A 72,089-nucleotide genomic window follows, 5' to 3' on the forward strand; every position below is an offset into this window, starting at 1 on the left:
TTAAATTCAATCCAACGGCGCCCTCTCATCATTATGTCTGGGGCTTATAGAACCATTTCTACAGAAGCCCTTCAAGTGATAACGGGAATTTTGCCAATGGACCTCAGAGCAACGGAAATTTTCACTAAATTTCAAATAAGAACTTCTAGTAATAAAGTTAAAATAGGAAACAAATGCTTCAGCAAAAAAGATTATGAGATGTATTTTGACAAATTCGAACAACATCCAGCAGAATGGTTTATTCACGGTTTTTAAATTAAAATCCCAGATATGGATGGAATAGAAATTTTTACGGATGGTTCAAAAGATGAAAATAAAGTAGGAGCTGCAATAGTAGTATACTACTATGGGAAAGAAATCGATAAAAGTCTTGTGAAATTATCGAACCATGCCACAAGTTTCCAGGCAGAAGTGCAAGCTTTAAAGATGGCCATTGAATATTGTGAAAGGGTGGAAGACGGACAGAAGTGCTCAATTTTTTCAGATTCTCTCTCTGTCCTACAAGCCATACAATCATCTCACAATTGTAATAAGGAAATATGGACGATAAAAGAAAAGATAAAAAGTGTCAAAACTAACAAGTGGATAGAGTTGAATTGGGTTAAGGCCCATATTGGGATATATGGTAATGAAAAGGCGGATCAATATGCAAAGTTGGCGGCACAGAAAGAGGGTGTTGATATGGTTGTCCCCAAATCAAATGGTGTCTTAAAATGGGAATTAAGAGAAGAAATAAAGCTGCAATGGTTTGACAGATGGTATATGTCCAAAAACGAAAGAGTAACTTTCGATTTTATTCCTAATCCGGAAATAAAAATAAGAAGATACCATCCACTGATAATTCAAATTATATCAGGACATGGGAGATTTCCTGCATATTTCGAAAGATTTGGAAGAATGCAGGACAATAAATGCATTTGTGGAGGAATCGGTACTGTTTACCGCTATTTAAAGGAATGTATTAAAATCTCGGAGTTAAGAAAAAATCTGAAAATTTTAAATAATGACCTTAGTACAGTACTGATGGTACCAGGTAATCTTAAAATTCTGAAGGACATGATGTCGAAAATTGTCAGTTTTTTACCAACTATTTGAGAGTTTGTAGATAAAAGAGAAGGACAGTAATTGACCACTTTGTGGCCAATTACCTCGAGCAGAATCTCAGTTTGACAAATCGGTCAATGCAAGGATGGACAATGCTCAAGATAGCAGTCGGCCACAACAAATCCTGTCGATACTGCTACGTTCAGTGGTGGCGGGGTGGTCGGCTGTACGCAAGAAGAAGAAGTGTTGCAGTTACGGCGCTGCGGTCATTCAGTATTTATTATACATGTGCCTTCGGGCGGGTCGGAGAGTTAGTGATATGACTTATCATGCAACTGAGTGGAGAAACAATATTATAAATTCGCAATAATATGCAATTAGATATGTCATCTTGTGACTTTGATTGTAGTTCAGTGTAAAATTTCGGTTTCAATCAATCGGAAATAAAGGCATGTAAAATACACATTCGGGTTTTTGATACTTGTGGTTTTCTGTTATTAATCGCATCCCAACAATTAATCAGTTAAAAAAAATCTCCAAAAATTGCACATTATTACGCTCTTTCGGACATTTCGTTCGCCTATGGCATATAATTAATATACCCATAAGTACATTTATTAGCGAGTATGTGAAAAAGATTCGGAGAATCAATTCCCGCTGGTTTATGTTCTCAAGTACGAAGTATACAAAAGAAAGAAAAATTGTAATCGTTCAAAAATTCTAATTTAAGATTTTGATGAATCTCCATATTTTAGATATCTTTAACCCCCCCCCCCAAAAAAAAAAAAAAAAAAGAAGGGGGAGAGTTATATTTATCCATTTGACTGTCGTCCAAAATGACATTCTCGGAATTGTGTCTGTCTATGAACAAGGAATTCACAAACACTTTGTGCTAGACATAAGAATTTTCGTGTATAGTCTTTATATATTTCTTGTTCATAAACAGAAGAAGACTTCATAGAAAGTTTGTCTGTCTGTCCGAGTACATGTGAACACGATTATTACAAAACACAAAGAGTAAGAATTTAGTATTTAGTAAGCATTTATGGCATCTGAAGTGTTAATCAGTATCAAATTCTGAACTATGTCCATTGAGTGGTTGACTGGCTGTCAGTCTATATATTCTTATAGATGCAAACTCTACATCTTAACACTAAGTTAACCAAGAGGTCATTTTGACCCCTCTGAGAGAACGGTTTGTTAATTTTCTTCAAGAAAATGATTACCGTATTTTATGAGAATATTTTAATTAATTTTTACTTACATTTATAAGGCATACAATCACAAATATATTTTTCTTTTTTTAGTTTAGGAGGAATATATATAGTATGCCTACTTTTACCGAAGGGGTCATTTTGACCATTCAAATAAATATTGTTATTTATATTTAAATATGTAATGGCTTGACAGGGATGCACAAGTTTAGTTTAGTTATATTAACGTCCCGTTGTAAAGAAACACTAGGGCTATTTTGGGACGGACCTTGCAATTTTGAACCGTGGTCAGATGACGAGGACAACACCTAAGCTGACATCCCCCTCTCCATGCCACACCACACCAACGGGAGGACAATTGGCATGACGGATTTAACGTGCAACAGACCCCCTTACACGACGGTTCTTCAGCGGAATCGGGTCTCGAACTTGAAACCCTACAGCTCACAAGCCGAAACCTTACCACCAGGCCACCGCGACCCTACAAGGATGCACAAAGATATAGGTATGAATATAGAAATAAGTATGTGTTAGTAAAATGTGTGTGCACAAGAAGCAAGAAGCAAAGCCGAAATTCAGTAAGATAGAAGCTATTATAGATTGTTAGTAAGAAGACGTGTGAGTTAATCTCTAGATTAGAAAACAAACCCATTTTTTAGTAAATAAATACAGAGGAACTGCTTTTTCATCACACCACACTTCAACAAACATATTGAAAGTATAAAAGATTGTCCAACTTTAACCCTTTCTAAGGCCGTGGGAAATATGCTTCCCACCAAATTCATCAAACTTTGTATGAAATTATATAGGTTGGCATAAGTTCTGACAAATGTTTTTAGAAAGACAGAAACTTAGATGCTTCAGTTCTTTATCTCACACAAAATGATGTGTCTTGGTTTGTTATTTAATTATTAATTAACCAAATTAATTAATTAATCAAATTAAATTCATCTAATAAGCTAAATGAATCCCTTTTCTTATTCTAATTTCAAGACTAAAAATATTTTAACATAATATGACTAGAGAAAAATGGCCCTTGAAAGGGTTAACTTCATAATACATAGATGAATTTATATTTTTTCTAATTAAATACCAAAAGAGGTCATTTTGACCCCTTTGGCAGAAAAAGGTATGTGCCAACTCACGGTAAACCTAATGTTAATAACACGTGAATTTAAATAAATGAAATTTGGCATGGGATCTTGTTTTTACGATTGTAATTTTATAATAAATTTTACTTTCATTTGATTGTTGAATAGGCATCTGAACCGAGTAAATTTTCTACTATACTAAAAAGGATACAATGCTCAAGTATGGGACGTGAAATAAAAATTTGAGTACTTATGGACGGAGGGATGGGTGGCAACATCTTCATTAGAAAGCATCTGAGAAAGTTTTAATCAAGTATCCTGTGTAGACTAATTAAATAGATAATATTTCAATAAAAAAATATGCAAATAATTTCATTATTAGCAAAGCTTGTAGATTATGTATTTAAAAATCAATAATGTATTGATGTTAGAAGATAATAAGCCTCGACAAATGCCTTAAATCAACATCCAAGAATCGAACGAATGCGATGTTATCATTTGATAATAATCATAATTAGCTCGTATTAGATTGCTCGATATCTCAGACAATTAATTTTAAATGTAGTTACGTGACAATTCAATGATAAAGCAATGAATTCTGGCTGAACTAGTCAACATTAATTAAATAATAGCGATATACATAAATATGGCCTTCTTCTATGATGTCTAAAATATTTCTACGATTCAATTATTGTCATGTAGCTTAAGCCAGAGTTAATTTATTATAAGTTTTGTCTAAAGATTCTGGAATAAGCTTAATATAGCAAATGTACGCATAAAATAACATTGTGAATGATAACATTGCTTTTAATTATAAAAAAGCTTTTAAAAAATGCACTTTTAACACTTTAATGGCCGCTCACAAAACATACATATGTGTGATGTGTGAGCGCCTATTTGTTTTATATGTATGTTCATACATGTTAACTTATTTCGTGAATTTACATAACATTCAAAAAAAATTAATTCTCTAAAAATATTAGCAGTGCCCGGCGACATTTGACTGCATAGACATACGACTATTAAAGTACTAATTATAAATGAGAAGAAAGTCAATGAAAAAATTTAGAGGCCATAATATAAAAATAAACCGAGAATGGTCGTTTTGTAACCATCTCGCATAACGTATAATAAAAATGTTATCCTCACATAAAATTGTGGAGCTTTTGTAAGCAGGGTGCTCAGATTTTTATTTTCAGAGTTCAGCCATGAGAGCTGTGTGCTTCGTAGTATAATGAAGAGAACCAGTACTTATGCATTATTCACTTGGAATTAGCGAAAAATAGCTATGAAAGAACCTAATAGAGCGATGTTTGGCGATGAATCGCTGACGTAGTTAATACACAAGCACCAGGAAACCGAATCTGTATTTTAGATTCTTTTTACAACTGATTGGAACGAAAATTTGACTCAAAATCCCGATTCCAAGTAAATGATCACATATTATATTTAATTTATTTAAATCACTGCGTTTTTGAATTATTATATTTCCATGCAAATCGAAAGTATTGACTGACAGAGAATCAACCTTTCGGCTATTTGATTCAAAATTTGATGTAAATCTAATTAGATGTCAAATTAGTTTACCAAACTTTATTCTTTCAGCATTTGAACTATTGCGTTTATCATGTTTACCTGAACTCGGATAATTCTTTCTTCTTGGAATGGATTCTTTCAAATCTTGATGCATTTTTCCGCAATTTTTTTGGCTAAACAGCATACCAGATTTCTCCCTTATAGCTGAAAGTTTTTATAAATTATTCACTTCACGAATTATTCCCTTCAGATAAATGTAATTTCAAAGGTGTGTTGCTCATACATATAGGAGACTGAAACATGGATATTCGAATCTTTTTTTAACGATTGCTCACAAACATTTATTCATAGAGGGAGTAAGTTAACCGAATATTAGAATAAGAGAAAATGCCAAAATATTTAATATTTTAATATCCAGAAGTCATTGGAATTTAAAGAAATTGGTTTTCATTTAACCAGAAGTGTGATAGGAAAACATATTTGTGATCAGTTTATTGCTATTCGTAATGTATAGTCAGCTAATATCGTGAAATAAAAATTTAGTACATTATTAACATTGGTATTGAATAGATATGATTAGAGTATAGTTCTTGAAAGACAGCAGTCAAGGTTGTGAGAAATAACAATAATTATTTGCGTTGAAAATTAGGAGAATAAAGAATCTTTAATTTTGAGAAGTTCAATTAAACATTTACAACGCATGAATTTTGATAATAAACAATCATGTCAAATTCTATTAAAGTTTTTAAATATATCCAGATAAAAAAAATGCACTAGCGATTTCTGACCTTACAAAATCATCATGAATCAGTCCAGTTACACAGACCAGACAGCATTTCATGAATAAATCCCTACTGAACTCGAATTGACTAGAAATGATAATAATTACTTCATGAATGCACTGATGCAGGCATACGAGAAATACCGATTCATATGCTTTAATTAAGTACTAAATGATGATTTTGGAGGTAGCATTTCTTGAATAAATTCCTTCTGAACTCAAATTGACTAGAAGTGATAATAATTACTTCATGAAGGCACATATGCAGGCATACGAGAAATACCGATTCATATGCTTTAATTAAGTTCTAAATGATGATTTTGGAGGTGGCATTTCTTGAATAAATTCCTTCTGAACTCAAATTGACTAGAAACGATAATAATTACTGCATGAATGCACTGATGCAGGCATACGAGAAATACCGATTCATATGCTTTTATTAAGTACTAAATGATGATTTTGGAGGTAGCATTTCTTGAATAAATTCCTTCTGAACTCAAATTGACTAGAAGTGATAATAATTACTTCATGAAGGCACTGATGCAGGCATACGAGAAATACCGATTCATATGCTTTAATTAAGTACTAAATGATGATTTTGGAGGTAGCATTTCTTGAATAAATTCCTTCTGAAAACTCAAATTGACTAGAAACGATAATAATTACTTCATGAAGACATTGATGCAGACATACGAGAAATACCGATTTATATATTTTAATCAAGTACTAAATGATGATTTTGAAATAAATTCATATCTGAGTTTAAAGATGAATAACTCCACCGGAATATAGACCAACTCATTCATCTCAATTAACAATAAAATGTTTGCTTCACTCTTTTATATTTCGAGATCTTTTAATTTACAAATGGAATTTTAGATAACTTATATTTTAAGTATCATTTTAATCCCAGAGTGTCGCTTATATTGCCAGAAAACAACACACGTTATCCACTCTAATTGTGACCCAATATATTCTAACAACTATTTTCTAAGCTGTTAGACAAAAGTATTTGTTTTCAGTTCGAAAAAAGACTTTAAATAACGTAAAGATTATATTTTATGTTTTTCAGAAAAAAATGTGCTTTGAAAAATTAATATGCCTAAATATTAAGACAATATCTATTAGTCAGATTCAGTAAAATATCCTTGAATTACAAGTGTTTTAAACAAAAACGCTCCATTCTTCTTTTACTAAAATTGAATGAACTATAAAGCTTTGCATTTCATTATTTAAACCAATTAATTTCGGTCTCAAGGAAGATTCTCCCATTGATTGATTGATCATTCTCGTAACGGCCTATAAAATAATTTAAAATTGATATACTGAAAACTTTATTTGATCAATTTTGGTTGCAGGATTATGGAACATATTGTGTCTATACTATTGGTGTGCCAGTCTTATTTTATTAAATATATTTAAAAGTACCAAGGACTAGAAAAACAGTTAGATTTCATAAATTTTTCTGCTATACATATACTGACCCATAGAATAAAAATATAATCCTTTATGCGTTTCACAGCAATTTTCTTAATGTAAATACAAAAGGCGTTTACACATTTTTAGAAAGATCCACTACCGTTTAATTAATGTTTAAACTGTAAAGACTGTGCTCTAAATATTCGATTTAATAGCGTTTTTCCTGAAATATAAGTCTATATAGTGATTTATATGATAAAAAGGACTTTTCATAACATTTACAAAAGTATAGATTTCCATTCCTACTACTTTCCAGAGTACATCAATTGTGATAGCTTAAAATTTTGAAAGAACTCCTTTCAGCCGACAAAAGGTACAATAGCCAATAGGTACAGCATCAGGAGACTTCTCAGGAATATGTTGAAAATATATATATATGCAATACATGTATCAGCTTTCATTTTTTCATGAAATATAGTGGTACTTTTCGAAGCAAGATGTGTAGCTTTGTCAAAATGAAATTTCACTCTTAAATTGTTATTAGGATAAAGAAAAATAATTTATTTTATAAATAGTGAACGTAAAACTTTCACTTGCTGATGCATTGAACTGGTTTTCCTTTTTTTCCACTCTTCTTATTATTAATTTTTTATTGGAGGAGAATCTAGCGACAATCACAAATTATTTACTGTAGTTATCTTTGCATAGCTGAACGAAGTATTTATCATTTTTTCTCTTCGCTTCCGACAGTAAATAGATTTATTTTTGCTGAAATCATTTAGGTAAACTACTGCTTCATCAAAGGTCACGACGCTTTTCCATTTATCTCCTCTTCAATAGTTTTTATTCTATGTTCTACAAACTGTTTTCCTCAACTGTTTTCTTTTTGCAAAAGCTGTTGAATATTATGTTTTTTCAACTTTTTAAAATTGTAAATCTTGATTCATTATTTTATTTATTTTTGTTACAAATATAATCGATTTTACAATTCATTTTTCTCTTGTTACTAGAGATTTCACTTTAGAAATATTTGAAACAGTATGCATCTTTTACGGATATTCAATTATAGTTTTTTTCCTTGTGAAAGTAATGGTTGACGGTTTTGTTTCTTTTCGTTTAATAATTTTTTTTTTAATTGGAAAGTAGAAAGTAGTAGCTTTTAGAAGTTTTAATGCATTCTATTAAATTTTTGAATTATGGAATAAGGATATTTTTCTGTGGAAAGAGCAAAAACATATCCTTTAATTGACAACTTGTTTACACAAGCCATTTTGAAAGAAGAAAAAATTATAAATTAGCAGACGATATTTCGTATTTCAAATAATGAGTTATTACCAGAAATTTTTATTCCAAAGCATATCATTTTTTAAAATTATTTATGGAATCTAAAATCTATAAATATCTTCTGTATATACCTATCGAAAAGGCGTAATTTGCTATTTAGCCAAGATTATATTCAAAATATAATTCTAAGAATTTTAATGCCATCATCTTCTTCAGTAAAATAAAATGTTTTATTACAATAAACAACAATTAAAATAACACTATTGAATACTACTTCAAATTAATATTTTTATCCAACCAAAGATAAGGAAAAACTGTGAATGTCACCTTGTCAAGTGTTACACAAGGGACATCACTTTCTCAATAGTAACAGCTGTATATACAAAAAAATGAGAAATAAACTCATTTTTCAATTAGTGTACCAAAACCCTTTATTGCCACGTCTCGTATATTTGTATGCATACTTTGAAAAATGGAAACATGCCAATAGTTACCTATTATATCATTCATGCAATATCAAAACGGACAATAGAATTTTTACGCTATAACTGACAATTTATTAGATGAATTAGGGTATAAAAGTATTCTCTTAGAAACTTTAGAACAGAAGATTCCTTTCTGATTCGCCATGCATTATTCCATAATCATTATTTTAATTCTGGGCTTGACGGTTTCAGCTCTTGCTCAACGACGAGGTACTGATCATGTTTTTAGTACCATTTTTCCCGCCTGTAAACCTGTTGGCGACGCAATGCGAAGTAAATTTGTTGGTAAGCAGCTTGATTTTATTCGATTTGAATTAATTTATTTTGGTTCACTGTTTATTGGCATGAGAACCAGCAATTCAGCTTTTTCGAACTTATTCGGAAGTTAATTTTGCATTAGTCGAAAAGGAATGGTTAAAGGTAAAGAGTTATTAAAATGTTTGCGTAAGGGATCAAATAATGATGGTTTATATATTGTTAGTAATTGAGTAAATGTAAAACTGATGGTATAAGGTTGAAAAATATTCTTTTAAAAACATGGATTAAGGTGAAAGAAATATGGCCACTATTATCCCTGAGGTTGAGGAAATGTCGTAGAGTTAAACACATATGGCTATTAATGTTATGCATCCTCTATGTCTTATTTATTCCAATTTAAAATTTCATAAAGGAAATTTTTGGAAATGAAGGTAACTTGCCAATTTTACTCAAAAAATCGATTTCTAAGGAATTTTATCTCAATCAAGCAAAGGAAAAGCAATGATGAGAAATCAATTTCATCATTTTTTTTTATGGAGGCAACTTATTTCTATTTGAAATGATTCAAATTTATATAAAAATAATCTTTAAAAAAATCGAACTTAAAGATGTACGAGGGAAAAAACAACATTTTAAAAGATTGAAAAACCAGCGGGAGTTGTCTCCCTGAAACTTTCTCGCTTATTCAATAATAACTATATAATTAACCGCGTTCCATTAACAACGAATAGTTATGAAAAGTATATTCAAGAGAGATATTTGGCGATTAATCGCCGGTAAGCAGTTATTATACAAACATCAGACTATTGAATATGTGATTTGAATGATTTTTTCTCAACAAGTTGAAATAAAAATTTGTCACAAAACCACAATAAAAATTACAAAATCACCTATCGAGTTTCTTCTATTTAAGTCATTGCAGTTTGAGCTCACACGTATACAATTTGGTTTGATAGTTATCTATACATTAAATATTAAATCTATATACCAAATTTCATTCATCTAACTATCTTCTTTTTATAGTTAATGTGTTCTTATATTCTGATAGCTGGAGAGGCAGATTTGCATCGAATGGATTTCGTTCAAAATTTGATAGAAATCCACAAAGTTGGTATTGAGACCGCATACCAAATTTCATCCATTTAACTCAAATCATTTTTGAAATAGTGTATTCACAGATAGACTGACATAATTCCAAAAATATATTTTTTGGACTCAAGCAGATCTGAAATATATAGGTTCGCCATAATCTTAAATTTAAATCTTTTTTTTTTTTTTTGGTGGTTACAATATTTTTCCTTTTTATACTTCATATTCGAGAAAGTAAAAATAAGATGAAGGCCAAAGAATAAAAAAAAATCTGAGTTAGTAAAAAGCTTATTTTTGTTGATACCTATCTAGAAAGCTAATCTCGAAAGTTACGTCGAAATCAGCTAGTATAAAGTCGCAATCAATTTTTAGCATAAATTGCAAGGGCATCTTTATATGGAAATTTACAAGGGAATCGAAATGAGAAAATCCTCGCTGTTTTCATACCGTATATATATAAGACATTTTCATGGTAACTCTTTAAATGGAATGAAAATCTTGTCAGAGAACTTCAGAATTGTGGATAGTATATTTATGTTTTGGATAGTATGTTTATGTTTGGAGTCTATTCTAAAAACCGCTCTCTTGTTACGAAAAGTTATTTCAAAAAATTTTGTTAAAACACATGAATTTGTTGAAATTTTCTGGAATTCATAAGCTTGATTTCAAGAAATAAATTTCTGATTCTCACATTGGATCAATCTACCAATAGAATTGAATTTTTTTTTCGTTCTTGCAAAATAGAATTATGAAAAAAAAGTCATTTGTTTGAGATAAAAAAAAACAAATAGATATGACTCATTTGTTTAATTCAAAGTTTTTTTTGGAATAAACACTGGAGATTCTTGTATGTTTATTACTTTTAGAAAAAGAAAAAAAAATTCTTTCAGCAAAAAATGAGATTAATGTGTCTATATATACAAAACAGTAGAACTGTCTTTTTAATGGAATATATAATCTTCGTGTAGTTTTGATGAAATTTGGTATACGTTCTTCTAAAAATGTCAGCTTTCCAGAAATACAAAAGTAAATTAAAATATCAGTTCATTAGAAATTGGGGATTGATCGCTATATCTCCTGAAAATATTCTCATGAAAGTACTTTTTTAACTGTCTTAAAAGTACCTTATTAACGATTTCAATTTATTTATGGTACAAAATTTTCAGATTTAAATATATTTTTAAAAATAATTTAAAATTCACGACCATACTATCATGTATAATGAAAATAAAATTAATTTTATTGTTTTGTAGTCGCACATTTGCGCGATTTTATTTGTATTATTTATGTCGAGGGGAATTAACTTTATTTTTTATGATTATTGTGGCACGAGACGATACATTATATTCCCATATTTTAGTTATTATTCCTGCATTAATATTTTGTCTTTGATATTTTATTTTATAAATACTTTTGGCAATATTTGCTACTTTATTATTTAACTAGCAGCTGTACCCGCAATATCATTTGCATCTATTCTGACTTATTTTTTGATTACTACTTTAAAAGAATAGGGTTAAAAACAATTTTAGCATCAGCCTTCGGCCCATATATATAAATATTTCTTTGAATTTCCCATCTAAAATCTGACTTCATATAACTGGCGAAGGGAAAATAATGGAGTTTATTGGGTTTATAGTATTTTTTTTCAGAGATTAGATTTTAAACGATTAACAATATCAAGAAAAAGCAACTTGTATTAGATAACAGTTTCTTTTTTTAAATGTAGAGATCTCTTTTTAGCAAAACCTTTTTTTCTTTATCAAATCAAACTAAAAAAAAAAAAAAAGGTATGTCGCAATACCAAAAAATCGAAATCAATATATATGGTAAAGAAATCGACGTTAACAATTGACGAAGAATTTTCATATAGCTCTAGTTAAAAACTATTTTTTGAAGAAAAAACTTTCACAGACGATATTTTGTAATTAGGATTATACTTATTCCATAGATTTGTTCTATGAATTGGATATTTCAAACATTTCTCAGAGAATACAGGTGAATGTATAAAATTTGACAGATAGGCACACAGACATAATTTTAAAATTGTTTATTTCCCGATACTTAGGATGTTTAAACCATCGACATTCGCTACAATATTAATGAAAACAAATTTCTGCTCATTCTATAGGTAAACTTCTGGATACAATAAATTAAAAACTACAGTTTTCAAAACTGTTCCTTTCTTCATATGATTCTTTTCTTTGCATTTCATTACTTAATTTACAAACATTTTTATTTGTATTATAAGATTTTATTATATAGATCTTGTTATTTATTTTACAGAGTTTTTGAGAAGCGGACAAATAGGTCCTAGAGCTTGCAAAGGTCAAAACCAAGCTGTGAGTATTAGAAGCGTATTTTAAAAAATGATTATGAGATTATCATCTCTTCAAATTTTGTGATAATTTATTTACACAGAAACTGCTCAACAGTAGTAAGTGCTGTACATAAATCCGTTAGGTTCGTACAATGTGTAAGGCAGAGGGAATGTACAATTAAGGAATTAGGGAAATTAGGAAATTCAGGGAAATAATTAATTTAGCAATCCAGATCTTTCATATTGATTTTCAAAGATGTTTATGAAAACTAGTAGTGCTTATGAAAAGTAGTCTCAAGCAATGGCTGCAATGCATAGGCGTATTATTGATTTTGACAGGGAAATAGTTTTCAATTCTCGTGTAACCCGAATCACACATTCCTCGATTTTCATTAATTTTAATAACTTTATTGCAAGAGGTTCCAGGATGATAATGCTGTGAAACAAACTTTTATCTCCTGATTATCGTCAGAGACGATGCCATTTTTCGATACGGGTTTACATAATAGGATGATTACTTTACAAGTGTCTCAACAATGACGGCAGTTAGGCTTAAATATAATCAAAGGCATGAACAGTAGTTAAAAATAAAGTGCTTCGCTTAAATACAATTAGTGTTCTAATTGGTGAAGAGAATCTATTTTCATGACATCCTTAAAGTAATTAATTATTGTTTAACAAAACTTTATCTAACCGAATGAATTTTTGTAACGGATAAAAATTCCATCATTCAGAATTTCTAAAATATGTTTATAAATAGCTACAACTTAAATGATGAATGGACCGACCATTAAGATACAAGATTAATTAAGAAGCTACGAAAGAATATAAGAAACAATATGATTCACTTGCACTAGTCTTTATCATTCTGATCTTATAGTTTTCGCAAATACTTAAATTTCCCATCTTTTGATTTGCCAGATTTTAATGATAAAAGGGAAACAAAAGCAGTAGAAAAGTGTCACATTGCGTTATAGTGCTTTAAAGCGTTCCGTGAAGCATAAACAGTTTGAAATATTTTGAAGTAATAGTTTCACTTATTGTAACAATACAATACATAATACGAATACTAGATAGAATGTAGAATTATTTTTCGAAATTCGCAATACTGCCATAAAAATACCTTCACCAGTTTCATGGCAAATGAACTTCAAATCAACTTAATAGTGATCAGTGCCATCTATTTTTGAGGAAATCTACTAATATTGCATAAAAAGATATATATATATATATATATATATATATATATATATATATATATATATATATATATATATATATATATATATATATATATATATATATATATATATATATATATATATTTATTTATTTATGTATTTAAAAGTGACTTAGGTTTTTTTTTGCATCTTGTTAACACTGCAATGGTTTTGTAATAGAATTCCTACATTATTCTACAAAAAAGTAATGTACAGAATAAATTATTCAATGCTTTTAATGATACCTTTTTCTTTTCACTGTAATAAACAATTTGAAAATTATTTATATGAAATATACCTTCTAAAATTTAACCACATGGCTCTAGTCTTTATTGAGTGACATGCACCCGGTTTTGTGGGAAAAAATTCTTTGTTAATAATTTACTCAAAATATAAATGTTTACCTTTTTTTCAATGTTCGGTATCTTTGTTATATGAAAGCCTAATTTGATAAATTTAAATATTTAAAAAATGTTGAGAAAAGGGTATAAAAACTTTGAAATTTTTTAATAAGCCATTTTTATTTGTAAATTTTTAAGCTGAACTACATTAAAAAAAGTGATATCTAAAAGTGTGTTTGTATATTGTTTAAACAAATTAGTCGATTTCATCAATCAACTTTTCACTCATTATGTTAATAGTACTAATTTAATAATATCAATCAACGTTGATGAACTGCATTTTATCATGCCAAACGATTATTCCACCAGTTTAAATTATGAAAATGGACGTCAAAGCATGTTTCTTTAGCTAGGCACGCAAAGTGGCAGAATTAATTGGTGAAATCGGTCCAGTTGTAAAGGTAAACTACTGAGTATAAGTTTTATTCTGTTTCATCTCTTGAAAATAGAGGATAAACGGAAACATAACAACATTCATAAACTTCATAAGCCTTCAAATGACATAAAAATTGTTGAAATTGATACAATGATTATAGTTGGAGGGATATCAAGGGTTTACGCGAAGAGAATGTATAATGGCATTTTAAAGATTTCTCTTGAAAATGAAGAATGGTGGGAAAGAAGCGACTATTGATATGTCTGTGATTCATGATTTTTCATTTAAAATGAAAATTGACAAAATAGAATTTGTGGTTAGGACAAAGCAATTATTTCTTCACATTTCTGAATTATTTTAAATATACTCTTAATGGTTAGAAATTTATACTGGATCATATTTTTCATAGAGATTTGTTAATAAAATTTAAAATTTGATTCTTAGCAATATATTTATATATCGTTAATATAAATAATGCTTTGAACTCTTGGATGAATATTTTTTACTTGCAGGCATTTAAACAAAACATAAAATTGCTTGACTCTGTATTTGTATATATTTAAACAAAGGCTAAACGATCTATTTTTTTTCCAGACTTGTACAAAAAATGACGTGAAAAAAGTGCGATGTGCAGTGACAGAGGCCCCTTCAGATGAATGCGTGGCTCAAATCAAAGCCTTCATACAAGGCAACGAATGCAATGCTTGAAATGTTGAAATAAGGAAATAAAATCTCATAGCTAGGAAATAGTATAATAAAAGACCTAAAAATTATTTTTGCAAGAAGCGGAAAAAAATTTTTCCATTTCTTGTAATCCAAAATTGGATACATTATTCCAGTGTTATTACACATCTTTTAATAAAATGATGAAAATGAAAATTGTAATGAATTTCATGCTCCAGAAGAGAAGACGACAAAAAATGATATATTTCTTTTTTTGTGTGTGTATTTCCAATAAATCCATCTTTATTTCTTATGCTGCAATTATTTATCTTATTAAGCAAATGAAAAAAGAATAATACTTAACAAATAGTGCACATACGGTGACGAAATGAGACAAGTTTCCAAAAATGACTATAAATATCTTTGATAATATTGTTTAGATAATCGTTATGCGAAATAAATATTTTTTGTAAAGAAAAAAAAAATAGCACAAAATTTATTTCCCTATTTCTCATGCTTCGGTTTATGTGCCATTATGGGAATAACAGAGAATTTCCTTGAATATATATATTGGTTTACCTAATGACAATTCTATCTGACGTAACAATGAAAATTAAGAATAAATCTTTATATTAAGTTAAATGCTTCTGAATTTGATCCGCATATCTTAAAAACTAATTAAGCATTAAAACAGTATTTAAATTTAAATATACTAATTTGCAATGGAATTTTGTATTATTAGCGAATCTTGTTTAATTTCGTAAAACTCTTTCTGTAATTGAGAAAAAACGATATATTATTCTTGAGTGACTCTGTAGTTGGTAGGTTATTTATTTTACACACTGTCAATTTGAAAATTGATTAAAACTATATGAATGTATTTTTGATAAAACATCTTCATTTGTAAATACTGAAATTATGAAAGATAATTTTTATGGTTTTTTTCCAAATTTCATAGAATTAATTTTAATTTGTAAACTTCTCTAAACCTCTTAACCTTATAACTTAACTTAAAAAAAACATAATAATAATTTCATTTGTATTAAATTAATATTGCTATTGAATTAATTTCAAGGAATTATTGAAATTTTCCGTGCATTATATAAAAAGTAGACATAAATTTAAAAATAGAGAACTATAATTTTTAATTGTATCTTTCATTCAAGTCAAGCATGCTTCATAATAATCAAAATTAAAAAGAAATATAACAAAAGCACAAAAATTAAATAAAAGCAATACATCTATCATTCAAGTCAGGCATGGCTTCAAAATAATTAAAATTAAAAATGAATATAATAAAAACACAAGAATTAAATAACAGGAAACAATTTAAAACATTTGAAAAAAAAATCAAAATTTTATCGATTTTTTAAATTTTATGTGCCAAAGCTAGAAATCAAATATTTTTTTTATTATTTTTTAACTTATAGCTGATTTTTTACAGACGATTTTTTAAATCATATTCTTAAAGACGAACTATATATATATATTGTGTAACTTATTTTCAAACATACTGTGGCTCAAACAATTGAGAGTACATCTTATTTTTACTCGATAAATCCGACTTTCATCATAAATAACACATTACCGAGAAGTGCAAACATGTTTTTATTTTTACACATAACAAATGGTTTAATTTGAAGTAAAAAAACGACAATCAACGAAAAACTTCTAAATTGAAATGTTTCAGAAGCATTTTAATTAAACATGCACAGAGTTTTTCTCAAAATATTGAGAATACACGAATGAAATTTTATAATATCTCGCATAGAAAGAAAATGTCAATATTTAGTTGCATATCTTTTGCTTTTATAATGGCCTTTAAACGTCGTGGTACTGATTCGACCCATTTTTGGTGATATCTGAAGATATTTTAACTCATTATTCTTGCAACACTCGTTTTGAATGAGTTTTATTTATGATTTTATGATTTTGGACCACTATTTTGAGTTTGGCCCACAGATATTCAATGGCATTGATGTCGGGGTATTGTTTGTTTTCATTGTAACTGCTGTTTACAATGAAAAAGACACCACATTTTGACATTATGTGCATTCTGTTTGGGGTCGTTGACCAATTGGAAAATGAAATTTCCATCTAAACTCAAATTTTTAACACTTTCCTTTAGATTTCTGCGACCATATGGTTCATCCAACTTGTTTCAGAAAATTCTCAAATCATAGGCAGAAGTGTAAGTGCCGAAACTGTGCGAAATATATTTAGACTAGCTGGATATAAATGTCGAATTGTTGGAGAGAAACTGTTCATCGGCTTGCAAATTCAGATAAAGCTTTGAAGTTTGCAAAAACTCATCAATTGTAGACCAATAACTTTTCGAAGAAAGTTATATTTAGTGATGAAGGAAAACTCAATGTTTTTGGCAGTGATAGTCGTCGCACCGTATGGAGAAAGCCTAATATTGCTTTGGAATCAAAATATTTACCATCAGTTAAATATCGTGATGACTCCGTCATGATTTAGATTGTATGGCTTTATCAAGTCAGAAAATTTAGTTTTTATAGATGGCATTATAAACCATATGGTTTACTTGGAAATACTTCGCAGCAATCTAAAGGGAAACGCTTAAAATTTGGGTTTAGATGGAAATTTCATTTTCCTTCAGGACAACAACCCCCAAACAGAATACACGTAACTTCAAAATGTGATGTCTTTTTCATTGTTAACAGCAGTGGCACACACCACCACAGTATCCCGAATCAGTATCTTTGAATATTTGTGGGTCACACTCGAAACAGTGATTAAAAACGCAAAATTAGAAGCAAAACCTATTTAAAACAAGTGTTGCAAGCAGAATGGGGTAAAATATCTTCAGATACCATCAAAAAGTGATCGAATCGGTACCACGATGTTTAGAGACCATTATAAAAACCAAAAGACATCTAACAAAATACTGCACTTCGTTTCTATGCGAGATATTACAAAATTTTTTTCGTGTATTCTCAATTTTTTGAGACAAAAATGTGCATATGATTATTTAAAATGTTCCTGAGACTTTTCAGTTTTGAAGTTTTTTTTGTTGATTGTTCTTTGTTTTTACTTTAAATTAAACCATTTAATACGTGAAAAAATAAAAACATGTTTGCACTTCTCGGTAATGTGTTATTTATGATTAAAGTCTGATTTATCGAGTGTCAGTAAGTTGTACTTTCAATTGTTTGAGCCATTGAATTTATTTTCAATTATAATTTAACAAATAATAATAAATATGACTTGCAACTCCTATAATTCCTTATTAAAGGGTAAAGTTTCCTAATATTTAAATATGGCAAAAGAGTCGATTTAGTAATATAATTATTTCACTTTTTTTCACATACGGTACGAAAGCGTTATCTATCGTTCGAAATAGTTGTCAAATAACTTAGATGAAGTGAATGTGTCTATCACCAGACGTTATATTTAGGAAAAACGATGGGATTTCGATATTAAAAATATCAAAATGTTTTTAGGCCTAAAACAGGACATTCCTTCAATTGCAATATCAGAAAGTTATATTTATACTTATACTATTATTATTATAGTTATACTTATTTTCAAGTAGAACCGCTAATCCAAAATAAGTAACCGCATTTATTGATATATAAAAATAAGACGGGTGGATCCTAGCACAACCCACCTCTTGGCGTCTTTTTGAATTCTCACTAAACTAGTGGCGATAACGTCGCCAATGTGGCAACCTAGACGGATTTTATTTATTTATTTTAATTTTATTTTATTTTGTATTATATTTATTTTATTATTATTATTATTTATTTATTACATTTATTTTTTATTTATATATTTTATTTATTTATTATATTAATTTTTATTATATTTATTTTATTTTATTTTTTATTATATAATAGTATAAGTATTAGACTAATAAGACTAATCACTCTTTAAAATGAAATGTAATGCGAATTAAAAAATATTCATTGTCTGCTGTAAAAATGCTTTTAATTACTATTTTAAATGTCTATATATTCATAAAAAGTCTCTTGTGATGTATTACGTCAAACATAAGGTGATCATGAAATAAATTTATTGGAATACGACATCCCAACAACCCCTGCGATCAAAGAATGACACGTGAATTTTAGAAAAAACATATTTCAAATTTTGATATTAACATTTACATGAATAAGAAGCCAGCGCTCATTGGTACAGTGTTAAAACTTAGAAAAATTTAAATAGCAGTAAAGATTGCTTTCAATGGCGAATTGATTCGTGAATTAAAGATATTGAAAAGCACCTGAAGAACTAAAAAAAAAAAATAGGCTTATGATGGAAAAAAAAATTTGGTAGCAAATGAAAAGGTCTGAAAAATATCATAAGAGCATCCAATGCATTACCTACTTTCACATACGACAGCACTTTAAATGAAAGAAATAGTGAACAGCCAAAAAAAAAAAAAGTGACGATATTTGATTCACGAATATCAAATTCGCATGAAAATAGCTGAAGTGAGTGGTTGAAAATCACTGTTTAGCCCATATCTTTTAAGCACTTGAAGGTATCAAACATGTTTCAATACTGAATTGTTTGTTTTACTGGGAAGCTAATTCACCTAATTTGGTTTATTTTTCTATATTCAATAATAAGGAAATTATGGGGAAATGAAAACTTCTACCTACCACTTTTACTCATTCCGTGATTCGTTATGTTCCTTTAGTTCTGCATGCACATCAAACCATCAGTACTGTCACCACTCGCATTTGATTGATAGATCAAGTATAATATTCCTATCATGCTTTTGGATGACTAAGAGCTGCTTCTGCAGATACCATCTCAGATGATGGTCAACAACTAGTTACTTGAATGCACCAATGATCGCAGTCGGCTGAAAGATCCAAAGTACCAAGATTCCCCAATGATAAGAGTTGTACAACAAGTTGCATACGATTAAAAATAAACATGATAACCTATCATGTTTTTGTGGGACTAAGAGCTGTCTCTGTAGATACCATCTCAGATGATGGTCAACAACTAGTTACTTGAATGCACCAATGATCGCAGTCGGCTGAAAGATCCAAAGTACCAAGATTCCCCAATGATAAGAGTTGTACAACATGTTGCATACGATTAAAAATAAACATGATAACCTATCATGTTTTTGTGGGACTAAGAGCTGTCTCTGTAGATACCATCTCAGATGATGGTCAACAACTAGTTACTTGAATGCACCAATGATCGCAGTCGGCTGAAAGATCCAAAGTACCAAGATTCCCCAATGATAAGAGTTGTACAACAAGTTGCATACGATTAAAAATAAACATGATAACCTATCATGTTTTTGTGGGACTAAGAGCTGTCTCTGTAGATACCATCTCAGATGATGGTCAACAACTAGTTACTTGAATGCACCAATGATCGCAGTCGGCTGAAAGATCCAAAGTACCAAGATTCCCCAATGATAAGAGTTGTACAACAAGTTGCATACGATTAAAAATAAACATGATAACCTATCATGTTTTTGTGGGACTAAGAGCTGTCTCTGTAGATACCATCTCAGATGATGGTCAACAACTAGTTACTTGAATGCACCAATGATCGCAGTCGGCTGAAAGATCCAAAGTACCAAGATTCCCCAATGATAAGAGTTGTACAACAAGTTGCATACGATTAAAAATAAACATGATAACCTATCATGTTTTTGTGGGACTAAGAGCTGTCTCTGTAGATACCATCTCAGATGATGGTCAACAACTAGTTACTTGAATGCACCAATGATCGCAGTCGGCTGAAAGATCCAAAGTACCAAGATTCCCCAATGATAAGAGTTGTACAACAAGTTGCATACGATTAAAAATAAACATGATAACCTATCATGTTTTTGTGGGACTAAGAGCTGTCTCTGTAGATACCATCTCAGATGATGGTCAACAACTAGTTACTTGAATGCACCAATGATCGCAGTCGGCTGAAAGATCCAAAGTACCAAGATTCCCCAATGATAAGAGTTGTACAACAAGTTGCATACGATTAAAAATAAACATGATAACCTATCATGTTTTTGTGGGACTAAGAGCTGTCTCTGTAGATACCATCTCAGATGATGGTCAACAACTAGTTACTTGAATGCACCAATGATCGCAGTCGGCTGAAAGATCCAAAGTACCAAGATTCCCCAATGATAAGAGTTGTACAACAAGTTGCATACGATTAAAAATAAACATGATAACCTATCATGTTTTTGTGGGACTAAGAGCTGTCTCTGTAGATACCATCTCAGATGATGGTCAACAACTAGTTACTTGAATGCACCAATGATCGCAGTCGGCTGAAAGATCCAAAGTACCAAGATTCCCCAATGATAAGAGTTGTACAACAAGTTGCATACGATTAAAAATAAACATGATAACCTATCATGTTTTTGTGGGACTAAGAGCTGTCTCTGTAGATACCATCTCAGATGATGGTCAACAACTAGTTACTTGAATGCACCAATGATCGCAGTCGGCTGAAAGATCCAAAGTACCAAGATTCCCCAATGATAAGAGTTGTACAACAAGTTGCATACGATTAAAAATAAACATGATAACCTATCATGTTTTTGTGGGACTAAGAGCTGTCTCTGTAGATACCATCTCAGATGATGGTCAACAACTAGTTACTTGAATGCACCAATGATCGCAGTCGGCTGAAAGATCCAAAGTACCAAGATTCCCCAATGATAAGAGTTGTACAACAAGTTGCATACGATTAAAAATAAACATGATAACCTATCATGTTTTTGTGGGACTAAGAGCTGTCTCTGTAGATACCATCTCAGATGATGGTCAACAACTAGTTACTTGAATGCACCAATGATCGCAGTCGGCTGAAAGATCCAAAGTACCAAGATTCCCCAATGATAAGAGTTGTACAACAAGTTGCATACGATTAAAAATAAACATGATAACCTATCATGTTTTTGTGGGACTAAGAGCTGTCTCTGTAGATACCATCTCAGATGATGGTCAACAACTAGTTACTTGAATGCACCAATGATCGCAGTCGGCTGAAAGATCCAAAGTACCAAGATTCCCCAATGATAAGAGTTGTACAACAAGTTGCATACGATTAAAAATAAACATGATAACCTATCATGTTTTTGTGGGACTAAGAGCTGTCTCTGTAGATACCATCTCAGATGATGGTCAACAACTAGTTACTTGAATGCACCAATGATCGCAGTCGGCTGAAAGATCCAAAGTACCAAGATTCCCCAATGATAAGAGTTGTACAACAAGTTGCATACGATTAAAAATAAACATGATAACCTATCATGTTTTTGTGGGACTAAGAGCTGTCTCTGTAGATACCATCTCAGATGATGGTCAACAACTAGTTACTTGAATGCACCAATGATCGCAGTCGGCTGAAAGATCCAAAGTACCAAGATTCCCCAATGATAAGAGTTGTACAACAAGTTGCATACGATTAAAAATAAACATGATAACCTATCATGTTTTTGTGGGACTAAGAGCTGTCTCTGTAGATACCATCTCAGATGATGGTCAACAACTAGTTACTTGAATGCACCAATGATCGCAGTCGGCTGAAAGATCCAAAGTACCAAGATTCCCCAATGATAAGAGTTGTACAACAAGTTGCATACGATTAAAAATAAACATGATAACCTATCATGTTTTTGTGGGACTAAGAGCTGTCTCTGTAGATACCATCTCAGATGATGGTCAACAACTAGTTACTTGAATGCACCAATGATCGCAGTCGGCTGAAAGATCCAAAGTACCAAGATTCCCCAATGATAAGAGTTGTACAACAAGTTGCATACGATTAAAAATAAACATGATAACCTATCATGTTTTTGTGGGACTAAGAGCTGTCTCTGTAGATACCATCTCAGATGATGGTCAACAACTAGTTACTTGAATGCACCAATGATCGCAGTCGGCTGAAAGATCCAAAGTACCAAGATTCCCCAATGATAAGAGTTGTACAACAAGTTGCATACGATTAAAAATAAACATGATAACCTATCATGTTTTTGTGGGACTAAGAGCTGTCTCTGTAGATACCATCTCAGATGATGGTCAACAACTAGTTACTTGAATGCACCAATGATCGCAGTCGGCTGAAAGATCCAAAGTACCAAGATTCCCCAATGATAAGAGTTGTACAACAAGTTGCATACGATTAAAAATAAACATGATAACCTATCATGTTTTTGTGGGACTAAGAGCTGCTTCTGCAGATACCATCTCAGACCACGGTCAACAACTAGTTACTTGAATGCGCCACTGATCGCAGTCGGCTGAAAGATCCAAAGTACCAAGATTCCCCAATGATAAGAGTTGTACAACAAGTTGCATACGATTAAAAATAAACATGATAACCTATCATGTTTTTGTGGGACTAAGAGCTGTCTCTGTAGATACCATCTCAGATGATGGTCAACAACTAGTTACTTGAATGCACCAATGATCGCAGTCGGCTGAAAGATCCAAAGTACCAAGATTCCCCAATGATAAGAGTTGTACAACAAGTTGCATACGATTAAAAATAAACATGATAACCTATCATGTTTTTGTGGGACTAAGAGCTGTCTCTGTAGATACCATCTCAGATGATGGTCAACAACTAGTTACTTGAATGCACCAATGATCGCAGTCGGCTGAAAGATCCAAAGTACCAAGATTCCCCAATGATAAGAGTTGTACAACAAGTTGCATACGATTAAAAATAAACATGATAACCTATCATGTTTTTGTGGGACTAAGAGCTGTCTCTGTAGATACCATCTCAGATGATGGTCAACAACTAGTTACTTGAATGCACCAATGATCGCAGTCGGCTGAAAGATCCAAAGTACCAAGATTCCCCAATGATAAGAGTTGTACAACAAGTTGCATACGATTAAAAATAAACATGATAACCTATCATGTTTTTGTGGGACTAAGAGCTGTCTCTGTAGATACCATCTCAGATGATGGTCAACAACTAGTTACTTGAATGCACCAATGATCGCAGTCGGCTGAAAGATCCAAAGTACCAAGATTCCCCAATGATAAGAGTTGTACAACAAGTTGCATACGATTAAAAATAAACATGATAACCTATCATGTTTTTGTGGGACTAAGAGCTGTCTCTGTAGATACCATCTCAGATGATGGTCAACAACTAGTTACTTGAATGCACCAATGATCGCAGTCGGCTGAAAGATCCAAAGTACCAAGATTCCCCAATGATAAGAGTTGTACAACAAGTTGCATACGATTAAAAATAAACATGATAACCTATCATGTTTTTGTGGGACTAAGAGCTGTCTCTGTAGATACCATCTCAGATGATGGTCAACAACTAGTTACTTGAATGCACCAATGATCGCAGTCGGCTGAAAGATCCAAAGTACCAAGATTCCCCAATGATAAGAGTTGTACAACAAGTTGCATACGATTAAAAATAAACATGATAACCTATCATGTTTTTGTGGGACTAAGAGCTGTCTCTGTAGATACCATCTCAGATGATGGTCAACAACTAGTTACTTGAATGCACCAATGATCGCAGTCGGCTGAAAGATCCAAAGTACCAAGATTCCCCAATGATAAGAGTTGTACAACAAGTTGCATACGATTAAAAATAAACATGATAACCTATCATGTTTTTGTGGGACTAAGAGCTGTCTCTGTAGATACCATCTCAGATGATGGTCAACAACTAGTTACTTGAATGCACCAATGATCGCAGTCGGCTGAAAGATCCAAAGTACCAAGATTCCCCAATGATAAGAGTTGTACAACAAGTTGCATACGATTAAAAATAAACATGATAACCTATCATGTTTTTGTGGGACTAAGAGCTGTCTCTATAGATGCCGTCTCAGACCACGGTCAACAACTAGTTACTCGAATGCGCCACTGATCGCAGTCGGCTGAAAGATCCAAAGTACCAAGATTCCCCAATCATAAGAGTTGTACAACAAGTTGCATACGATTAAAAATAAACATGATAACCTATCATGTTTTTGTGGGACTAAGAGCTGTCTCTATAGATGCCGTCTCAGACCACGGTCAACAACTAGTTACTCGAATGCGCCACTGATCGCAGTCGGCTGAAAGATCCAAAGTACCAAGATTCCCCAATCATAAGAGTTGTACAACAAGTTGCATACGATTAACAATAAACATGATAACCTATCATGTTTTTGTGGGACTAAGAGCTGTCTCTATAGATGCCGTCTCAGACCACGGTCAACAACTAGTTACTCGAATGCGCCACTGATCGCAGTCGGCTGAAAGATCCAAAGTACCAAGATTCCCCAATCATAAGAGTTGTACAACAAGTTGCATACGATTAACAATAAACATGATAACCTATCATGTTTTTGTGGGACTAAGAGCTGTCTCTATAGATGCCGTCTCAGACCACGGTCAACAACTAGTTACTCGAATGCGCCACTGATCGCAGTCGGCTGAAAGATCCAAAGTACCAAGATTCCCCAATCATAAGAGTTGTACAACAAGTTGCATACGATTAACAATAAACATGATAACCTATCATGTTTTTGTGGGACTAAGAGCTGTCTCTATAGATGCCGTCTCAGACCACGGTCAACAACTAGTTACTCGAATGCACCAATGATTGCAGTCAGTTTAAAGATCCCATAAGATCCAATGTCCTGTGAACCCTCGATGCGATCAATAGCTCGACAATACAGCTAACATTAGGTTCTGTTGTGGTTTAGGGCTATCAAAAGGTGCTTATGTAGTTGCTTATTCAGATTGCGAACTAGTTACTCGGCATTCCCAATAGGTTAACATCTCCTGTGAGATCTAATGTCTTGTAACTTATAGCTGCGATCAGATGTACAACTTGCATAACAGCAGCCTAGCTTTTGTTTTCAGTTTTTACAAGTAGTCCATTGTATTTCGTTTTTAAAGAAATTGTAATGGAAGTGGATTTTTATTTTCAAAAATGAAATTGCATGCATAATATATTAAATTCAAATAGATCCGATAAATTTCTGAAAATGTTTAAGTAATATTCACAAAATAGTACATAAGCAGCTCTTTAAGAAAGAAAAAATCTTGCAAAAGACTAGCTACATTAATCACTAGAACTTATAAACTTTAACAATTATCTTTAGAAATAACATAACTTATTAACAGTAATAATCAATTAAAACTGTTCAAGCAGAGTGTTTCAAATATATATCGAAAAAGTAAAATTTGCATAATTTTGTATGAAATACTTGGAGGACGCTTGGAGGTTAATACCCTACAGTATTAATCTACCATTTCAAGATAATTGATGGCTTTGTCTATCAAATACCTTCCGAACAAAATTTCGCAAGAAGAAGTAATATGAACGAAGAGAAGTAAATAAGCTTAGAACGATCTGATGCTATTTGAAGATAAGATAGGTTATCATTTATGGATGAGAAATGGAAATCTACATTAATAATAGGATGTGTTCATGCCTGTATATGTGATACCGAGACAATCCATCGTACCTAATCCAAGTAATTTGACATGCAGGTAATTGAAAATAATCAATGTACACAAAAGCAAGAATCTCAAACTTTAATATATTATTTTTTTACTTAATATTTTGTGTTGCTTTGGGATATTTTCTATATATATTTGCTTCTAGTATCTCTCTTGATGATAGAAGAAAAGAAATATAGGCACACAATCAGATAGAACAAATAATTAATGAACTAATAAAATTTGCTTTGAACCGCTAAGATTATTTGCAATATTTTGAGATTAAAAAAAAAATTAATCTTTTCCTGAAAAGGCATGTGAATTGAAATTTTATCTCTTGCATCTGACTGTTTTTTTCAAATTTTTGAATCAAGAAGTCGAATATTTCTGTCCAATTCAAAATAAGAATGGTAGAAATGCCATTTTTTTATTGCTATTTAAAACTGTTTCTCAGATGAGCTTAAATATTATTAGATACAGGAGGGGATCTTCCCATATTTCACGAAGAGCCAAATTAGAATTGATGTTCCCAATTAACAATTGTTTACAATTTAATCTATTTTTGGAAATAAGTAAAAAAAATATATATATATTTTTTTAAATTACCAGAATTAAGAGAAATTTGTACGATTTTTATATTAGAATCATTAAAAAGACAATTTTTAAAATTTTGAAACGACGTACAATAATATTAAATCATTGCGGAGAAACTCCAGAATTCAGCTTAATTATTGATTAATTAAAACTTTACAAAATCACTCCGAGTTGCATATTCCAATCCTTCAAAGTACACATGCGTCAAATTTGGTAATAGTAGACCAAGCGATATGGTCTGTAAAGCGCCAACACACACACACACACACACACACACACACACACACACACACACACACACACACACACACACACACACACACACACACACACACACACACACACACACACACACACACACACACACACACACACACACACACACACACACACATTGAGCTTTATATAAGTATAGATAGAGATAAGTTTTTACAGATTATTCCACTGTTGTGCCTCCTATTGATTAAATGATGATAAACAAATATATTATAGTTAGAAATGCTTATCAAATTATTTGATTTACTTTTTGGTTATCTCAAGGTTGTAAGATGAATATATAGCGTGGTAGCTAATCGAAAAGAATTTTTTGTTATTTTCATCCAAATGAAAGAATGAACAAAGGCGGTACGAATTCTATGAGAGGATTTTTTATATCATCGCTTTATGTGTGGGTTTATCAAAAGCATATCGAAAATAAAATTTCCTTTTTACGGCATTTTACTTATAATAACAGCTGTACATATTAAAAACTGTGAGAATATTTTTTCCTTTTTCTATAAAATTTTGTAAACGCCATTGCTAGATACATTTACGTCAATACATTTCAGCGAATGCATGCACGTAAATGTATCATTAAATATTCTTTGTGTTCTACATATACAAATAGGTAAAATTAAGTAGTGTGATACAATGAATGACATCATTGTATCACATTGCTTAATCATCTCATCTGACATCATCATCTCATCACTGAGAGGCATTGGAATATTGGAATATAAAAATCATCCAGTCAGACCTTTTTCACAGATTCTCTGAAAAATCACCGAATTTATAGTATCAAACAGGATGCAATCATCTGTGACATTTCTTTTTGTTCTGAGTCTTGTGGTAGCAGCTCTTGCTGAAGATGACCGCCCAAGAAGAGGTCCAAGAGAGAACCCTATCAACTTAATGTTTCCCGCATGTACACCATTTGCTGACGCAATCGAAGAAAATGCAAAAAGTATGTATTTTTGAAGCATTATCAAACAATAGGGTATTTTTGTAATGTTCAGTTTAATCTGGAATACTGAAACCTTATTTCAAATCAGAAGTATAAAAGTAATTACAGAATTCTTGAGCTAATTCAAACTAATTTTTTAGGTTATATGTTTTATAAAGCCAATCATCTATTTTTCTGAATATCTTCTACTTCTCTTCATAAACTTTAAAATTTCCCTAGTTTTCCATGGGTTACATGTTTTATAAGGTCAATCCTCTTTTTTTCTGGATATCTTCTATTTCTCTTCTTAAACTTTACAATTCCCCTAGTTTTCCATTGTTTCTTGGGCTACATGCTTTATAAAACCAATTATAATTTTTTTAGATATCTTCTACTTCTCTTCGTAAACTTTAGGGTATTTTAAACTATAAAAATTGTTGAGATATTTATCGCTTGCCACCTATAAAATTATAATTATGGCATTGATTGTTTTGAAATACTTAATCTGTTTGCTTTACCTTTCTGACTAGAAATTCGACAAACATAAAACTACTTCTGAATATTTTAATTATATTTAATTACATTATAAAATTTGGATAAAGAAAAAAATCTACAACCTTGTGAATAAATATTCTTAAGATCTCGATATTTCCTACCTGATATTTTTAACATTTTAAAAATTACGTATCTTCATAAATTCATAATTAATTCATGTATTCTTTTAGTTACAGCTGATATTGTTGAACAAATTGTTGAAGCCTCAAAATGCGTAGGCAACAAATTAGCGATTTATTCCTTTTTTTTTTTTAAAATCTTGGAGTCGGTTTTTACAGTATAGTTTTTCCATTATCTATCATCTGCTAATGTAGTTTTATTTTAAAGTCGGCTTTCACTGCTACAACAGCTGACGAATTATCTATCGTCAGCTGTTGTAGTTTTTCCTCTTGGAAATCACAGTGTTATTACTTAACTCGCGCAATGTTTTTTTAAAAAAATAAACCAAACAAGTTAAAATATTGTTTGTTTAATCGATAAAGATTGTTGGTTCAGGGATAATGTCAACTAATTAAAATAAGGTTATTAGAAAATAATGCAGAAAGTTGTCACATTTGGCGATTTATCGCCAACTAAAGTTACAACTTGATTTCCAAATTATACATTCCCTGAATTCCTACGAATTGTCTTAATTTAAGTCATTAACCATTTTAAACCGGTTCGAAACAATAACGGGACTATTAGGTTGCGCATGCGACGATATTTAGAAAAACGATGGGTTTTTTGCATCTCAAAATCGGTCAAGCTCCAAAACTTTGTTTCCCAGCTGGAAAAATTAAAAATGGAAGTTAAAAAAAATTATATATATATATATAGAGAGAGAGAGACCGATAGAGAAGTCTCGTGATTGTTTCAATCCGGTTTAAACTGGTTAATGACTTAAATTAATTAAGACAAATAATGACTTAGTAGATGCGATAGTAGATTTAATTTTTTTTTATTTTATGTATTTTCTTTTCATTGTGTATATTATACTTTTATATTATTATCATCATCATCATTTTCGTTGTTGCGGTACTCTAACTAGGATTTTGTAGTGCATCTTTGCAAATATAATTTAAATTGTTTTTTTTTTTTCATTAAGATATGTTCTTTTATGTTATTTTTATTGATTTCCCAATTTGTCTTTTCTCCTAGTATATATGACAGCTTTGCTTCATTCCGATGGATAAATAAGAAAATGCAAAAATTTAATATGCAAAAGAGTTAAAGGTTTTCCAAATGAAATAGTTAAAATTGGTTTAACTTACGAAATTGAATCGACCAGCATAATCGTTATCGAAAGTAAAAAAGCAAATTTGCAATAAACTATAGAAAAATTCCAAGCCACAAAAGTTGATTAACTGAAACAGTAGTTAGTACTCTAACATCAAATTTCAAACTATACAATCAACAAGCAACCAATATTAAGTGTAAAATTTCTGAAGATTTTCCTGGTTTTCCATTAAACAAAATGTGAACCATTTCCCGTTCAGTTTCAATATGTGAACCATTTCCATTTCAGCCTTCAATAACTGAAAAATACTCGCATATATTTTGGAACTACTTTTTTAGATGCCACCTAATTATCCCTTAACTCGCTTGTTCGATAAATAACATTTGTTTGACAGAACGCCTGTTGGGTGTTACTTCAGTGAAGCCCTATGTCGGTAATCTGGGCTACAACCTCTAAGATTCTGGGCAACTCTAGTTTTGGTAATGAATTATATTGTAGAAATTTTATACTTGCTGAGTGAATATTAATTTTTGCATCTTTACATAAAATATTTTACAATTTGTGTAAATAAAAACTACATGTATTTATGAATTTTATTCTGTATCATATATCTTGATGCTATATTATATTATCTACTATATCTTGTTTTTTATAAGTTATATTATATTATATATGTTCTTTTGTTGTTTTCCTTATTCCGTTTTCATTATATATACGTAATGAGATTTCTTAATTTTATCAAAACATTAATTAATTTCCTATCTTTTTTCTTGAATTAGCCAGTGTTATTTTATTCCAAATTTTTTTTCATATTTCCTCATCCAAATTCCACTTTTTTATTTGATCATTCCGAACACACACTCTAAAAATTGCTGATTCTTTAGTTCTCAGATTCCGAGCAAAGGGATAAAAATCATTAATGCCTATGGCACTCCTTCCAAAGATACCTAAGATTTCCTTTCCTGAATCGACGCGTTTCAAAGAAATCCCTAAAAGAATCTCTTAGTAAAATCCCTAAGGGAAAACCTACTTTCGTTTTCGCTCTTGTGCGAACGGAACGTGTTCCATCTTTATTCCAGTGTACAAACTATATGGCCAGTGGAAATTGAATGCAGTTGAAAATTTGTCTCCTTTTCTGCAAAATTATGATGCATATATAATTTCGTTTCCTTGCATCCTTGATAAATGTAGTTCGCACCTACTGATATTTCCTACTCAGTGACTCTCGTCAGATTTATATTCTTTGGGTAAGCTATATCGGCATGAGAAATAAAAATAAGACATAGTGATCGACGGAAGCAATCCTTTAGCATGGATTATTGAATCATGAATTTGCTTTTTATATTAAACCATTAAAAATAGCATATTGAGCATTATTGAAAAGCAGTCATAATGATGATGTGGTATCAGTATCATACCGCGCCATGCTTAATAAGTTAAAAAAAAGATTATAATTCTTACCTTTCATATGTTACAAATAATGAATGGGTTATAAATAATCTTTAATACGATTTGATCTATTTGTTAAGTTTTGAAATGAAAATTGTTTCCTATCTATACTTTCAAATTAGTATGATATCAATAATATTAAAAAAAATCAACTTGTGAGCATTATTTCAGTTCTTATTGATGCAATGTATCTGGAATATAAACTATGCATCTGTATCTGAGTTCATGAGATAAAAAAAGTAGTATAATAAATTAAACATAACTTGAATTATTAAATTAATATCTTATATCTTTAGAATTACAAGTGCGTTCCTTACTTATAAAGTAATTTTCTATTTCGTTAATTAAATAAACTAAACTAAGTTATTGAAAATCATAACACGCATTGTTTCAAATTCCATATAATTTATCGTCTATTTTTTTAAAACTCATCTTCTTTTTCCCATTCTCCATACCATTTTTTTTATCCTCTTGGAGAAAAGTAGAAGATGGTTGGATATTTTAAATATCAATTTCAAATTCATTTCAAAAATATTTTCTTTTCTTTCTAAAACTATCTTATTGAGATTTAATAATATATTTTAGTTTAATGTAAAGATAAATTTTTCAAAGAATTTGTAAAATGCTCTAATTTTCTTTTTGCAGCTCTCTCTAAAGGTAATATGATTGGTCCACGCGCTTGCAAGGAAGAAAATCCAGATGTGAGTATATTATTTTTATACTGAAAGCAATTTTTTTTCCAGAAAATATAGTTAAATATATTTGTTAAAGTAAAGCCTGATATTTTATTCATCGATTACAAACAGTCATAATTTCATTATAAACAACAATACAATTAAAAAAATTGAATGTAATAAAGGGGGAAAGCTTAAAAATTTTTTTTAATGCACGCAATAATTGCATTTTCAACATCCAAATGGAAATTCATTTTTGAGCCCTTTGAAGTATTCCCTATTCCTTTCAGTTCGTTCATTGTCTATGAGAATATAGACGTTAGAATAGAGAATATGACATAAAGTAGACAGCCACTATAAGAATATGTGTCTATAGAACACACATTAGTGGCTGTAAGTATATTTAATGGGGTATGGCATGAAATGAATTACTCTATGGATGGATGGATGTTCCTTATATATAGGACCAATAAAAGCCATATTAAATACGTAAACAAAAGGTTAAGCATCCATTTTTATACAGTTCGAAATTTAACTTATAGCTATTGTGGTGAATAGCTTATAAGCCAGTTAACAGCTACGCTGCACGAGCAATTGCTTTTGTATTGTGGTCATGTTACTCGGCTGTGAACTAAAGGTCCCAGGTTCTATCCTCGCCCATTCCAATCCGCTACACGATTATGAAGAAAGTTATAGCCATTTTTAAGTTTGAGTTTGATGTTTATGGCACAAGAGCCAGATTTGGCCATACTGCGCCAAACATATGGTAAAATGCTAGCCATTTTTAAATCAGTGAGATTGTTTTTGAAGACCCTGTATGATAATAAGAATAAATAGCATGACGTATTTCTGATTTTCTAATTAAATAAAATTTTTTTTTTAAAAATCCATAAAATTAAATATTAGCAAGAGATATAAATACTTTCCACCAATGAATTTGAAATGAAAGTATTATAAGTGGTTTCATCTTAGATTTCCTATCTAAAGCTAATCATGAACATGATTTTGAATTTCCCTAAAAGGATATTTATACTCTAGTCACCTACAAACCACATATCAAACTGCATTCCCTTTAATTTTAAACTCATACGTAGGAAAAGAGGTCAAGGGATAAACTAGGATTTTAAAGGATCAACTTAGTTGGACAGGATAAGGGTATTCAGTTTTATTTGAAAGTCAGCCTATTTACTACCCGTTTTCAGAAACAGACCCATCCTCCTGCCCCTCCATTTTGGGAAGGCGCCAGTTGACCTCGATGTCACCAGAATAGTTATTTAAAAAGATGAATGAGATATTCATATTTTTTAAAACTATATATATAAAAACTTCCTTTTTTATTCATTGATTTGCAGTAAATATGAAACGTTTTGAAAATATACAAACTATTTTTTCAATTTATGAACAATAACATTTAGGTATTTAAGAAAGACTTTCTTTTCTCTCTTTACATCACCCCTCTGAGGAGCAATATTGTCTATAAGTGAAAGGCGTGTCATTCTGAAACGAATAGTGTGGTGGTATGTAGATTATTATGATCCATGCAGGAAGCAACAGGACGAATGTTTTTAGGGGCATTTCTTTTAATAATCACATTCACACACTAAAACAAGCACAAAGACAAGACATTCACGCGCGTTTCACAGTTCAGCATCACATATCATTCTAATTACAATCGCAATGCACTATGGGATGACATATGGGATGGCCTAATCAGACATCGCCATCTAGTATCCAAAAGAGAAGATAAGAGTAATGCAACTGCTACAATAGTAATATAACGTCTCCTTACCACAAGCAAAATTTCTTTATCACCTAGAGAGTTAGGCCACTCATTCACAAGCATTTCATGCCAAAATAGATCGTAAACTTGGAAACCTGCCAGTTTTGGATTAGTATAGAGAGAAATGCTCGATATCCAACCCATCACAATTCTCCACAGTTGTGCGCTATAAGACCATTGAAGAAATGAACTTGGGAATGTTGTTAATCCATAGAGTGGAATATTGTAGCTCGAGACTCTCTTGTAAAGATGGAAAAAAAACTGTGCATTGAATTTTAACAAAAATTCGCCAAGGAAATGAAAGAAAGGGAGGGAGGGGGAGGTGAGAGTAAATAGCATAAGGGATCGGATTTACTGAAAGTGGATAAGTTCAAATCGCATGCAGAATTAGTAAACGACTGGTCTATATATCTTGAAATGATTATAAACAATTAGCCTTAGACTGTACAACTGGAGTTTCCCAAATAAATAAGTAAACAAAATCTTTGTCATGTAGGGAAACAGCAGATTAAGGAAAATATAACTTCTAATCTGGATGCAGCTTCCCGCTGAACGACTGACGCAATGTTCGCTGAAAAGGAAATGAAAGAACTATTCACTTCCTAGAATAACGAGCGATTGGATTCTTCTTGTACATAATAGATATAAATATGATTATGATAATTAATCCAGATAATGAAACAAATGAAAAGATAAATATCTTTAGTGTTTCACTTAGTTTAGTGAAATTAAGCAATCAACAGACGCAGCTAAGTTTCGTTTGTTTTTAAATCTGTTTAATGATTTTTGGTTTCAGTTTGTCGCAATATTTATTGCTTAAAATATGTATAATATCTTTATTTTATTTCGGTTTGTCCCAATATCAGTCATTTCAAATTTGTTTATAAAGAGATCAAACCAAAATCAATTAAAAAATGCCTATTTATGGTGATTATTGACATGATAAAAGGCCATTGAAAGTCTGTCTGAATTTTGATTCAGAGCATCTACTAATATTAGTCTGATTAGAGAAAACACATATTAATTAGTATTTAAACCAATAAAAGATTATTTTGATATATATCTCAAATATGCCCGTAATTCCATATAAGAAATTTCAGTCTTTAGTCTAAACGGTTTTGATCTATCTTGTTCACAGAGACAGACAGACAATAATGCCAGAAATGAGATTTTAGGACTCTAAACGCGGAGGATCTAAAACGCGGAGAGTCATAAAAATCTGGAGTTCGAATTTTTTGACGATTACGATACATCCTCTGTACTTCATATGCGAGAAAGTAAAAACGGATTAATACTGTACTTGCAATATTTATACTTTATTTAAATAATATGTGCGATATTATAAATTATAAATTTTTAATAAATGATTATATTTATGAGGTTTCTGCAATTCTTCAGAATCTACATTTGAGCACTGCATGTTTAAATGAGCTTTTCTTCTAAAGCTTCTGGTAAAGGCTTCCTATAATCCATTTTTAACTTCGGTAATAAAAATGGGGCTTCTTTACTTTGAATACGATGCGCAAGTGAGTACTGTGTGTTTAATTTCTGCATTTTCTTTGGAAATATGGCTTTCAAATTTATTCTACACACAATAGTCACAATAATTAGCTCAAAATTTATCTTAATTGCTCATTTATTTTTACCAGCTTTCATCAAACTTTAATTGTTCGATTTTTTCCTCCCATAGGATTGTATAAAATCTGACAGCCTGAAAGTTCGATGTTCTGTGGAAGAGACACCTTCGGAAGAATGTATTGCTCAATTGACAGCCTTCTTACTTGGCGACACTTGCAACGAATAAGATGAAAGACCAGAAAAGAAATTCTATTTTCCATTGAAAAATAGCTACAACTACTTGAAATGAACCCAATCAGATTATCATCTATTTTCTGAAACCAAGATATCTATGATGTAAATAATAAAATATAAATAATAAGGAATAAATAATTCAGAATAAGCAACCTTATGTTTAAATATGGGAAAATACTGACTGTTATGTATATTTTGATAACGATAATAAAATTATAATATCTTTATTTTGAGAATATAGTAGGATTATTAGAGGCTGATTTTTAAATTTCCTGTTTCGTATTTCTAGAGATGGGATTTCCTGACGATTTTTTTTTCAGTCACTTCCAATGTATACTTGTGCTATGAACTTTTATGTTTTTATTTAGAACACAACTATTTCTGTATTTTTAGAACAATTAACTTATAAGATCACATAAAAACATTTTTTTTATTTTCAATATTTGGAATAATTATAATTATATAATTATATTTTATATAGCTAATATTTTATAATTATCGCCCACAATTTTTTTTTAATTTTCAAAATCTCTAAAGCGTTTAAAAAAATGCATGCTTTCTTATAATTTTTTTCCAAATATATTACATATATATTATATAAAATAATAAAATATTTTCCTAATATATTATATAAAACTGGCAATAATTCTACTTCAGATATATTTTTTTTTTATTGTTGCAAAAAAATTTCCCAAATTTATTAATTTTGATTTAAAAATAATAAAAAAATATTACTCATCTTAAATCTAAATCCATACCCAATTCTACAAAACATGTATTTCAGAATGTCTATAAAAAATTCATACCTCTATTTCAATAGTTAAAAAAGTTTTAGAGAATTGTTTAAAAAGTCTTATAATATATGAAAAAATGCAACACGAAGAAATATAAATTTTAAATTTTCATCCCTCCAATAATATTATATAAAATCCATTAAATAATTTACAAGTTTTAAGAAAAATCGATAATTTGTTAAGCTAATTACCAAAAAAAAATTTAGGAAAATAAAATATTATACTTGTATAATGAATTTGTAAATCTTATTATATACCACAGATTTGACTCTAGCCACAGATTACTAAAATACATGTAGAAAGATATTTGCACTTTTATTTCCTAATTTTAAAAACCTTAGATTGAATATGATTAAAGAGCGTATTAAACCCTATTTTAAAATTTTCATTTTTATTAAGTACAACATTTCAAATCTTAAAATATCTCGAAATTAAAGAATTTCATTCATAAATTTGTCTAAATTAATATCTTTAAAGATTTCAGTCTTGAAACTAAATTTTTATCAGACTGTTTTCTTGTAGAAATCTTTGAAAAGTGGTATAGAAACATTGTTTACACTCCTATAATACAGCAAAAATAATTAAATAATTAAATAAAAATACAGACAAAACTTTGGAATTTGGCAGGCATATTTCGAAGGCATATATGACTTAAGCTAAAATGTAAATCCATAAAGAATATCGATATTTTCATTAATTTTACAGTATGAATGCATTTAACATTCTTGTTAGATGGGACATCCTATTTTGAACCTTTATTGTTATTTCAATTCTTGTATCAACAGATATTGCGTTTGGGATATTGAAGTTTGCTGAAGTGGAAAGTGCGTTTTTACAGAATTTTCACTTAATTGCAGTTTTAAATAGTAAAAATTGAATAATTTGATGCAAGTGCCAGGCTCGTCATTAAAGCTCAAGAAACGCAAATAAATAAATACTTCTAATATATGGATAAAGGTTAGCTTCATTTTGTTACTTTAAGTTCAGAATTTCATTATTTCGAATCGCTGTCGTGGCTTCAAAGGTTCAAAATGCCAGGATTTATGGAACAGCTATTATTTCTGTAATTAAGGATAAAATAAAATTCATCTTTATTTTTTGTTTTATTTGTCAATAAGTGAACTACCAGAAATGTTTACTTCATATTTATATTTATTAAATCAAATAATTTTTGTGCATATTCAGAATGTATATAAGAAAAGCAGATTTTTGCTTTCAAATTTTTGATTGTTCCACTATTTATTTATGTGAGATTCTAGCAATGGGGAAAAGGGGAAAGCAGAGAATTTCATTGTACAAGGAAGCTGATCAGACAGCTGGAGCAATGGGACAAAGACTTAAATAATGGATCATATAATTTTTTTCGAATGAAGTAGATGTAATTGCATTATATATACAAGGTATAGCGTGCATGAATGGAATTATGATTATTAAATCACATATTTGAACTGGGTTTGCTGAAAAAGTACCAATTTAATATAAAACTGTTGTGGAATGATTGATTTGATTTAGTGGAGTTTTATGGCGCAAAAACCATTTTTGATTATGCTGCGCCAAACGTATGGTATTGATTAAAACATTGTTTATAAACTGAAATATAATCATAAGCTAATCATAATAATAATATATAATCATAAACTACTTAGTATTTTTCATAATTTGTCAATGTTTAGGTAAAAAAAAAACAAAAAAAACCTTATAATTGAACCATTTTTAATTAGATCAAATGGTAAAAACCGATTATTTTTAAGAAAGTGAAAAGATTTGGATGATTAATTTTATGAAGAATGTCCTTCAAAATGATAGAGGAAGACTGAAAGCAACGGGTGCGTTGTGAAAGGAATTGTGGACAATCAATTAGAATGTGTTGAACTGACAATTGGCATTGGCATTCTGTACACTGAGGGGCGGATTCTCCCAGCAACAAATGCTTGTGCACGAGTAGAGTGTGACCTATTCTTAAACGAGTGAGAGTTGTATCATTCTTTCTGTTAGAGAGACTGGGCCAGGGATCAATAATGTGTTTAATTGAATGGAGTTTATTTGTATTCTTGAGGTCCCATATATTTTGCCATTTTGAGTGGAGGTTGATTTTAACATATTTTTTTATATCATTGAAAGGGACAGGACAGTTTAAAATAGAAGTGGCAGATTTTGCTAAATTGTCAGCTTGTTCATTGCCAGCTATCCCGACATGAGAGGGAACCCAGCAAAAGAGAATAGAGAATCCTTGATATGTAAGATGTTCATGCAGTTTGAGAATATTAAAGGCCAAAGGGTGACTTAAGTGATGTAGCAATGCCAGTGACTCAAGGACACTTAATGAATCTGAATACATGATATAATTATCAGGAGGACTATTAGAAAGTAGAGACAAAGCATGAAGAATAGCAGTGGCCTCGGCAGTAAAGACAGAGCATGATGGGTGAAGTTGGAACGAGAGATTGGAATTGATAAAAACACATGCAAATGAAGTATTAGAAGAGCATTTTGAACCGTCTGTAAAAATAGGAATAAAATTCATATATTCTTCCCTGTGGTGCGCAAAAAGTTGTTGGTAAGCTGTAGGAGTCGTATTAGATTTGTCAAAAGTTTTGAATGGATTTAGATACGTTATACCATAAGATTTCCATGGGGTTGTGGAATGAAGATCATTATGATCCGTGCAGTGGAAGCAACACGACGTATCTTTTCGGGAGCAATTCTTTAATGATCACATTTAACACAAAACACGAAAGACAAGACATTAGCGCAAGCACCTCTCTAACAGAACAACATCTCATCTCATAATAATACCAATCGCAATGCACTGTGGGATGCTTACATAATCAGGCTTCGCCATTTATTATCTAAAAGAGAAGATAGAGTAATGCAACTGCTACAAAACGATTTTTATAAGATTTCTAATGCTTATACCATTTTAGGTTCGAAGAGTTCCTCATAAGTCTTTTCCTCATGTTATTATCGGAATCTGGGAATCGTGTCCCGGGTTGGCAAGGCCGCGATGCTGTAAAACACTAATCACATGGTGTTTAAGGTTTTACAGCATCACGGATCATTCACATATCGCTGTATATTTCATTTCTTTTCTATCGAAAAATTGATTTTATATTTGTCATTTATAAATATAAGTTGCTTATAATATGTATGTTTAACATGCCGTTAGTCGCATCTTATCTGAGAGATATACGATTACTTCTTTTTTCAATAACTAGATGATGCTATGTCCAAAAGAAAATTCCTTTTTGGCTGTCTTTCTAGTTCATTTTGAAAGTGTTTTCGTTCGTGTCTACTTTAAATTGGGATTATATATTTATATTATTATTACTAATATTAACAATATATATTGGTGTATCTGATGATTACAGCGCGACCACATTCCCTTAAAAAAACACGATTAGTGGAGTGTTAATCATAATATTCCCATTTCGTAGAGTCTTATTCTAGAGTAGACTGATGTATATTATCTTCGAAATAACTGAAGTATCGGAATAAACTGGCTAATATAAATTTGATAAGCCATTGCAATGTACTCGCACATTGGAGACATATAAAGTTGGCTTTACTCCAACATTGTAACTGCGAAATCCGTTTTTCTAAGTGCAAGACTTTTGATGCAGTACATAATTAGGTGCAGAATGTTTTGAAAGTTTGTGACTGCTTTCAGTGTTCTTTTGATTTCCAGAGGGATTCATTCTTCCATTTATTCAATTGAGGGAAGTTTGTTGATTTGAAATTACCTAATTAAAAAATCTAAGTCAGTACAAGCCAGATTTTTGAGCTCGGCGACAGTTTTACAGATGAAAGTTAGCTTATCTTTCTTTGCTAATGTCACAAATCAGCAATATTCGGACGAGGTCAAAACTGGAATTCTTAATCCATACAAATAGAACACACATTTTCCTCCTGTAACCAACAATTCTTGCAATGTAATAGAATCCAGAAAGATCTCGTCTTAACAGCGAGTCTTTAGACATTTCTTCGCTTTATATCATAAAAAAATGAGGTGATTTCACTGTTGGTCAGCCCATTGGGAAATAGCAAAGACTATCGGGAACTCTTATACTTTTCAGTTAAAATTTCTATTTTGGATATGACTGTTGAATTAAAAGCATAACATTCCTATATGTATTCCTTCATGGAAAATGGAAATCAACAATACAATTGAATTTGTACTTGAATCAAAAACTACGACATTCGAATTGATTTGACTTAATGGTAATCATATTAAATATCTATAATTGCATCTTCATTCGCTGTTACCATCCCCACTCGTTCTGATTTTAGAGCGACGCCAGTTTTTTTGATTGGTTGTATTGACCAAGAAGTTTTATTTAGTTGTAACAAAAACGGTATAGTTTGTTTTCAAATGCAATATCGTAAGTATAATGGCTGGGTGTCCTACAATTTTGCTCTTCAGTCTATATTATAGGTTTTTTTCAAGATATCCCACAGAAACGCTGATCATATTTTCCCCACTTTTAGAGAGTTTATATGGCATTTTTCTAGGGTATCATCATACGTACCATTCTATGACCATGGCGCTTGGAATAGCAAGAATATACCATCCTAAATATAATCATTATCATTCCTATCAATCTTCTTGGAAATACCATTATCAAACAATCTTTTTGAGAAGAACGCATTCGAATTTCTTTTAGACATGTTAATGATTTCATAGGATGCATGATGCCTTGTTTACACACACACGCACGCACGCACGCACGAACACACCTTTTTGCCAACAGATTGACATCAAAATTTGACATGGAATGACAGTTATAGACACAAGGTCACGTACACAACAAGATTACATACAAACAAACAAAAGACATACAAGATCACAAGATTGCATACATAGAAAAGTATACAGCTAGTCTATCATTTGATAGAGTTAGCAAAGAGATCAATTTGATCTGATCATTATTTACGGAGATAAAGACTCTTTAAATAATATATTTAGAGACTTTGGTATTAGAGGAGGGGACTCCAAGGATATTTTTTTTGGGTCTTCTGTAAAAATTCTCCGCTAGTAGTGATATCACTGGAATAAAATTCAACTTTACACTAATTACTTCCGAAATTTGATATTTTGGGGTCTTCAATTAATTGTGTTAAAATACTTTCTTAAAATTATTCAAAATTTCACAAGTAAGTCCGTTGAATTTACATCTTGTTTAAATTTAGAACTGCAAAAAATTCACAGTTGCAAAAGAATAATGAAATGAGCAGTATTTTCTAGAAAGTTAAATAGAAATTTAAAATCTATCCGAAAAGGTTTTTCTAGGGTTATGATCTCACTGATGATTGAAGCTAATTTTAACTTCAAATTTATTTGCATAAAAAGAAAACTGCTTTCCAATATTCCACGACTACAACGCGTAAAAACACCTGAAGAATAGAAATATAGTTTAGTTATGTCCTGTTCAAAAGCATTATACTAGGACTATTTTAGGGCGGAACTTAAACTTAGAGCCCTGATCAGAGGATGAGGTTCATCAGAGCTGATACCATAATGAACCCAGCGGGCCCGAGGTCGGAACTGAATTGTAGTTGCAACCCGAATTAAAGGATAAAATTCTAAAGACCGAATATTTAGATATGCAGTATATGAAACGTTTTTGTGTTGAGTATAAGATTGGTGAAAGATCCAGATAAGACAAATATTGGTATAAATTAAACTTAATAATTACCTGGGAGAAGATTATAGGCACATACCTGTACGTGAGAGCGGACAATGTTAAAGAATCATTATAAAGGTTGCTCTTCCGACATCTATGTAATGGATAACAGCAATAGTCTCCGAACTCCAGTTAGTTGTAATTTTTTTTTCATTAAATCAACGCTTGTTTCATCAATAAGACCTGTTAGTTTGATGATGATGCAATAGATTTGATTATCTTTTACAGTTAAGTGACAATACAATTACAATATCTATTAATATCTGTGGTAATATTTAATACTTCTCAATTGCAAAAAGTTTCCATATTAATGGCAAGCAAATGTTATCATCACAATATATATTGCATGCAAGCAATGGATATATTAGTTCTTATCAACTTCTTGTTAAGGACGCTGAAGTCATTGAAGTTTTTTTGTACAGTGGTGAATGCCAGAAATCCCATACGTTGAAACGGGTTAAATTATTGGCTCTCATTTGTTTGGAATTATGACAATCACAATGACTAATATTATGAGCATTTTTCGATCTGCGTTATCGAGGATCATAACAGTATACCTCATATATGAGAATATAACTTCAGCCAAAAATTATTGTCGACGAAAATCAAAATGTAATGAAAGAAGTCATCGAACAAATGAAGCTGTTTATGAATTCCAAAAAAGACAACGATTGCAATCACAGTGACTGCAGAGCTCAATCAGCATTTACATATTCCGGTTTTAATAAATAATAAAAAAAAATTGTAAAAAAAATACTTCAGCAAAATTGCGATTCTGAAATTATTCCTGACAGATATAAATGCCATCGCATTTGATGCCATGACCTTAAAACTTGTTCAAACGATACATGGAAGAAAGTGATGAGGTTTGAATCTTGTATAAAAAAAGGCACACAAGACATTTGGGGAATTTCTCAGAAGCATCACGATCCAAAGATCAGAAATGTGTTATACATATTGAATAGAGCTTTAACCAATCTAAAGTAAGAAAAAGTTTGAAAACGAAACTAAAATGAAAACGAAACAAAACAGTTTCGAAATCGCAACTAAAATTTATTACCTATTTAAACTAAAACCAAAAAGGAACTTCATAGTATTTAGAGAGCGCAATTGCAGCTACTTCTAAAACACAGATGAATTGATACAAAAGTATTAGAATCAAGTTAATAGGAAAAACAAAAACCAAATAAAAATTAAACCAAAAAAATTATTAAAAAATATTAAAAAAGAATCCGGCCTGAAGACTTTTTCAAGGGTCACCCTCAGGCAGGGATTCAAATAAAGGGATTTTTTCTGTGAGGACATACAGACATTAAGTCTAACAATGATTCCTCGTGACCCGAAAATCCCCCGAAATTATGCTCAAGAGATATACCATTTTAACAGAAAGGAAATACAAAATAACAAATTAGAAAAAAACCACAAAGTAAAAATAGTAACCACAAAGTAAAAGTTGAATAGAGCTTTATATATTTTATTTGATTTTTCAACACTTCGCAATTTTCCTATTTTTGGAATAAAATATGCACTGCTTACTTGCTTGTGTTAAATTCTCGCGGTCATTTCATGTAGCACTTGATGCCAAGATCATAAAACCTGTTAAACGATTCTTGAAAGGCAGTGATATGGTTTTGAATTTTGCATTAAAATAAGGTTCACTCAAGAAATCCCGGTTAACTTTCCAGTCACATCAGGATTCAATAACTCGATCTTAGAAATGTGTTAAAATATTTAAAGCTGTATGTATGTATATCTGTTTTCCGTGCATTTCGCAACTTTTCCAATTTTCGTAATAAAATGTGTGCTATTTACTTGTTTGTGTTAAATTCTCGCGGTCATTTCATGTAGCAATAACGTAACTTCAAATAGTTACATGATTCATGCCTCGCATTCGAGAATGATATCTCTATAATTTCTCAAACATATTAACGAAATACTTTGATTTGTACCCTGATATATAGCAGATACATTGTTTTGCAAGAGAATTTTTAAAAATCAAGCTGAATAAAGAGAAGTAAAAAAATTAATACAAATGAAAAAAAAAGGTAATTTGATAGATCACAAATTAATTGCAAAATAAATTGCTAAGAAAATAAATGTCAAAATTACTGAAAAATAATATAAGAAATATATAAAGTAAAAAAATAAATAAATTCGATCCTCTAAATAGGAACATCACAGCATGATACTATTTTAGATTTAATTCATTCATCTTTAAAATTTACTTTTAATTATGGGGCAGGAATAACGTATACACAGAAAAGTATTTAACATCTTCAAGATGGGAGTGATTCATTAACAAAAGCAATGAGAAATATTGTTGCAAAATAAGAATATTTTGAGAAATTTGCTAAAATGAGGAGAATGTTTTATTACTAAAAGAGTAAAAGTTTTGAAACTTAAGACGGAATTAAAATGGATTTTATACAAAAATATGCCCCTATGCTATAATGGGTAAACGAAAACATTTCTTTAATTTTTAATAACAAATCCACTTAAAATTAAATTCTTGTTTTTTAGTGATCACCTACTATTCAAAAAGTAGCTATGTTCCAAATTTTAGTTCTAGGTTCGACAGACCTACCCTGCTAGATTAAAGATTTTTGCTATAAGATTTTTATATAAAAATAGATAGCAAATTATTCTGATAGATAGCATATTACACCAAACAACATGCTGTTTATCTGGATAAGCTTTGTTTGGATAGTTATTCAGGTAGATAGTATCTATCTGGATAACATCGGTAGCGTAGTATTGTATACTGTAAAGACAGTAGGATATAAACATACAGTCCAGATAGATATATAGCATATTATATAAGATAATATGCAATAAACACAGATAGCACAACTATCGCATTCTGTTCAGATAGACAGTCATTTAGCCATTTCGACTATTTATACACTGACAGAAAAACGGTATATGTATAGATGGATTTAATGCATAATACATATATAACATTCTGCATAAAGCTCACCTATTAAATTCCTCACCGCAACAAATTCTGTTTTCGAGTTTACAAACTGGCCGGCTGAACAACAAATGGAAAAGAATTCAATATTTTCTAAAAAAAAAAACACTTTTAACTTCATTACTTTACAATTCTTTTGAACTTTTAATATTCATCAAAACTTCAAATCCGAATTTTTGAGTGATTACCATATTTTATCTAAAACTATTACCATATTTTATTTGAACGATTACCACATTTTATGTAAAAAAAGTAGTCAGACAAATCTTCCATTAATTGTGTAACTACTTTTAGAATTAAGTAGTTACTACTATCTATTTAACTCCCATTATTAAATTGACACCAGATTTCCAAGAGCATGTTCTTCTGAAAACAGCTGCGAACACAAGCAGAACAAAAGGGATTCAGCAGCGAGAATGAAATATCCTTAACTGTCAACTCTGCTGATGTATTGTGTAATTGAATCAACATTTTGCGATTGACGCGGCGAGGTTCCATTAAGGGAAAACCATGCCATTAACCCATTACAATGGAAATAAAAACCTCAACCCACGCTAGAGGGAAAATAAAATGAGCTTATAAGGCAAAAATTCATACTTTTTCTGGCAATTATTGAAGCACGACGGGAGGAAGACCATGCTTAGCTTTGTAACAATCGCAGTAGTGCTGAATTTGGCAATGACTGGAATTGCCCAAGAATCAGATGGACCACCACCAAGAGAAAATGTTTTTATTAGATTATTCCCGGCATGCGAAGAACTTGTTCGTGCAGTCGAAAATAAAGCCATAGGTAAGTTAATATAAATTTAAATTAATCAGTAATTTGTGATAGATTTTTCTTATATACAAGTACAGGGTGGTTATAATTAAAATTCCACTTTCAAATGATCATAAAAGGAAAACTACTGGATGAAATGTTATAAAACTTGGTAAACTTAAGCGAACAAACAAACAAACTTAAAGGACTTCATGGGAATTTCTTTTCTGCCCCTCCCCCCAAAGTTTAAAAATGCACCACTAGGGTGAAATGGCGCTGTATGCAATATTATTAAGCAAAATAGGACATGAAGACATCGGTTTACAATGTGTTTAATTGTTTTTGAAACGTGTTACAAAGCATGTTCAATGTGTGTTACATCAAAAGTGACGGTGATAATCTAAATAATTTGGCGGAACTGAAAGATGCAGTACACTGACATGTGCGTAATATATAATATTCCTTCTGATATGTTAAGAGTTGCTTTTGAGAATGGAATAATGCGATTTAACTTGCTTTCAGAAAATGGTATGAGCCACATTGAACATGCTTTGTAACATGATTCAGATGCGATTAAACACATTTTAAACCGATATCTTCATGTCCTATTTTGCTTAACAATGCATAATGCCTTTGCTTGCATACAGCGCTATTTCTCCCCTGGTGGTGCATTTTTTAAAATTTTTTTAGCGGAAAAGAAATTTATTTGATTTTTTTAAAACTATTACCAAGTTTGATAACATTTGGTGCAGTAGTTTTCTTGTTATGGCCATTTGAAAGTGGAACTTTAATTATAACCACCTGTACTATGGGCACTAATTATGAACCAAGGGAGAGCTCGCTTCGAAAAGTTTTCGAATAAATGTACTTATGTACACTATTGTGTACAATTGGCAAGCAATAGTTTCAAACAGTGGAAATGGTCTCCTCAAATCTTTCTTGTACACTCTAATAAATTTGTCTTGCCAGAGAGATCCTTACATGACATTAGCGTACAATAGTTACAAAATATATATATTTTTGCGTGAATTTAACAACTTTACTTAATCTGTCGTGTTGTATTTGGCAATTAATTCCTGGCATGTAATAATAGTATCCAAAAATCGAATTTGTATATTGGACACTTTTTTCTCAACTGATTGAAACAAAAATTTGATACAAAACTTTAGATGTTAAATCGGTGAACTAAATTTTATCTGTTTGGCTTCATTTGTATGTTTTTATCGTATTAGACTATATTCGGGCATCCGAATAGACAGGCTTTCTCTGAATGAAAGATAGACATACGCTCATTTGGTATAAAAGCCTTATACCAAATTTCATCTCCATAGCTAGAAGCTTTTTTTGAATTGTCATGTTCGCAGACAAAAAAGACATCATGTCAAAAAAGGTTTTTTTGAAATCTAGAAAGTCTGAAAAGTAAAAATTTTTCAACATCGTGAATTCGAATGTTTTGAGATTGATTACAATTAGCTTTTTATATTTTGTATGTGAAAGATTTTAAAAGGAAGAACTGAGAGGCATTGGACGCCAGTTCTTCATGAAAAGATTTTATACATTTATATTCGAGGAAAATGCTATTCTCATATGTAATAAAACAAAAAAGGGACAAATAGTGTTTTAATAATTAGTTTAAATATTTTGGCTGGTTCACGGGATTATCGATAGCAAAAGTTACAAATATATCTCATGCATATACTTTAATCTTAATGGCTTATTAGCAAAGCATTCTTTTATTCAAATTTAAATAGTCTTATAGCCATTTTAGGAACCTTATGTAATTATATTCATTGCGTTATATGTCTCTCTAATTTATTATTATTTTACTTAAAATTTGATGTTTAACTTTAGATGGGAAAAGATTAAACTTCTAACTATTTGTGCGAATCAAAGTACATTCGCAAAAGATATAATTATAAAAAAGAAAAATCATTCAACATTGGTTATGTATGTATTACAGAATATATTTCATGATTTATGGGATATTTTAGAGGGTTATTCACCAAAAAATTTTCTGATTGAATAAAAAGGACAACAATGTGAAAGTGCTAAAAATAAGCTAACTTGAAAAAAAAATCATCTTTGTTTACTTTTGAAGTTAAACACCGTTATAATTAACATAGTATTCAAAACTTTTAATAAGAGTACAATATGGAAAATGAAATTTTCCCATTTAAATTTTATTAAAAGCATAGTTTGAAAAGTATTCAATATCGAAAAATACGATGAATCTTCACTTTATAATCATCACTCATTAAAAAGATCGCAATGAAATATTAATGGCAACAATGAAAGTGAATTCTGTTTCATTCTCAGTAATGAAATATGGTGTAAAATACGCTTAACATATTTTAAAAAAATTAATTAAAAATAGAAAAAAAATGATAATTTGAATTTTAAGATGTAAACAATCATTTTCCTGAGGTGATATTTTATGGAAGCGAATGCGCGAAAAATTCAGATTTTCGCTTAGTTTTTAGTTAATTAAAATTCCATTTAAAATTAAAATAATCGTTCCAAAAAGATCATTTCATTCATCCTTTAAATTTATATAAGGCAAGTTTGGTCGCTCAAAAGTTGTTCAGGAAGAGCCTCATTCGTTCGGACAATCGTTCAAGGAATCGTTCGGGAACAAGTCTTTATCATTAGCAGAAACTGAGATAATCCCTATAGGATAAATGGAAATAAATAACAAAAATCGTCCAATAGTTTTTTTCTTTGTCTCTATTTACTTTATATGCAAACAAATATAGTAAACATTTTAAAAAATTGATCGTTACATTTTGAAGAATCTTCACAATTTAAAAACCATCCGGAGCATGAATTTTTCTTACAATAATTATATTTGTTTGTATGTGAACATAGTAACTTAATAATGGGCCGAACTGAAAATTGGCATGTGATCTTAGCATAAAAACTCTAGGCGCAAAGTCAAAAGATAAACTGTCTGTCTGTCTAAGTGCAAGTGAAGTAGATAAATGAAACTAGACATGAGTTAGAATTAGAAATTCAAAATTTGCAACACCTATTGGTCTATATACGTTTTTTTTTGTTCAGAATGTATCTATTGGTGTATATGTGAAAGCACTAAATAAAAGAATCTAGATGAATTTTGGTTTCACGGTACTCTTAAAGTTTTATTTCTGATTTCAGATTTTTCGCGAAACAATGAAATAGGGCCGGAAACTTGTGAAGATGAAGACAACTATGAAAGCGTAAGTAATTCAGAGATAATCCTTATTAAGCAACAATATTTTTAATCCACATAAAATAACTTGATAATAACAAATCAAGTTTCGTGTTTATAAAGATGAAATTTACATTTAATTATACAATTATTTTCTGATAAACTACAATCTTTGAAATTTTGTATACTTAATGTATTCTCAATAACAATATCTTATGTTATTTCTTTAGAATTTATAACTAAAATGGCAGATTGAATTTTTGCTTTGTACTTGTGGTGTTAACTGGTTATAAACTTGAAAAATTATTTTAAGATTTCTTTATATTTATAAATAAGGAGGTATAAGGTAAAAAAGGATAATAATTGAAATAAAAAATTGTATGTTTTAGAGCACTAAATTTGTTTTTGTAACTGTTTCCATGAATATTATTGAAATTAATAATGTATCAATGATTAACATAAAAAGTATTAGGGATGAAATGAGAATTTCAATAAAACATTTGAGTGCTTTATCCATTTCAATAATGTGATGCAGAAAAATTCTATCAAAAAAAAAACTTCATTATTTTCTTACCTGATAGTTTCAGTAAAAAAATACCGAACTTTTAAATTAAAGACAAGGCTATCAATAATTACCTCTACAGTTAAAAAATTGATACAAAATAGTTGCATTTTCTTTTTAATGGATATTGTTTCCTGACTTTAAACAACTCAAGAAGCAGCGCTATCGATAGAAGGAAGGAAGGAATGAGGTTTGTTTTCCGGCGTATGCTCCTGAACGGATTCTTAGCTTGTGCCGGGTTCACAAAAATCAAAACTCGAATATCACAAAAGCTATCTATAGAGCATGAAAACTATTCATTAATTGCCAACCCAATTTGTACTTGTAGTTTACATGAGAATTTGAAGTTTAGTGTTAGCGTTGAAATCAGCGAACCGCTTTCTGTAGAATATAAATCAGATGAATATTTTGAAGGACAAATAAAGGACAATCAAAGGCTCTTTAATATGAGCGAATAATTCTAATGAGAGAGAGCCTTATAACAGTGGCTCTGATTTTTATTTGAATTTCTCGTTCGAACTTATTATGACAGCTTGATGGTATCATTGTAGAATTTTGATTTGGAGCTAGAGGATAGTGGGTTCGAGATCAGATTCTATGCAAATATGGCATGTAATTAAATGATGCACGCTGAATTGCAAATATTAAATATTTTCCAGTTCGTGTTGTGTGGAAGTTTGGAGAGAGTTACTGATTCAATAGTTGTCCTAATTATCCGACCAAAACTTGAAAGATCCTCAGGTAGCTTAAAAAGTTATCAATGGTACACTAATCTAGTTAAACCATTCCACAGTCAGTATCTTGATATTCCAAGGAGATAATTTTCTATAAATAACTTAACTTGTATCGTTAGCCACCTCCTGTGATCAAATCTTTAACCCTCTAGCTGAGTAATTCTTTAAAATCACTATTTAGATGCGATGTTTGCAAATAAGTTCAAATATTTTTCAAAGAATATGAACTGATACTATATGTTACACGATAATAATTTAATATAATAAAAATCTGCTATCGTAAAAATAAACACTCTAAACTGCGAAAAACGCGGGATGCAACAGAAAATGGACTGATTGCCAACCCGCGGAAATCGCGGGATAGGCAACTGGGGGGTTAATTCTCGCTAATATCCTAAGCCAATAGAGTTAAATGAAGTCCTCTAGGAGTCATAGGGAATACCAGTTTCAGGACCTATTTAGCTCCGCAACTTCCCAAATTAAATATTTTTTTAATTGATTTTTATCTCTATATAACCAATTTAAATAGCAAATTTAATTGTAATATAACAAGATATTAATTTCGGTTCACACCCCAAAAGTTTTTTTCAGAAAATGTAATATAATTTTCAGAATATATAATATTTGTGCCTATAAAAATATTCAAAATTTATATTTAAAAAGTAATTTTAAGCAAAATAATAAATAAATGGCAATTGTTTGTGACGCAATATAAATGCTATCTAAGATATGCATTTCAAAATTAAGAAGCAACATATCATTTTAAAATAAAATAATAAGATAATATGTAACGTGCAATAGATAATTAATTAAGAATGCTTTTAGTATAGTATTTCAGATTTTAAAGGATATTTCATTTTAATTTGAAAATATTCGAATGCTCAACCTTTATTTACCTGAAATAACAAAATTAAGTTTTTCTAAAGATAACGCATCTAAAATCCTCGATTTCTCTTTTCTGAAAATGCAGAACCCTCAGGCAATTTCCTACTTTGTCTATTTAACAATTCGACCTTGTGTTTCAGTTCTAGATGCTATTAACAATTCTACCTGGGTATCAGTTTTAGATGTTATTAACAATCCGGCCTTGTGTATCAGTTCTAGATATTATTCAGAACTGTCACACACGCAAAAGGTAAGCATAATGTCGTCTATTAGAAAGAAGGCCAGTCTTTAATAGGCTAATTGTTGGTAGAATGTCACACTTTTTAATGTTCAGATGCGCTTGATCATATAAAAATTTCATATAAAATAATATATAAACGTTTTAAATGAAACGTTTTAATAAATTGTCATGTTAAATTTCAACTTTCTTTCCTATAGACGTGCTTCGTAAACGATGCCATCAAAACTCGCTGTGCTGTGCCTGAAATGCCTTCAGAAGAATGTATGGCTCAAATGAAAGCTTTCGTACAAGCAGATGTTTGCAACTTAAGAAGAAAATAAACAGGAGTTGGATTGCAAATGGAAAAATTTGTATTTTAATAATAAAGTATGAAACTGAACAAAATTTAGAATTTTTTTTTTGTAATCTCTACTTTTAATATAATTTGCAAGAAATTTGAGAACCAATTATCCAAACTCACTCACTGGTACGATCTCGCCAATTTTTATTTGATACGAAAGCTTATAATCTCTAAATATGCATCAATGGTTGTCTGTCCTCTACTATCTTTCCATTTTTAGAGTAGATTTTAATCATTACTTTGGTGAACATTTTCTGATGAAAAAATGTTGGTGTGGTTTGGAAGTTTGGAGAAGGGGTTCCAGCTCAGGTGTTGTCCTCGTTATCTGATCGCGTTTCAAAATTACGAGATCCATCCCAAAATAGCCCTAGTGTTGCTTTAAATCTGGACTTTAATATAACTAAACTAAACTAAACTAAACTAATCCATGACTTTAATTTTACTAATAGCAAAAATTGTGATGGTTACAATACTTTTCCTTTCTATACTTGGCACATGAGAAAACAAAAAGAAACACATAATAAAAAAGTATGATGCTCGCATTCGATTCATAGCATCTTTCAAACAACTATAGAAATTATGCATTCTGTTATCAAACAAATACAAAAAAATAAGTACTCCACTGTAAAGATTTGAAATCAAGCCATATCAGCTCTTTTTGCATTTGTGCACTTGAAAAGGATCTTTTATGTGTAGACGATCTTCTGCGAGTAAAGGATGAATTGTGTTCTGCAATTAAAAGCAGAAACTATGAGTTCTACAATAAAGATCTGAAAGGAAAGCATTCATTTTAACTCATTCTATCTTTACATATACAGAAAGGATGTTTTGAAAAATATCTATAAATTAGTTATCTCAAGATTTTAATGTAAGCATATTGCATAGCATTTGAACAAATTTCTTGATCCTTATATTTTTACTCATCTAAATAGCATCTATTTATAATAACTGTTTTCCCCAAGAGAGATATAAGTTGCATGCAGATTTTGACTTGTTTTGAAGCCTTTTACTCCACAACAGAATAATCATTGAAAAAAAAAGTAAATTTAGAATAGCATTTTGGAGAATTCCAAGAGAAAGAGTATTATAAATTGATCCCTTTTCCAAAAGCCTTTTTTTAGAACGTATGCTCCTTTGTATCCATTATTTAAGATATAAATCTCCTATGTACCTTTGTTACAAAAGAAATGCTATTTCCGTATCTATTTTTTCTTTCCGATAAGAAATATTTGAACAAAAACTACGATGAAGGTGTTCCGTATCAATAAGAAGGTAATTTAAAAAAAAAGATTGTTTTTTGGCTATCTTAAACAGACGTGGAATATTTGTGGATTTTGTGGATTTTATTGGCACAAGAGCCATGATGTTGGCTATGCTGCGCCAAACTGTATTTTTCAGGATTAAATTATAAAATTTCAGCTATAAAAAAAAAAAAATGAAAACTTGAGAAAGATGAAGAAAACTTAGATATGTGGATAAAAACCTATTGATTTCAAAAATGCAAAAATTTGAACATGTGGTGTCTTACCAAGTAAGAAATGTAATGTAGTATTCGTATTTTGAAAGAAGTGCAAACGTTGAGCATTGAAATTTGGACATTCTGACAATATATGTTGGACAGACATTTGACAGTCAAACTGGGAACATAGAGGTGGTTGTTCACCTAACAACAAGTGGAGATGGGTGAATCTCGTATGACCAATACGTAAACGGGTTAATACTGTGTCTGCTTTCCGATTAGGTAATGAAGACCACGGTTGTACATGAGGTTTAATAGCATGTAGTTTATTGTTAATTTCAAGGTCCCACTGAGCTTGCCATTTGGAATAAAGAAGCCTTTTAGTGTGCTTATTTAAGTCGCTTACAGGAATAGATGTGACCGCTGGAATACTTGCCAATTTAGCAGCCTTGTCTGCCTCCTCATTGCCCAGAATTCCTACATGAGAGGGTACCCAACAGAATAAAATAATAAAATCTCGAGAAGTCGGTTTGTTAAAAATATCCAGAATTTTGAAAACCAAAGGATGATTATGACGATGAAGATGAAATGATTTTAGGGATTGTAACACACTTAGAGAGTCGGTATAAATAATAAACTTTTTTCCCGGTCTCTCAGAGATTTCTTCTAATGCATATAAAACCGCAGTTATTTCTGCCGTAAAAATTGAACAAAAGGAATGAAGTGTAAAAGAAATGACTGTATCTGGTAAGACAACAGCAAAAGAGACATTATTGGATGATTTTGAGCCATCGGTATAAATTGGAAGAAAGTCTTTGTATTGCTGTCTGTGTTCAAGGAAAATTTGCTGATAAATAACTTCTGTTGTAACAGACGTGGAAGAAGAACAAAAACTTCAGAAGAATAAGAATTCATATTTTTTTTGATATTGCGTATTCTTCTGATATAAATAATTTTTTCTTTTCATTCACAAAAATCTGCCCAGTAACTACGCATATATAGATAATGTTAATTTATGAAATTTGTTGTTAATTGATAGTTAATATATCATAGAGTTTTTAAATAATGCGATAAATATTACATAAAAAATGGTTTTTTTTTGCTGTAACTACATTTAATTGTTAAAGAATAAATCTATAATAGCAATTCTTCGGAAAAGGGACTTTTTAGAACTTTCCTAAGGAGAAATAATACTATAATGTCATAGTTGATTGTGCAAATTTCAAATGACCGAAAAAAATTCATTCAGAATCCTTTAAGAAGCAGCATTATCTTAACAGAGTTCGCAGAAAAATACTTTCTCATACAAGAAGTATACTAAGCATTATTTCATATATGGGAAAAATAACACTTCGTATACTAGTAAATTTCATATTATATATATCATATACGAAGCCTACTAATGGAAAGTATTATTGTTATTATAAAAAAATCGAACTCGAAATTTCGACAAATATGTACATTTCAAACATTCTTAATACGACAATCTCCTTTCTGGAATATGGGTATTTGTCTGACCGTATGTCCGTTAAATTTGTCTGTGAACACGATAACTGCAACCTTTTTGAGCTATACAGATGAAATTTGATATACACTATCTAAATCGGAAAATTTCTGTTAAATTATGAAGTTTACTGAAATTCATTTGGAGGAATTCTGTCTCTTTGGCTGTTCAAATATAAGATAACACAATAACCACGAAATCTAAAAAGCTAGAAATTTAAAATTTGGTACACAAATTGAATATCTAAAAATAGCATTGTATCAATTTTGAAATCAAATACATCAAAAGATTGTACTTTCTGATGTGTAAACACTATAATTCAAAACGCAATGGTTTAAATATAAGAAATTTTATGATTACAAGGTGTCTGTATCGAATTTTGGTTTTAGAAAATGGGTAAAAAGCCATACAAAATACACATTCTAATTTCTGGTAATTTTGTATTAACTAATCGCAAACGATCACACTGTAATATGTTCTAACGCAACCATTGTTCGCCAGTGCAAAAGATTATTAATACAAAAATATCATTATTTAAAGCTAGAAAACTTCAGGGAAACCATTCTCATTGGCTTTGAATAAAAATGCTTAATATTTTTTTTCGCTTCTTGTGGATAAAATATTGAAATCACCAAATTTGATCTCGAGAGTTCGATTATCTTCTATATTTTGGATCTCACTGAAACCTTAAAAAAATAGAAACAACATTTGTTTGATTATGGGCGAATATGATAATTTAAAAACCGAAAGAGCGAAATGAATAGACACTCAAACTCAAAATCTCGAATCTATATGGAATCATTTTTTTAATGGTTTTAGCATTCGATTTTTATACTTGTATCCAATTTTGCAATAAATACACGAAATGGGCATTTGCCTGAAATTCTGTGTATTCCTATTAATTTCATAGAGTACTTTAAAAGAAAACGAAACAAGCTATATAAATGAAATTTAGTATGTCATATTGCCCCCAAAATCAGGGAACCAAGTTTTAGATCTCATCAGTTAAAGAGGGTAGTTTCAAATAACATATTCGGTTGTCTTTACTGTAGATAAAATTCATTTACAAAGCATACCATTAAATATATGCATTCTATGTTATAAAGTATAAAAAGGAGATGCAAGAAACATCCATTGGTTATTTCCAATTTTCATTAGTGGTGCATAAACTGATAGAAAAGTTAATAAGGTTGAAACTCTCAAATAACTGGAAATCAGGAATTTAAAGGATAGAATTTGTTTTTTGCTGAGTAGAAAATGCCAGTAAAGAAAAGAAAAGAAAAATTGATACGGCAGCGAGATCTCGAATTCCATTAAATCCTTTTAGTACTATCGGGATTCCAGAAAGGACCTGCAAGAAGAACGAACCATCAAATGGAATGAAATTCTAGATCAGAAAACATTTTTATTTCTTGCTCAAAGAGGATGAGGCGAAACCCAAAAAAAGAGATCGTGAACAACAAAAAAGAAATAAAGAGAGGAAACTGCATGATGAAAGAAACTGAAACACAAAAGAAGCAAAGTAAAAGGATACATTTAAAGGAATGAAAGAATAAAACAGGATAAATTTATTTTAGAGCAACTGTAGCCTTTAAAAAGTATTGGGAATTTTATAAAAAATTCCTAATAAATTCAAAGGTGTGCATTGATTTTGGAAATGAAGTTTTATAAAACTATTAAAGAGTAACATTTTGTATTTCAGGAGTTCGAAACTTGAAAAAATGTTATTAATCTAGAAAACAAATAAAAAAAGCTTCAAACAAATACAAATTCTTTGAATTATAAAATATTAGGCTTACAATAAGACTTTCTCAAGTATAAATGATCTGCTCCCTATCAGTTTCATTCTATTTTCACTTTGTTACTATAATATTTATAAACAACGATAATCCATTTAAATAATATTGGATACAAACGTGTATGTGGAGTAATTATGATTTGTAAATTGATAACATGTACATTTTTACTAAATTAGTACCAAAATAAAAGAAATTAATCAAAAATGAATTATTATCTTGATATAAGTAATAAGTATATTGAAATATAAAATATAATTGACCTGCTTATTAAAAGAAGACTTAATGATACATTTTGCGCAAGACTGCTCAACGTCTAAATCCGCCACAGTTTATATGAAACGTTATCACTCATTTATTTTTATGTGGCTTCATTTTTTGATTTGATTTATGTTACTTTAAAGCAATGAATAAATGGTTCTCCGATTATTATCCTTTTGTTTTATCTTTTCTTTAAGAACTGAATGGCGCATATGTAAATTAGAAAGACAGTACACTCCCGAGTGCCAGACCTAATGTGGCGGAAAGGCTGCCCGGAAAAAAGAACGGATAGGCCGGAGTTCTATAAATTCATTTCTTTTCCCACCAATACCAGAAGACAAAGTTTTCATACCAGAAGCATTTGCCGGTAACGTGTCGAGTTAAATAGGAGGCTCTGTACTAGTAGTTTATATATGTTTATATACTGCACTGTATGTTTCAAGAATTTATTAGAGAAAAAATAAGTTAAAGGATATAAATTGCTCATATTTTAAGATAAATTCAGTAATGCCTGACTTAAATGCAGGAAACATAAACAATGTTGCAAATACTACGCCTTATTAACTAAGATGAAAAAATCTAGGATGCATAGAACGGAAGCTGGATAGTCTAGAAACGGATACTCGTGAGTGTGCTATATATTTTTATTTTAATCTAAGAATTTGGTAGTAAATAAAGTTGATATATTTAAAATAAGATAATTAACGAATTCATAGACAATACATCTGCAATTTATTGTTGAATTATTAATTCCATAATACTCGAAGCGAACTTAGACTGTTCAGGAAATGTTTGATTAAACTTACAATAATTCTAATATAAGAAGACACTTCCATCACTAATTCCTGTTATGGAGATTTTTTTATTTATCTAAAGTTAATTAAAGCCAAACTTATTTATCTAAAGTTAAGCCAAAATATTTTCAATGTCCTAGGATGAAATTTGTGACGCGATTGTGAAGTAGCTTTCAATTTGGGTGCTTACTCCTTTTGAAAAAAAAATGCAGTTTTCTGCATAGAAAAAGAGAGTGAATTCATTCTTAAGGGGACAATCTATCAAATTATGAATTGTAATCTCTCGCTCGATAAATCGCATAATTCTGTAATTTATTTTTTTTACTTTTAAAGGGCATTTGTTGAGAAAAATTCATACAATATCAATCAATCAAAATTTTTTTCATCATTTTCTACAACTTTTCCCCCATTTTCGTCCAATATGTCTTTCAATTGATTGTCTTCATTTTTCTTTGATCCTCCAGGTCGTTCTTTGTCATTGACATCGAAATCATCACTCTTAAATTGTTGAAACTAAAGCCGACAACTGGGATATGAAGGAGCAGCACCACCATAATTTTCTAAAAGTGTCTGATGGGCTTCGGCAGCAGATTTCTTCAAATCAAACAAAAGAAGCAATGAAGCCCAAAATGCAATTTGGAGCGTTCCATGATTGGGGTCTTTATACACTGAATAACACAATAATACTAAATGGAAAACTTTCAAAATGATGACTAAAAGAGTAATAGTAAATTGGTAAAACTCAAAACCATTGTCGTTTATATAGACACTTAGCATGCTTACCAATAGATGCCGCTGATTAAAATACATGCAAACGCCTAATATAATGTGAAATCGCCGGGAACTTAGTCTCAAGAACAATATCTTAGGCAAGAACATACGAGGGGTGATACAAAAAAAAATTTCAAGCAGCAATGTTGGAAAGTAGAAATTATGGATGGGAATATTGCTACCCAGATTAGAGACACATGGCGCTAGTTGTCTTAGACCGGTCGTTCGAGCTGATAGTGTTAGTAATGACACCTGAAACAGCGACAGTAATGGCAAGAGTCTAGAGAAGTGGTCTCGCACAGAGGTGTGAGCCGTGATACGATTTCTATGGGCCAATAATGTGTCCCCATAGAACATTCATGGACAAATCGTTCAAGTGTACGGGAACGAAGCAATGAGTAGACAACAGGTGGCGAAATAGTGCCGTTCTTCTGAAGCGGGCTGGGAGATTGCTGCAAACGTTTAGGTGGGAGGTCTGGAGCCACTCCCCATACAGCCTGATTTGGTTCCCAGTGACTATTTCCTTTTCCCGGCATTGAAGAAACACTTATCCAAAATATGTTCATATGAGACGGTGATGTTTAAAAAGGTGCAGAGAACTGGCTCAATAGCCAGGGACCTGATTATTACCAAGACGGGTTAAACAAATTGGTCCAGCGGTGATAAATGCCTCAACAGGTTTGGTGATTATGTAGAGAAGTGACCACCACATATGTCTCTTAATCACCTTTTGTATCCTGTGTCTATTGTTAATGAAGCATTTTTCCTTTGCCTTGTGAACTTTTTGTTTGGATCACTCCTTGTAAAAAGAAAAGAAAACGTAAATATTATTTTTTATTATAGACGCCTGCTTTTGTCATTAAATATTTTTTAATTATCTTTATGTAAATGAAATAGTTGAGGTTTGAATACTTGATCTATAAATTGATAGTTGAACTTTTTAGAAATGAAATAACTATACATTAACAATTACAATACGTTAGCAATTACTAAACAATTACAATTTACAAACTAGGCAATTCTAAATTAAGCCATTTTTTTTCATTTTAATCTAGCTCAGCTATTAAAACAAAGTAACTTAACATAAACAATATTGGAATTTTATTTGATTTATTTGGGGGGGGGGATTTTCTTTTATGAAGTATTCAGATATAATTTTTGAAAAAGGTAGAAACTTCAAATCAATACTTTGATCATAAAGCTGAAGATTTTCCAAATATATGGATTTTTGAAAATTTATTTAACTAATATACACAATATAGCACGTAGGAAAGGCCTTTATTGCATTCTAAATATTATAGAATGTTAGATGCGGCTTTTCACATTATACGGCGAGAATTATTGAACTTGTCAGAAAACATCTGTGAATGGTTGGACCAATTTTTGGTTACCTTTAAATAGAAGTCACTCCTCTCTTCATTTTTACACCCAATTTCTCTTGCTACATTTTATCAAGCACTATTTTTGTCACCGTACTTTATGACGGTAAATTTCACTTGATTTTAATTTTTGATTTGATTTTAATTTTTTATGGCATTAATATTCTCTGTACTTATAGGGTACCAATCTGCACAGGCAGTTATAAAAAAATACAGTAATCTGAATTTTATAATTTAAGTTGAAAATACTTGATAAATAGCAGAAAATGGAATATGGTTTTGAATGCCTTCTTTTTCTGCCCGATTGGAACCGAAATTTGAAACAGAACTTTAATCGGCTATCACCAGATCACATACCAAATTTCACTTATTTAAGTCATTACAACAACATACAGGGAGAAGTACAAACCGTCATGTGGTCAACAGTTGATAGATGTGGTTCAAAATTTCAACCAAATTTCATTTACCTAAATTCTAAATTGTTTTAATTGTTGCGTTCACACGTACGCAAAGATACAGAGAGACAGACGGCCAATGTTTTGAGGAATTTGGCTATAAATTTAAATCAAATTTACATTTTGATACTAAACCTATAAACCAAGTTTTATCAATCTAATTCTTTATGATTTATTAGAAAAATTTGTTCTCGGACAGAAAAACTTCTTTTGAATGCATTTCCTTCAAAATTCAATAGAAGGCTACAAATTTGGTGTAAAGTACCCTATATAAATTTCAGCTTTAATTTATCGTGTTTACAACAGATATAATTAAAAAATGCGTCTATTATAAACATGATTTTTTGGACTCATAAAGATCTGAGACGTGGTGAATCGAGTTCAAATATTTCTTACGATTATATTTCCTTCTCTTTCTTTACACTTCGTATACGAGAAAGTAAAATCAAAATAAATTAGACGCATATTTAAAGGATTCTGCATCTTTAATTTATAAATATTTAAATAAAAATTGAATGGATTGCAAATAACCTTGATATAATGCGAACCCATTTGGAATTTAAAAAATTCTAGTGAAATAAACCAGACAATAATAAAAATGAATGTGTGTGTTTGACTGAATGCGTTCAGTTTTCTTATAAAATTAATTTGGTAATACAGATTCAATGCAAGTCAGGGTTTCAATGAAAAGGTCAGTTCTGGAATTAAGAGGGAAAAAATGGCACTGGCCTCCGTAAGCCAGGCTTATTATCCATAAAAACCACAAAGAAAGCCTCCCACAAAAACTGTTCAGAAGTATGGATAAATGATGCAAGTCAATATATTCTCCTTTTAAGTCAATATATTCTCGGCAGGAGAAGCATATAGAAGAATATAACAGGTAGAAGCATGAAAATTTGCTTCCTTGTCGATAAATTGAGGAATAATATTTTAATCATTTACTTTCCTCCGGAAGGGGGTCTATAAATTATTTTTTGTATATATATATATATAGTTTCACTTTTTTGAGGCTTCTTATACTTATATACGGTAAAATGGAAAAATGTTATTTTGAAGTAAAAGTTGAGCTTCCTTTCAGTTGTAATAAGTTATTGTCCAACGAAAGAATTGATTACTAAAGATATACAAATTGCTATATTAAAATTTACAAAATATGTAATTCTTTTTCAATTTAACACTAAATTCCACTTTAATTTGTTTCCCACACTTCTTCGCTACCCAATTAATTTATTTTCCTATGTTCATCCGAGGCTAAGAGGAAGGTGTTTACTTTCCTACTTATATAAATTGAGATATAAATGTTATTTTCATTTTTTATGTGCATTTTCGATAAATTAGATTAATTTTAACTGCCAATAGGAACTCTAATGACTAATCAATTTGCAATAAATATTTATATTTATATCCACATAATTCCTCTAGATAAAAACTTTCAATTTTAGCCCCAATCGAAATTTTTGTGCTTAATTATTGGCATATATTCGATTGTTAAGACGATAATAATTATTACCGCATTTCAATTGTTATCGAACAAAAAAATTTTTCAACAGTCACTTCTGTTGTTATTGTTAACAGCAATGTAATTGTTTAAATACTCAACGAAATACAAGATACAAACAATGTAGTAAAAGGAACAATGAAAACACATACACTGTTGTTTTCTAATAAAATTCATTTACTGTTTTGCAACCTATAGTTGTGTGACTTTTTCTTCTTCTGAGCAATGCTTAGTGCGTTTCTTGACTGTTTCAATGAGACCACGGCCATCTTTGGTCTCATCGTTGTAGTGACTATTTGGGAATTGATAAGATATTCCCTATTTCCCCGTTTAACATCTTCTGGGGATTTTGTTTCAGATCCTGATTTGGATCCAAATGCGGAAGTACAATCTTATCCGCTTGAACCGCGAGTAGCCATGGTGCGCTCGTATGCAGTGTTTCGATTTTGCCAAGCATTGGAGATTCCAGCTGAACTGGCTTCTAAGCAAGTCCAGAAAGCTGATGCTCCGATAGTAAAATCATACACAGTTTATAAAATATGCTGTGGTTTGAACTTGTCGGCCCGATTGGCTCCCATTGGTGTCCCAGTTGTGGAGTCGTATGAAATCTATCTGTTTTGCTTGGCTCTGGACTTGCCGGCAGAATACCGACAGCAGTTATAGTCAGTTTACCATCAAAACTGTCGGCAGTCTCCGAGTACTGCTTATAACTGATCCTAAGATTATCTGCTGCCAAATGTTCAAAGACTGCTCCGGATGCTGGTTCAAAAACTGTCACGTGCTTCTGGAACTGTTTAATATTATTTTCAACATTAAAAACTGTGGTCGGCTGTCATATAAAATTATGAAACAAGCATGTTTCATCATCAAAAACAAGAACATTATCATCAGCAACAACAACAAAAAAACAACAACAAAAAACACACTTTATGTTTGCTGCAGCGATGAAGGGAGGGTTGGCGGGTGGGGAACGAGAGTAGCCCACCTCCACGTGGTGTTCCCCGGGCAACGGTGCAGTTCACTGGAACTGCAACGGCTAAGAGGCTACTCAAGCATGAAATATAAATAAAGATGTTTCATTTCGTCTTTTAAAACTGCTTAGATATCATTTTTAAAAATTTTGTTTTTCATTATCTTGAATTTTTTTATAGGAAACAAATAATTAATACCTGAACATTAGTTTCTGCATTTTTAACATGTTAATGTTTATGCATACTTTCTACATATAATTCGAGCAATATGTATATCCTTAAACATTATTCAAAACTTCACTATAGGTCGAATATCTCATCCCAAGCTGGAAAATTCAGAAAAAGATATTTCTATTGCTGTGGGCTTACATATACCAGATTATTCGAAATATCAAACAACATAAAAAGCAGAGGCAGTGATCTCTGCAAAAGTTATTCACACGTTCTCTAATAAAGCTGATATTCCTCTCACCCTGCATAACTATGTGCACCTTGGGTAGGACCACAAATAATTTACATGTCATTGGCGAATTTTAATAACGAAACATAGATCTTTGGGGTTAATTTAACATTTGTACTGAATATGATGCGGGTAGATGTATTTTCGACACAGTTTATTTTTTGACCGATTATGACCAAAATTTGACACTCATGATTTATTGCTCTCACGTGCATACAAAATACATAGAAATAGACAGTCAACCCTTTAAAAGATTGCGTCTGTGAACTTCTTTTGCTTTTTCTGTTTCTACCATTAAGAAAGCGGATGACAGTATGTAACTCGCATCCGGTCGGATATTTTTTTGAAAACCTTTTTAAACTCTGAATATACAGTGACTCAATACCCAGTGATAAAAAAAATTTCTATTGTTTGATTTCTATTGTTTGCCAATGAGTAATCAAAGTGGATACGTAAGCATAAAATTACAAATGCAGCTCTCCCACGACAAAAATTGAAAACAGAACTTAGATTGTTGATATCCCTAGTACATTAGTAGCGATGTCCTTAAGATTTTATTAAATTTATTATCTGTAAAAATAAAATTGCGAAGGTAAATTTTTTTGGTTTTGCATAAAAATTAACGATTGAAACTTACACAATAAACGGGATGTCCTAAAATTTGGTTTCTTGATTATAATAGATGAGTTATTATACATTTTATCATCCCCAGCACCTTTTGGAAGAAAGAAATGTATCAAGAAAACGCAGACCGCATCCATGAAATCCTATTCAGGAAACAAACAAGCATTAAGCATTCTGGTATCAGATTTAAAATGACATCCACCATTGAATGAGAAATATTTTGAATATGAAAGCATGCATTATATAACATGTTGTTCGAGGACTATTGAAACAGAATCAGCACATGGGCACATGATACACGTCAAAATACGCAACTTCAATATAATATAGAAATTCATTATGCAGTTGGGAGAAAAAAAGCAGATGACATCGAAAGCCAACATATAATTTTTACTTGACATGCGTAAAGACGTTTGACATAAAAAGGTATCAACATTTAAATAGAATCGATTTGCAGTTCATATCAAATTGATTTGGAATTTTTTGGATTTTGGATTATTTTGGATTTTATTGGCACAAGAGCCATGGTATTGACTAAGCTGAGCCAAACTGTATTTATTTTATCATATCAAATTGAATCCAAATTCTACTCTGTATTATAAATTGTTTTAATTAGTTCTTTTAATGCATTCCTGAAACAGTTGTAAAAAACAGCTTTTTATAAAGTTCTTTTCTATATCAATTTATTTTATCTATCCAAATTCTTGATAGAGAATTAGAATGGGTGATATAAAAACGGATTGCAAACAGGTTAGATTTTTCTCTAACAAGTTACAAACTTTTTTTTCTAATTTCTTGAAAAATGTTGGGAATCTTTTATTTCGGTTAAGTTTCATCGTAATTCTCTTTCCAAATAATTTTTTTTTACTGTTTCAATTCATGAATACTAGAAAATATACCAGAGGGAGGTAAAATCTTTGAAAAACATAGTTTACCGCCTGAAAAAATGCTAGCAACTAAAATAAATCAGTAGAATATCAGTAACCAATAAGATAAAAGACTAAAGAATTGCCATATTAGTAAATGTTCCTTAACCTATATTTATTGAACAAATATTACAAATGAAATTACACCCGATCATTTATAAAGATGCAATAAATACAAAATATAATTCAAAATCTAATTGCTGCTTTGTGCTAAAGTCACTATAATCCCACTAATATATTTTTAACTTCTGAAGAAACTAGCATATAAAAGGGAACGGGGATTGGAGAAATTTCTGGATTATTGAGAGAATATAGCCTTTACATTTAAACGACTCATTTAAAATTTATAATGCTCAAATTTGATATATGTTTTATATTGATATTTTATCCTACTTCACAATCAAAAATTACCTCAGATTATTTATTCAATTTTAAGACATTTATAGAAGCTCACCATTGAATCTTAAGGAATTTATTCTTACAGAATATTCAAAATTTTGTTTTTATCCAAAATTTTATATTTATCTTTATTATAATGACTAATAATTTATCATACTTCATAACAAAAATTATTTCTGATTTTTTTAAAATTCAATTTTGAGACATTTACAGAAGCTCCTTATTCAGTCTTAAGGAATTTATTCTTACAGTGGTTGCAAAATATTTTAAGGTAATTAAACAAAAACAGATTTTATTGAAAAAAAATGCTTGCAAAATATAATTAGATGCTAAAATCGTTTTCCGAAAGCAAATATTATTCATGCTTAAAAAAAAATCTGCATGCATATAGCGTAGAGCAAACGATAAAATATTTGAAATAAAAAAGAATTTCTTTCGTAATGTTTTCTCTGCCAAGGAAAGAGAAAAATTGCTTTTCTCTCTACTGTTCCAGACAAGATATTTCAAAAATTCTTGATAGTATTTCCATGCGTGACAACATTCACAATGCAAACTTAGGAAACACGCAATGGAATCAAAGGTTGTTTTCAAAATCTTTAAAATGAATGAATTTCAATCTCAGAAAAGAAAAATTAGATGTTCTTTTACTTTTAGGAATAAAATTCAAATCTTAAAGAATGTTCAAAGAACTGGAAACGTCAAGATATTGAATTTTACAATTAAGGAAATCAAATTTTTGAATTGTAAAATTGATAAAGTAAAAATTTAAAATTAGTTTGTGCATGCATTTGATTAATTAAATCGCTCGAAATTAGCAGATAAAAGTCTCATAGTAAAAATATATTGTGAAATGGATGTTACTTATTATCTACACATATTATTTTTTGGCATAAATTGTGATATTGAATTCTTGATCCAAAATTTAAAGAATTCCTCTTATTTGTTGTGAAAAAAATATTTATTATTAAATACAATGAAATTTTCTTAATTTGAAACTTACAGAACCAGAATAAGAATTCTATTTATCGAAAAAAAATTATTTTTGGTATTTACTAGTTTGAAATTATAATCCATAACGCTGGGTTTACACTCGGCCAGTTATAAAACGGCTAGTAGGCAGCGCATGCTTAGAAAAGGACTGATTTATGTTTGGCACAATTTTATAAGATAGATTCGGGCATTACATTATGGTATGACTAAAGCGAAACTGAAGAAGTTGTGCTGTCATGCATTTGGTGTGTTCTTGTTAAAGTAATTCAATCTAAGGTTAGACGACGTAAACATTAAATATTTACATTTAATTTACATTTAAAACGTTTAAATATAACGATCGTAGATTAACAGAGGTAGCGCTAATGCATATTTCAAATCTTTAGAATACAAGCCAATAAACAAGGTAGAGTTGAGTTGTTACATAACATCTAAGTTCAGCTTCTTCGTTTCACCACAGTACCCCCCCCCCTCCCCTAGTGAGCTACTCGAACGATGAAGAAACGTAACTTGTAACGAGATGGAATGTGGACTGGACGTCCAGATCTTGTCATAGTTTTGGAGCAGCAAATTTCACTCTTTTGTCTCTGGTGACTTGCTTGGTCGAAGGAGTTCTGAATTTGCAGTGTGTGACACAGCTACTGAATTCTTTTTAACAGTTGTTGGAATTTTGAAAATCAAATCAGGTTCTGTAAAATTGTAAGAAAAATAGGGATTTATTCTGTCTACAGAAACGTTGACTTCTTTTTGGTTGGTTGGTTGGTTCATTTGAGTTTTTTGGCACAAGGGCTATCTTTGTTCATACTGCGCCATCCACATGGTAAAAAAAGAGCACTGTTAATTTTTAAAACTTCGTATAAAATCAGATATTTATGCATGAGCTAATAAAAAACAGCTGCAATATGGATGAAACCAAAAGTATTATATTTGCTTTAAAACGACAGGAAAAAATTGATTTTTGTCATGTTAAATATATGGCAAAAGGTGTGTAGCAGTTAAAAATTTAAAAATGTTTAGATGGTAATTCTTTCCCAGCAATTCGGGGAGTGTTACATTTGATGAATGAAAAAAATGGTGGCGATGTGATTCAAAAGCTGGGCATTCAATCAAAATATGACCAACTGTCAATTCAGTGTGGCATGAGGAGCACAAGGTGCCCTTTCTCCGAAAAGTAGATGTTTTTGGGTAATACAAGTATGCCCAATACGCAGATGAGATAATTTTACATCAGATCCACGCATTGGCAAAACTGGTCACGTGTCAATTTCAGGTTTAATAAAGTGCAATTTATTTTGGGTCTGCAGATCCCATGTCTCTTGCCACAGAGAAAAAAATTTATTAGCAATGGATTTCTTTACATCGCAGTACAGTATTCTGTGATGTAAGAGAGAGAGGACGCAGTTTTTGCAGCATGATCCGCCTGCTCATTGCCGGTAATTCTCATGTGACTTCAAAATAAAATGTTAAAACCTCTGGTTTTCAGAGTTTTGAAAAATTCCAAGATTTCTACAACAACTGGATGTGTATGAGGATTAAAATGAGAGAGGACTTCTAAAGAACTCAGTAACAGAGTTCAGAGCTCTATAGTCCCGCAAGGTCTCTAACCACCTGTTTTCTTTGGTACAAGATGTAACGGACTTGCCCAAGGACTACTTGAAGGTCTGCAAATTCCCTGCTCCAACATATATGAGAATTCCATGTTTTGCTATCTTGAGCTTGTCAGGTGCGAGGCGACGAACTTTCGATGTGACAGGAGGGTCTTTCGTTATGATGTGATGAGTAACGAAATGCTTAGGGTCCTTAATCAAACAACTTGGCCTTGTGATTTCCTTGAATTCATTAAGAAGATTAAATATTGATAAATCATATGTTGCAGTAGCTATCATAGTGAGAGAAAAATTTGGAAATGTAGCTATTTTACGAATTGAAGACAATGATGTTAGTGGATCAATAAGGCATTTCCTTTTTAAATCAACTAATAAACCGAAATTTTTGAGAAAATCTGTTTTAATAATAGCTTTTGGGACATTTGCTATTGTGAATGATCAAGTAAATTGGCGACGAAGTCCAAGAAGTAATTTTAGCGCTTTGGTGCCAAAAGTTTGAATTTTGAGCCATTGGTGGCAAATAAAATAAAATCTGATGCTTTACGATCTCTCTGTTTATTTACTGGAATTACAGATATATCAGCTCCTGTATCTATTAAAAATTGCTTGCCGGTTGATTTATCATATAAATATAAGCGGCAACTTTTCTCGCCAATATCGCTAGCCGCATCAAGCGATTGAATTATTGGTTTTCCGGATTTTCCGTTTTAACGGACATGGTTTCAGGCATTTTTTTTTTTTTTTTTTTTTTGCATTCCTTCCAAATTTATGGTGGTACCAACAAAAGTCATATCGATTTGATCTGGATTTTGATATAGGTCGTTTTCCATATTCTCTAGATTTGCTGCGTGATCTAGTATTTCGAGAGAATTCATCAAATTTTTTCGTTAATGAAGCTATATTTGCTTGTAATTCTTCTAATTTATGCCGGTTGGCTGAAGAAGTTGATTTTGGCAATGAGCCAACTTTCGTTACTTGGGGTATTTCAGAAGTGTTGTAAACCGCGATAATTTTACCGGCCATCACTGCAATATTATCAATAGTATCTTTGCTTATTGATAAAATAGCTTGGGCTTGCTGTGGAAGCCTTTGTAGCCACAAAGATTTAATAACTTCATCCGAAATAGAATTTCCGGCCAAGCTTTTCATTTGCCTTAAGAGATCGGAAGGCCGTTTGTCTCCAAGTTCCATATCAGTCAAGAGTTTCTTTTACCTCGATTCCTCAGCATCTGTTTAATAAAGCTGTTTTTAAAGTTTCATATTTATTATCTGTCGGAGGATCGGACAAAACGTCAACCACAAAATTCAAAACAATTTCGTCTAAGACCGCGACGACAATATTGTATTTAGTTGAATCTTGAGAAATACTGCTGTTTGCAAACTGTGCTTCAAGCTGTAAAAACCACAGTTTTGGCTTGTTTCGCCAAAACTTTGGCGGCTTAATTGCAACTCGACTGACTTCATCATTTGGAATATCGAGATTTAAAACAGGCGATTTTTCCGTTTTTAAATTATTTTAACAAACGTGCCTTAATTTCTGATCACTTCTACAGAATTCTTGACATCGATATTGCGAGCGGTTGAATTTTTAAGACTGCAGTTCAAAGTCCGAGGTCACCAGATATGGTGTGACTAAAGAGAAATTGAAGAAGTTGTGCTGTCATACATTTGGTGTGTTCTTGTTAAAGTAATTCAATCCAAAGTTAGACGATGTAAACATTAAATATTTACATTTAATTTACATTTAAAACGTTTAAATATAAAGATCGTAGATTAACAGAGGTAGCGCTAATGCATATTTCAAATCTTTAGAATACAAGCCAATAAACAAGGTAGAGTTGAGTTGCTACACAACTTCTAAGTTCATTAATAAAATGTTTTTCTGCTTCTTCGTTGCACCAAAACATGCTTGGCTATAAATTGCCGTTTAGGCATCCCTGAATTTTTCTTTTTCACTACGTATCTTATTAAAATGATGGATATTTACACAAAGAAACATGGCAAAATAAAAAAAAGGTAAACATAACCAATTTTGGAAAACTATAGAAAATGGCAAATAAAATGAAAAAAAAAAACAACACTTGTAACAAAAAGAAAAAGGATGAAAAAATGTAGGAATTAATCTATAATAAGTGATCAATTTTTTCACGCCCCTCCCCCCCCCCAAAAAAAAAAAAATCCCGCCAAACTCTAAAATGCATGCGCAGTAAGAAAAAATACAATACAGTGGCATGTTGTTGTCTCGTCGGGACAATTACTTGCCAACGACCGAACAGCATTTTTCAGCCTTTCTACGCATGCGCTTCCTACTTGCCGTCTTATAACTGGCCGAGTGTGAACTCGGCATAAGTTATAAAATGTAAGCAATTTTAATACATACAATAGTAATGTTTTTATTTTTTTATAATTTACAATCAATTTTAATGAATAGATCATTTAAATAGAGAAAGAAAACAACCAACTTTTAACTCAGCAATTGCGTAAGAGAATTTCAAAGTAAACAATATTTACAACTACGATATTCAAAGTATTAAAAGATTAGAAATTAAATTTATTTTTTTTCCTCAAATAATTAAGAGTCTTAATATATTAATTACAGCCGCTGAAGGAAAAAAAATAGGATTATTTAACTAAACAAAGAAATCTAAATACTATTATTGTATTATTTTCGATTTCGAATTATCGAAAATAAATGAAAAATAGCAATTATTATTTTTGGTTGGCAACATCGGTAATATATTTTTGCCCAGTTCTAAAAATGCAAATATAAAAGTCAAAATACCAAATTTTCCTCTTAAGGGGAAAAAAGGAATTCATTTTTACTTTAAAGTAAAATTGAAAGAAAAAAATGACTGACTGGTTAATTCGATTTATGGACGTTCGAATTAGTAATACTGTAGCAAGTATCATATAGAGACTAACAGTCTAAATATAGAAAATGCATTACAAAGTTTTTCAGATCCTTTTTATTGATTTAAAAAAAATATTTTAAATTTACTAATTTATGCGAAGTCTATTTGTAGGAAGAAGTTCTGAAAAACACAAAACAGATCGAAAAAGAAAAATATTGAGATGAATTTCTAAGACATCTTTTCGTTTTATATGATAAATTGAACTATTTTGCTGGAAAGTTCGGAGAAAATGTTTCACAAAGGATTATTTTTCGAACTTCTAAAATCTTTCTAGCGAATTCAATTTAATACATGACATGTAACTGGAATATATTCATGAGAATAGTAAATAAGAGAAAAAAACTATTACATTTTTAGAAATAATTTGCAGCTAAGCTATTCATAGTTCAGAACAATAAAATAAGATTTTTATTTGGCACGGAAAAACATTTTGCCTCGTTCTTGGAAAATACTTCTGAGTGTCTTTAAAATAAAGAACCATTTTTAAAATTTTCTGTCTTGAAATATTTTTATATGAATTAATCTTCGTGTAAAATTACGTATAAGGGCCTTTTGCGAGGCGAAAATACTAGTCACTTTCTTCTATATAATTCAAACATTTAATTTTTTAACGATTCTTTTTAATTCTAGAGGAATTAAAGATGCGAAGATTTTTATTTTCATCTGTGAATCGGAAATGTAGGATTAATTTATATAATAGATAAGTCATTTAAAATAGAAACATTTTTTTGAGCAACAAAGTCAATTTTTCCATTAAAAAATTTCATCTAAAAAATGCCAAAATTGCAAAATCTCAAGTAAAGTTTTGCACTGTGATAGAACAATTAAAATACTTTTATAAGATTTGATAGCCTCTTGAAATATGAAATTTATTTGCAGCTTATAGCTCATTATTTAAAAAAAAAAAACTGCCAATTCATAGCAATATATGGTTAAATGATGAAAACAGCTTCGCTCAGACAAGACAAAGCAGGCTGATACTTTCAGATCCATTTGCTCTTAACATTTCTACCAGCACGTAGGTGATATAATATAGAAGAGAACGCCGTCTCATACTTCGTATCTGTAACCAGTCTGGACAGTAAGCGGTTTGAAGGGCATGTTATGGGAATTTTGTTAAATACCAAAATATTTACCATTGAGAAAACAAAAAATAACAATGCACATAATCTACAGACATGTAAGAAATAATAATAAAATGAAACAGTTTAATTTTTCGAAGTTGAAAACCTTTGAA

The 72,089-nt window shown here is 30.7% G+C and overlaps 2 protein-coding genes and 1 long non-coding RNA gene across 3 annotated transcripts; all 3 read left to right on the top strand.

Moving 5' to 3' along the window:
• Positions 1 to 8,993: 8,993 nt before the first annotated feature.
• LOC129987418 (uncharacterized) lies at positions 8,994 to 15,472 on the top strand. Its single transcript, XM_056095399.1, has 3 exons — positions 8,994 to 9,139; positions 12,488 to 12,543; positions 15,113 to 15,472. The coding sequence occupies exons 1-3, from the start codon at positions 8,998 to 9,000 to the stop codon at positions 15,224 to 15,226; spliced, it is 312 nt and encodes a 103-aa protein (XP_055951374.1). The 5' UTR covers positions 8,994 to 8,997; the 3' UTR covers positions 15,227 to 15,472.
• Positions 15,473 to 28,183: 12,711 nt separating this feature from the next.
• LOC129989052 (uncharacterized) lies at positions 28,184 to 36,121 on the top strand. Its single transcript, XM_056097367.1, has 3 exons — positions 28,184 to 28,429; positions 32,274 to 32,329; positions 35,773 to 36,121. Exons 1-3 carry the CDS (start codon positions 28,273 to 28,275, stop codon positions 35,884 to 35,886), a joined length of 327 nt encoding a protein of 108 aa, XP_055953342.1. The 5' UTR covers positions 28,184 to 28,272; the 3' UTR covers positions 35,887 to 36,121.
• A 13,127-nt stretch (positions 36,122 to 49,248) lies between these two features.
• LOC129987869 (uncharacterized) lies at positions 49,249 to 52,090 on the top strand. The gene is made up of 2 exons (XR_008785605.1): positions 49,249 to 49,312; positions 51,904 to 52,090. It is a non-coding gene; the product is annotated as an uncharacterized LOC129987869 (long non-coding RNA).
• The last annotated feature ends 19,999 nt before the right edge of the window (positions 52,091 to 72,089 follow it).

Source organism: Argiope bruennichi, chromosome 10 (genome assembly GCF_947563725.1).
Source record: "Argiope bruennichi chromosome 10, qqArgBrue1.1, whole genome shotgun sequence".
Taxonomy (NCBI): Eukaryota; Metazoa; Arthropoda; class Arachnida; order Araneae; family Araneidae; genus Argiope; species Argiope bruennichi.

Excerpts from the sequence above, each read along its gene's own strand:
- LOC129987418 (XM_056095399.1), top strand. The coding sequence starts at position 8,998 with ATGCATTATTCCATAATCATTATTTTAATTCTGGGCTTGACGGTTTCA. Across the intron at positions 9,140-12,487 it reads AATGCGAAGTAAATTTGTTG|AGTTTTTGAGAAGCGGACAA; the intron begins GTAAGCAGCTTG and ends TTTATTTTACAG. Across the intron at positions 12,544-15,112 it reads GCAAAGGTCAAAACCAAGCT|ACTTGTACAAAAAATGACGT; the intron begins GTGAGTATTAGA and ends TTTTTTTTCCAG.
- LOC129989052 (XM_056097367.1), top strand. The coding sequence starts at position 28,273 with ATGCAATCATCTGTGACATTTCTTTTTGTTCTGAGTCTTGTGGTAGCA. Across the intron at positions 28,430-32,273 it reads AATCGAAGAAAATGCAAAAA|CTCTCTCTAAAGGTAATATG; the intron begins GTATGTATTTTT and ends TTCTTTTTGCAG. Across the intron at positions 32,330-35,772 it reads GCAAGGAAGAAAATCCAGAT|GATTGTATAAAATCTGACAG; the intron begins GTGAGTATATTA and ends TTCCTCCCATAG.